Raw genomic sequence first — 72,089 nt, 5'->3', positions numbered from 1 at the left:
AAAGAAATAATAAAAATGAGAGCAGAACTAAATGAAATAGAGAACAAAAGACAATAGAAAAAAATAATGTGACACAAAGCTGGCTGTTTGAAAAGATTAGTAAAAGTGACAGACCCTTAGCTAGACTCGTGAAGATAAAAAGAGAAAAGACATTAATAAACAAAATCAGAAATGAAAGAGGGAAGCTCACGTTTGCCACAGAAATAGAAAGGATCATCCAAGAATACTATGTAGGACTATATGCCACCAAATTCAATACCTAGAAGAAATGGACAAGTTCTTGGAAGCATATAGCCTTTCTAGGCTGAATCACAAAGAATTGGAAAATCTAAATAGTCCGATCACCACTAAGGAAATTGAATCAGTCAATTGAAACCTTCCTCAAAGCGAAAGTGCAAGACCAGATGGCTTCACTAGTGAATTCTTCTAAACCTTATTAGGATCTGATACCTGTTCCACTCAAACTCTTCCAAAAAATTTAAGAAGATACAATCCTCCCTAACTCATTTTATGAGGCCAACATTACCCTGACACCAAAACCTGGTGGATAACACAAAAAAAGGAAACTACAGACCAATATCTCTGATGAATAACAGATGCAAAAATCCTAAACAAAATTCTAGCAAATCGAATGCACAATACATTAGAAAGATTATTCATCATGATCAAGTAGGGTTCATCCCAGTGTCACAAGTTTGGTTCAACATCTGCAAATCCATCAATATGATACATCACATAAACAAAATAAAGTAGAAAAATAGTATGATTATGTCAATCGATGCAGAAAAAGTGTTTGACAAGATGCAACATCAATTTATAATTAAAACACTTAATAAAATAGGTATAGAAGGAAAATACCTTAACATAGCATCACTAATCATCAGAGAAATGCAAATAGAAACCACAATGAGATATCACCTCACCGCAGTCAGAATGGCTATCATCAACAAGACAAATAGTAACAAGTGTTGGAGAGGCTGTAGAGAAAAAAGGAACCCTCATACACTGTTGGTGGGAATGCAGATTGGTGCAGCCACTATGGAAGGCAGTGTGGAGGTTCCTCAAAAAATTACGAATAGAATTACCATATTACCCAGCAATCCCTCTCCTGGGTATCTACCCAAAAAATCTGAAAACATTTATCCGTAAAGATGAGTGTGCTTCAGTGTTCTTTGTAGCTTTATTTACGGTAGCCAAGACATGGAAAGAAGCAAAATGTCCTTTGAGAGATCAATGGATAAAGAATTCCTGGTATATATACACAAGGGAATACTATTCGGTGGTAAGAAAAGATGAAATAGGACCACCTGTGACAACATGGATGGATCTTGAGATTATAATGTTAAGCGAAATAAGTCAGATAGAAAAAGTAGAGAACCATATGATTTCACTGGTATGTGGTATATAAACTGAAAACAACAAAAGAACAAGACAAACAACTGAAAGAACAAAAACTCATAGACAATAGTTTAAAGGTTACCAAAAGGTAGGGAGAGGGGACAGGTCTAGAAGCAAGTAAACGGGGTCTAACATATGGTGATGGAAAGAGAACTGACTCTGGGTGGTGAACACACAATGGGATTTATAGGTGATGTATTATAGAATTGCACACCTGAAATCTACGTAACTTTACTAACAATTGTCGCCCCATTAAACTTCAATTTAAAGAAAAGGAAAAAGAAAGAAGGAAAACAAAACAGAAAATGAAACAGAATTTTGCTGAGATATGACGTATACATGAAACAAAGCCAATAATTAAAGACTGTATATTAGAGGTTGCCTCTTTTTTACAAAATGTGTTAAAATAAGGTAAATAAACTGCAATGTCCTGAATCAACAGCTTCCAATGTCCAGTATTTCTTTAATGTTAATACACTTCCCAAACTCATGCCTAGGTTCTTTGAGTAAACTGAAAAAAATAAGTTGAAGCTCTTCTGAGGAAGAAAGACACAGAAAGTGACTTGGGATCGTCAGAGGTGAGTATAAGACTGGAAGTTGACAGGAGAATAATGATCTAGAAGTGGGGATTTGAAGAAAAAGAGAAAGGTATATGCTAAAGACAGACTTTTTTAAAATTAAAGTTTATTGGGGTGACAATTGTTAGTAAAGTTACATAGACTTCGGATGTAAAATTCTGTATTACATCATCTATAAATCCCAGTGTGTCTTCACCACCCAGAGTCAGTTCTCCTTCCATCACCATGTACTTGATCCCCTTTACCCTCATTACCACCCCTCTCCCTGCTTACCCTCTGGTAAGACAGACTTTTCAATACTACTTTAGCAAGGCTGCTGTGTCTCCTAGACTGTAAGCTGTGTGAGGATAGATCTGTTTGTCCTATTTGTATTATCTCCTGCAATAGACTGAAATGGCAGATTACCATTTTATCTCCAGGGTCTACCCCAATATCTGCACATAGTAGACACTCAAAAAATATTTGTTGAATGGGAAAGATTTCAGACATCTATTCAAATGAAGGGTAATTGATTTTTTGTTTTGCTTTTTGTTTTTGCATGTACAGCGTTTAATAATAAGCGATTATTAAATACATTTGTCAATTTTTATAAACGTCATAGTCTTAAATTTCAAATTTGTTAAATACATGTTATCAAAACTGTTTCATTGTTTCTTGTCCTGAAACATGCAGATTTCTTTCTTTTAAAAAAAATTTACTGGGGAATATTGGGAAACAGTGTGCCTCTCCAGGGCCCACCAACTCAGAGTCGCTGCCCCCCAATCCAGCTGCGGAAGGCGCAGCCCATCTCCAAGTCCAGTTGCCATTCCCAGTCTTTTAGTTGCAGGGGCACAGCCCACCACGTCATGTGGGAACCGAACTTGCAACCTGGTTGCTGAGAGCCCATGCTCCAACCAACTGAGCCATCCAGCTGCCCCTCCGGAAACTCAGTGGCAGCTCGTTGCCCCAACGCAGTTGTGGAGGGTGCAGCTCACTGGCTCATGTGGGAATTGAACCAGCAACCCTGTTGTTCAGAGCTCACACTCCAACCAACCGAGCCATCCGGCCACCCAACATGCAGATTTCTTTGTGGTGTAGGTGATGGCTAATGATCTATGCACCTCACCTTCAGGAGTTTTGTAATGATCCACAATTTATTTATTTAAATATTTATTCAAATATTCATTTATTTATTTATTTATTTATTTATTATAGTTTATTGGGGTAACAATTGTTAGTAAGGTTACATGGATTTCAGGTGCACAATTCTGTAATACATCATCTATATATCACATTGTGTGTTCACCACCCAGAGTCAGTTCTCTTTCCATCACCATATACTGGATCCCCTTTACACTCATCTACCACCTTCCTCCCCCCTTATGGGGGTAACTGGTGTTTTTGCATCCATTTCTACTTATGTTTAAGTCACTAAGGTACCAGAGTCTTAAACTGCCCCCCTCTTAGGCAAAGCCACCTTACAAACACAATTTGTTTAGCCAATATCTAGTTTTAAATTGCTCTTTTACATAAATGCTTTCAGAAGTAGTATGAGTTCTCTAGTTCACCTCAGTCATTGCTACTTCTACAGCCTAAAGTCCAGCCTGCATCACTCCCTTAAATTACTTGCATTTAAGTTTGTGAGCCTGTCAGGTACACATTTGTCCCCATTTCAGCAATATGCTTCAGAATTATTCTCATTTGTCTTGTCTCCTCTCCTTTTTTTATTAGTTTCAGGTGTACAAAAAAATATAATAGTTAGACATTTATACCCCTCACAAAGATATAATGTCCCTCCCCCAATCTACTATCCATTTGACATCATATATAGCTGTTACAATTCCATTGATTCAATTCCCAATGCTGTACTCCACATCCTGTGACTATGAATATATTAAATTATAGTTGACATTCAATATTATTCAGCTTCAGGTGTACACTGCAGTGGTTAGGCATCTACACCATCCATGAAGTGGTCTCCTTAACAAGACAAGTGCCCATCTGACACCCTACAAAATCTTTACAACATTATTGATGCTATTCCCCAAGCTGTTTTTTTGTATCCCCATGGCAATCTTGTGGTTACCAAATTATGCTTTCTAATCCCCTCACCTTTTCCCTTATCCCCAACCCCCTCCTATCTAGCAGCCATTAGTTTTTTCTCTATATCTCTGAGACTATATCTGTTTAGTTTGCCATTCTGTTCTTTAGATTCCACATATAAGTGAGATCACATCGTGTTTGTCTTTCTCTGGCTGACTTATTTCACTTAGCATGATGGTCTCTATGTCCATCCATATCATTGCTAATGGTAAGATTTCATTCTTCTTTATGGCCGAGTAAGACTCCATTGTATAAATGTACCACAGTTTCTTAATCCAGTTCTCCACCGATGGGCATTTTTGTTGTTGCATGTCTTGGCTATTGTGAATAAGACTGCAATAAACATAGGAGTGCATAGATATTTTTGAATTAGCTCTGCCAATTTTTAAATTGGATTGTTTGTGTCTTTGTTGTTGAGTTGCATGAGTTCCTTATACATTTTGGATATTAGCCCCTTATCAGAGGCGTTTGCAAATATCTTCTCCCATTCAGTTGGTTGCCTCTTTGTTTTGTTGATGGTTTCTTTTGCTGTGCAGAAGCTTTTAAGTTTGATATCGTCCCATTCAATTATTTTACCTTTTACTTCCCTTGCCTTTGAAATCAAATTTCTACAATGCTCTTTGAACCCAAGATTCATAAGTTTAGTACCTATGTTTTCTTCTATGCAGTTTATTGTTTCAAGTCTTATGTTTAGTTATTTGATCCATTTTGAGTTAATTTTGGTACATGGTGACAGATAACAGTCTAGTTTCATTCTTTTGCATGTGGCTTTCCAATTCTCCCAGCACAATTTGTTGAAAAGGATGTCTTGTCTCCATTGTATATTTTTACTTCTTTGTTGAAAATCATCTGTCCATATTAAGTGGGTTTATTTCTGGGTTCTCAATTCTTTTTTTCAAATTAAAGTTATTGGTGTGACAATTGTTAGTAAAGTTACACAGATTTCAGGTGTACAATTCTGTAATATACCAGTGGAGGGGGGTTTACAAGAGGGTGATGGGGTGAAATATATGGTGATAGAAGGAGAAATGACTCTGGGTGGTGAACACATGATATGAGATATAGATGATGAGTTCTCAATTGTATTCCATTGGTCTGTGTGTTTGTTTTTCTGCCAATACCACACAGTTTTGATTATTGTTGGCCTGTAGTACAAGCTGAAGTCAGGGATTGTGATACTTCCAGCATTGTTCTTTTTTCTTGGGATTGCTTTGGCTATTTGGTGTCTTTCGTGGTTCCATATAAATCTGATGATTTTTTTGGTCCTATTTCTTTAAAAAATGCCATTGGGATTTTGACGAGGATTGCATTAAATCTGTATATTGCTTTTGGTAATATGGCCATTTTAAATATGTTGATTCTTCCAATCCATTTGCACGGAATGTCTTTTCACTTCCTGTGTCTTCTTCAATTTCTTTGAAAAATGTTGTATAAGTTTCAGCATATAGGTCTTTCACATTCTTGGTTAGGTTTGTTACTGGGCATTTTATTCATTTTGTTGCATTGGAAAAAGAATTATATTTTATTTCTTTTTCTTATATTTCATTGTTAGTATATAGGAATGCAATGGACTTTTGTACATTAATTTTGCAGCCAGCAACTTTACTGTATTTGTTTATTGTTTCTAATAGCTCTTTGGTGGAGTCTCTTAGTGTTTTCTCTATATAGCATCATGTCATCTTCAAACAGTGACAATTTCACTTCTTCATTCCCAATTTGGATGCCTTTTATTTCTTTTTCTTGCCTGATTACTCTGGTGAGGACTTCCAACAGTATGTGGAAAAGCAGAAGTGATAGGGACAGCCCTGTCGTGTTCCCTAAGTAGAGAAAAGGGCTTCAGTTTTTCACTATTAATTATGATATTAGTTGACGGTTTGTCTTATATGGCCTTTATTCTGTTAAGGTATTTTCCTTCTATACATATATTATTAAGTTTTTAATCATAAATGGGTGCTGTATCTTGTCAAATGATTTTTCTACATCAATTGATGTAATCGTATGATTATAGTCCTTTATTTTGTTTATGTGATGTATCAAATTGATGGATTTGAGTATGTTGAACCATCTTTTTTCCCCTGGGATGAACCACACTTGGTCGTGATGAATAACCTTTGTAATGCATTGTTGCATTCGATTTGCTAGAATATTGCTTAGGATTTTTTTTAAGTTTATTGGGGTGACAATTATTAGTAAAATTACATAGATTTCAGGTGTACAATTCTGTATTACATCATCTATAAATCCCATTGTGTGTTCACCACCCAGAGTCAGTTCTCCTTCCATCACCATATATTTGATCCCCCTTACCCTCATCTCCCACCTCCCACCCCCCTTACACTCTGGTAACCACTAAACTATTGTCTGTGTCTATCAGTTTTTGTTTCTCATTTGTTTGTCTTGCTCTTTTGTAGTTTTTGGTTTATATACCACATATCAGTGAAATCATATGGTTCTCTGCTTTTTCTGTCTGACTTATTTCTCTTAGCATTATGCTCTCAAGATCCATCCATGTTGTCACAAATGGTCCTATATCATCGTTTATTACTGCCAAATAGTATTCCATTGTGTATATATATCACAACTTCTTTATCCATTCATCTATCGCAGGACATTTTGGTTGTTTCCATGTCTTGGCCACCGTTAATAAAACTGAAATGAACATTGGAGCACACTTCTCTTTATGTGTAAATGTTTTCAGATTCTTTGGGTAGATACACAAGAGAGGGATTGCTGGGTCATCTGGTAATTCTATTCGTAATTTTTAGAGGAACCTCCACACTGCCTTCCATAACGGCTGTACCAGTCTGCATTTCCACCAACAGTGTATGAGGGTTCCTGTTTCTCCACAGCCTCTCCAATACTTGTTACTATTTGTCTTGTTGATAATAGCCATTCTAACTGGGGTGAGGTGATATCTCATTGTGGTTTTTATTTGTATTTCTCTGATGATTAGTAATGTTGAGCATTTTTTCATATGTCTATTTGCCATTTGTATGTCCTCTTTGGAGAAATGTCTCTTCAGGTCCTCTGCCCATTTTTCAATTGGGTTGTTTGTTTGTTTTTGTTGTTGAGTTGCATGAGTTCCTTGTATATTCTGGATATTAGCCCCTTATCGGAGGCACTGTTTGCAAAAATCTTCTCCCATTCAGTTGGTTGCCTCTTTATTTTGTTGATGGTTTCTTTTGCTGTGCAGAAGCTTTTAAGTTTCATATAGTCCCATTCATTTATTTTAGCTTTTACTTCCATTGCCTTTGGAGTCAAATTCATAAAATGCTCTTTGAACCCAAGGTCCATAAGTTTAGTACCTATGTTTTCTTCTATGCAGTTTATTGTGTCAGGTCTTATGCTTAAGTCTTTGATCCATTTTGAATTAATTTTGGTACATGGTGACAGATAGCAGTCCACTTTCATTCTTTTGCACGTGGCTATCCAGTTCTCCCAGCACCATTTATTGAAGAGGCTGTCTTTCCTCCATTGTATCTTTTTAGCTTCTTTGTCAAAAATTATCTGTCCATATTCATGTGGTTTTATTTCTGGGTTCTCAATTCTATTCCATTGGTCTACGTGTCTGTTTTTCTGCCAATACCATGCTGTTTTGATTATTGTAGCCCTGTAGTACAAGCTAAAGTCATTGAGTGTGATACCTCCAATATTGTTCTTTCTTCTTAAGATTGCTTTGGCTATTCAGGGTCTTTTGTGGTTCCAAACAAATCTGATGATTTTTGTTCTATTTCTTTAAAAAATGCCATTGGGGTTTTGTTGGGGATTGCATTAAATCTGTATATTGCTTTGGGTAATATGGCCATTTTAACCATGTTGATTCTTCCAATCCATGAGCACGGAATGTCTTTCCATTTCTTTGTGTCTTCTTCAATTTCTTTCCAAAATGTCTTATAGTTTTCAGCATATAGGTCCTCACATCCTTGGTTAAGTTTATTCCTAGGTATTTTATTCTTTTGCTGCAATTGCAAAAGGAATTGTTTTTTGTATTTCTTTTTCTTAGATTTCATTGTTAGTATATAGGAGTGCAATGGACTTTTGTACATTGATTTTGTATCCGGCAACTTTACCGAATTTGTTTATTGTTTCTAATAGCTCTTTGATGGAGTCTCTTAGGGTTTTCTATAGATAGCATCCTGTCATCTGCAGTGACAATTTCACTTCTTCATTCCCAATTTGGATGCCTTTTATTTCTTCCTCTTGCCAGATTACTCTGGTGAGGAATTCCAGCAGTATAATGAAAAGCAGAGGTAATGGGGAGAGCCGTGTCGTGTTCCTAAATTAGAGCAAAGGGCTTCAGTTTTTCACCATTAAATATGATGTTAGCTGAGTGTTTGTCTTATATGGCCTTTATTCTGTTAAGGTATTTTCCTTCTATACATATAGTATTAAGTTTTTAAACATAAATGGGTGCTGTATCTTGTCAAATGATTTTTCTGCATCAATTGATGTAATCGTATGATTATAGTCCTTTATTTTGTTTATGTGATGTATCACATTGATGGATATGAGTATGTTGAACCATCTTTGTGCGCCTGGCATGAACCCCCTTGGTCGTGATGAATAATCTTTGTAATTCATTGCTGCATTCGATTTGCTAGAGTTTTGTTTAGGATTTTTGCATCTTTATTCAGCAGAGTTATTGGTCTGTAGTTTTCTTTTTTGTGTTGTCCTTACCAGGTTTTGGTATCAGGGTAATGTTGGCCTCATAAAATGATTTAGGGAGTACTGTCTCTTCTTTAGCTTTTTGGAAGAGTTTGAGCAGGATTGGTATTATTGAGCAGGTTTGGTAGAATTCACTAGTGAAGCCATCTGGTCCCGGACTTTTGCTTTTGGGAAGGTTTTGGATGACTGATTCAATTTCCTTACTGGTGATTGGTCTGTTTAGATTTTCCAGTTCTTCATGGTTCAGCCTTGGAAGGCTATATGTTTCTAAGAACTTGTCCATTTCTTCTAGGTTATTGAATTTGGTGGCATATAGTCCTTCATAGTATTCTTGGATGATCCTTTGTATTTCTGTGGTGTCCGTGATAACTTCCCCTTTTTCATTTCTGATTTTGTTAATTAGTGTCTTCTCTCTTTTTATCTTAGTGAGTCTAGCCAAGGGTTTGTCAATTTTGTTAATCTTTTCAAAGAACCAGCTCTTTGTTACATTAATTTTTTCTATTGTCTTTTTGTTCTCTATTTCATTTAGTTCTGCTCTGATTTTTGTTATTTCCTTTCTTCTGCTGACCTTGGGTTTCACTTGTTCTTCTTTTTCTAGTACTTTAAGGTGTAACATGAGGTTATTTATTTGGGATTTTTCCTGTTTCTTGAATAGGCCTGTAATCGTATAAATTTCACTCATAAAACTGCTTTCGCTGCATCCCAAAAATTTTGATATGATCTGTTTTCATTGTCTTTTTTCTATCTATCTTTTGATCTCTCCTCTAATTTCTTCTTCGACCCATTCATTTTTTAAAAGTATGTTGTTTAATCTCCATGTATTTGTGTTTTTCCTGCTTTCTTTTTGCAAGTTGTTATCCAGTTTCAAAGCCTTGTGATCCGAGAATATGCTTGGTATGATTTCAATCTTCTTATATTTGCTGAGGCTGATTTTATGTCCCAATATATGGTCTATCCTTGAGAATGTTCCATGTGCACTAGAAAAGAATGTATAGCCTTATGTTTTAGGATACAGTGCTCTATAAATGTCAATTATGTTCATTTCATCTAATGTGTCATTTAGGGCTGCTATTTCGTTATTTATTTTCTGTTTGGATGATCTATCCATAGCTGTCAATTGTGTATTTAAGACCCTAAGTATAATTGTGTTTTGGTCAATTTCTCCCTTTAGTTCTGTTAGTAGTTGCTTGGTATATTTCGGTGCTCCCTGATTGGGGTCATAAATATTGATGACTGTTATGTCTTCTTGTTGTATAGTCCCCTTTACCATTATGAAATGTCCATCTTTGTCTCTTGTTATCTTTTTCACCCTGAAGTCTGTTTCATCTGATATCATTATGGCTACACCTGATTTTCTCTGGGTACCATTTGCTTGGAGTGTCAATTTCCACCCTTTCACTTTGAGTCTATGCTTGTCCTTGTAGCTGAGATGTGTCTCTTGGAGACAGCATATGGTTGGGTTTAGTTTTTGATCCAATCTGCTACTCTGTGCCTTTTTATTGGTGAGTTCAGTCCATTTACATTTAGGGTGATTATTGATATGTGAGGATTTCCTGTCATTCTATCTTTAGTTTTCTGGTAAGGCTGTGTCTCCATTGTTTCTTTGCCTTTTGTTGTTGTCTATTATTTCTGTGTGGTGGTATTCTATGATGTTTCCTCTGTTTCTTCTTTTATTACAGTATATATTTCAGTTCTGGATGTTTTTTGAGTGGTTACCCTTAAGTTTATGTAAAAGAAAGTTTGATATTTAGAGTATTCCATTTTCTTCAGCATGCTTACTTTCTCCATTCCCATATTCCAGTTCAGGCCTTTACTCTCCCCCTTTTTATGTTTTGGTTGCCACAAATTGTCCCTGTTGATGGTGGTCGAATAGCCTCCTTTAGTATTTCTTGTAGTGCAGGTCGTGTATTAGAAAATTCCCTCAGCTTCTGTATGTCTGGGAAGGTCTTTATTCCTCCTTCATATCTAAAGGATATCTTTGCTGGATATATTATTCTTGGCTCATAATTTCCCTCTTTCAATAGTTTGAATATTTGTTTCCACTCCGTCCTGGCTTGTAAAGTTTCTGCTGAAAAATCTGATGATAATCTAATGGGCTTTCCTTTGTAGGTTACCGTCTTCTTTTCCCTGGCTGCCTTGAGGATTCTTTCTTTGTCGTTGATTTTTGACAGCTTCAATACAATGTGCCTTGGAGAAGGCCTGTTGGGATTGAGGTAATTAGGTGTTCTATTTGCTTCTTGGATTCGAGGATCCAATTCTGTCCACAAGTTTGGGAAGTTTTCATCAACAATTTGTTTGTATATATTCTCTGTTCCCTTCTCTCTTCTTCTCCTTCTGGTATGCCCATTATTCTTATATTGCTCTCTCTGATGGATTCAGAAAGTTCTTGTAGAGTTCTTTCATTTCTTTTAAGTCTCAAGTCTCTTTCTTCTTCCATCTGTGTAATTTCCAGGTTTCTATCTTCGATGTCACTGATTCTTTCCTCCATCTGGTCAACTCTACTACCTAAGCTGGTTATTTCATTCTTAATTTCTTCTATTGAGTTCTTAATCTCCAGAAATTCTATTTGGTTCTTTTTTAAAATTTCAATCTCTTCGTAAAATGCTCATGTTGTTCTTTGATTGTGTTTCTGAGTTCATTAAACTGCCTTTCTGTGTTTTCTTGCATCTCGTTGAGTTTTTTCAGAACTGCAATCTTGAATTCTCTGTCATTTAAGTCACATATTTCCATATCTTTAAGTTCCTTTTCTGGAGACTTTTCACTTTCTTTCTGAGCTGTCTTGTTGCCTTGGTTATTCATGGCAATTACTGATTTATTATTTCTCTTCCTAGACATCTACAGGAGTGGCTTCTGCAACAGGTTGATAGGAACAAATCTTTCTTTTGTTTTCCAGTACTTTTTGGTATAATGTTTTATTTTCTGTCTGACTGCAGCCTTTTTTTTCTCTCTCACACGGTAGTGCTATGTTTCCTCTGCCCTGTGCCTGCTTCTCACACAATGGGGGGATTCCCTGGAGACGGGCTTCTCCTGTGTTAATAGTTCACTTGGGTCACAGGGCGCAGTGTCTGCGTGGGTATGCGGAGAGCTTTTGAAGTTCCAAAGCTCTTCCTGCACCAGATTCAGAGCCCGTATGTTTCAGCAGTTCTGTTTACTGCTGCACGGATCCGCCCAGATAGGTGGGGCAAGGGGCGGGTTGAGTTCTGAGAGGTGGCCCCGAGCAATGGCGGCGACCACCACCACAGCCAATCCTGCTTCTACAGCTCCTTCTCCTTTGCCGGAACTATTTGGGCTGCGAATCTGTGTCTGCGGTCCACAGTTCTCAGAACAGCAAATATTCTGTTCTTGTGATCTGACACTGCTACTTTTCTGGTTCTAGTACTGGGCAGGTGGGGGCGGTGCGAGCTCTTGGAGGGTTGGGAGGGGGCGGCTAGTCTCAGTGCCTAAGACTTCCGTTCTCTGCTCGGCAGCGAGGGCTTAAACCACTGTTTTCAGCCTTCTTCCCTCAGTGTTTTCTCTGAGGTCTCTGTCGTGAGCGTTTGGTTCATCCATCTTATATGTTGTCCCCTCAGCCCTGTGGGTCATAAGCGGAGCCTTAGCAGTCTGAGTTCTTCCCTGTCTTGCAGCTACAGTAGTTCCGGGATGCAGGGAGCTTGGAGCACTGAGCTAGGTCTTCGTCCTGGGCCCCGCGTGGCTCTGTGTCCGCACTTCTCCCTTCCCTCCTCCCCCGCTGGTGTTATTCGCCCACCCCTAGGTGAATTCAGTAGTGGGCCTCTTCGTCTTGCCTGTCTGCTGTGCAGGGAGTCCTTTGTGGAGTTATTGTTGTTCGATTAGTTGTAAATTCCAGGGGAGCTTTACAGAGGCTCACCTCATGCCGCCATTTTGATGAATTCTCCAGTCTCATCATTTCTGTCTTTCAATAGTTTGAATATTGATTCTACTCCCTCCTGGCTTGTAGCATTTCTCCTGAAATATCTGATGATTATCTAATGGGCTTTCCTTTGTAGGTTACTGCTTTTTACCCCCTTGCTGCCTTGCTGTCATTACTTTTTGACAACTGCAATACAATGTGAATTGGACAAGGATTGGTGGCATTGATGTAATTAGACACTCTGCTTCTTGGATTCGAGGATCCAGTTCTTTCCACACATTTAGGAAGTTCTCGTTCACTGTTTGTTTAAATATACTCTGTTCCCTTCTCCCTTTCTTTTCCTTTGTACCCATTTTTCTTATGTTGCTCTTTGTGATGGAGTCAGAAAGTTCTTGTAGAGTTCTTTCATTTATTTTAGCACTCAAGTCTCTCTCTTCTTCCATCTATATTATTCCCAGATGTCTATCTTCGATGTCACTGATTCTTTGCTCCATCTGGTCAACTCTATTACCTAAGCTGGCTATTTCATTCTTCATTTCTTTCACTGAGTGTTTAATCTCTAGACATTCTATTTGGTTCTTTTTTAAAATTTCAATGCTGTTATTAAAATGTACATTTTGTTCTTTGATTATGTCTCTGAGTTCATTAAACTGCCTGTCTGTGTTTTCTTGCATCTCGTTGAGTCTTGAATTCTCTGCCATTTAAGTCACATATTTCCATGTTTTTATATTCAATTTCTGGAGAGTTTTCTTTTTTTCTGAGCTGCCTTGTTACCTGGTTTTTCGTGGCAGTTAACAATATATTATAATATTTCTCTTCCTGGGCTTCTACTGGAATGACTTTTGCAGCAGGTTGATATAAATAGTTATTTCCTTTTGTTTCCAGTAGTTGTTGCTGGAACATTTTATTTTCTCTCCCTTTGCAGACTTTTATTTTCTCTCACACTGTAGCATTATATGAGGTGTGACAGTTTTCACAAACTTGTTGCCACTACATTACTAACCCTTTTTGATGTCAGAGGGATTATTCATTATGAATTTGTACCAATTGGACAAGCAGTTGACCAAGTTTACTACAGTGGTACCTCGGTTTTCAAACATCTCCGTTGATGACCATTTCAGTTTACGAACGCCGTAAATTCTATGGATGTATGTTATCATTAGATAGTAAAATTCATGCTAAATTTGCAGTTTTAGGAGTTGATTTTAACGGTCTGGAATGGATTCATTTTGCATTTCTTTCTTCTTTTAAATTAATTAATTTATTTTTTATTAGTTTCAGGTATACAAAACAATGTAATAATTAGACACTTATCATTTATATCCCTCACACAGTGATAACCCCCCTCCCCCATCTACTACTCCTCTGACATCGCATATAGCCATTACATTTCCACTGTCTCTATTCCTAATGCTGTACTCCAATTCTTGTAACCATATATATATATATATATAATTGTAGTTGACATTCATTATTGTTCAGCTTCAGTTTCAGGTGTACAGTGCAATGATCAGGCATCTACAACAAAATGGCTATCATCAATAAATCAATCAACAACATTTTGCATTACTTTCTATGGGGAAATCGTGCCTGGGTTTTCAAACGTTTCAGAACTCGAATGATCTTCCGGAATGGATTATGTTTGAAAATGGAGGTACCACTGTATATGGAAGTGCTGAAAATGCTGTGTGAAAAAGTTAGATGACCTGTACTTTTTGCCATAAATTCATGGCTCTTGCTTCACGACAATGTACCAGCTCACAGGGCACTATCTTGAGGGAGTTTCTATCCAGTAAACAAATAACTGTATTGACACACCCTCTCTACTCACCTGATCTCACCTGCAATGACTTCTTTCTTTACCTGAAGGTAAAGGATATATTGAAAGGAAGACATTTTGATGACATTCAGGACATCAAGGGTAATATGACGACAGCTCTGATGGCCTTTCCAGAAAGAGTTCCAAAATTGCTTTGAAGGATGGACTAGGTTCTGGTATCAGTGCGTAGCTTCCCATGGGGAATATTTCAAAGGTGACCATAGTGATATTCAGCAATGATGTATATAGCTCTTTTTCTAGGATGAGTTCATGAACTCAGTTGTCTGATCTCATATTTTCTGTAGCCTTTTCTGGCTTCTCACGTGATGGGTGTTCCCCTATAAGGTCGGCATCTCCTCTGTGAGTAGGTCACCTAGGTCTCAGGGCACTGCCTCCGTGGTAAGATGTGGAGTTCTGAGCTTCTGAAATACCAATCTTGCCCCTGAGTCCCTATACAGAGCCTCTGTGTTTCAGTGGCTCTAGTTGTCCCCACACGGATCTGCCCAGAAAGGTGGGGGCAGGATGGGCTGTGAGAGGAAACTTGTTTGTTTATGGCTGTCAGCAATGGCATCTATCAGCCCATAGTTGTCTTGCCCCTACAGTTTTTTCCCATTTGTTAGAAGTAGCTGTGCTGTGAGTCTGTGGCTGCAGGAATGTTGCTGCTGTTCTTAGGGCTGTAGATATTCTGTTCTTTAATCTTACACTGCCACAGTTTCTTCTGGAGCCCACTTCTAACACTGGGAGGGTGGGGTGGGGCAAGTTCTGGAAGTATGTGGCAGGGAAGGTGGCCAGGCTTCATGTCTTTGCTTTCTGTATTCTGACTGGCAGTGAAGGCTTAAACTACTGTTCTCATGCTTCTGTATTCGTATTTTTCTCCAAAGTCTCTTCTGGAAGGACTGGGTTCAGCCATATTATATGCTTATCCCTTGGGCAGAACTCTGGGTCATAGCAGGTGTGCCTGCTGCCCGAATTCTTCCCTTTCCTGCAACTGCAGTGAGCTCAGGTCTGCATCCTGTGACCCTTTGCCCTGTATCCTTGCACTTCCCTCCTCCCCTGCCTGTTCAATTTGCCTACCTTCAGGTCATTTGATGTCCAGGTCTCTCAAAAGTGCTTGTGTGTTTACAGGGAGTCATTTGTTGAATTACAGGTGTTCTATTTGTTGTAACTTGCAGGGGAGATTTCACGAAGCACTCCTCACTCTGCCATTTCTGTGCCATCACTCTTTCCAACTTCTATTCTGACTTGAATGTTTACTTTCTCTAAAACTGGTGGAAACAGGAAAAGATGATTTACATAATCTAAAAGCAGCTTTGAATGTTAGCTTTCAAATGAAATTATGTGTTAATCACTATATCTTATTGTGTTAGGTGATCAGTTAAAGGAGATACCACCTGAAATTAATACAATATTGTATTTTAACTATATTTTAATAAAATATTTAAAAAGTAATATAATGAACCACCATAAAGATAAAATAAAATTTAAGGGGAAACTCTAAAAGGATAGAATATATTTTTTTGATAGAAGAAAATCATATAAAGTTACCAGTCTTTAACTAGAAGGGCTAGAAAGAAGTCAGTTGGTTCGTGGTTATGCATTAATGGAAATTCCCAATTTCCTCACCTTTCTACAGAGCATCAAAGGTTAATTTGTCACTCTTAGAAACTCTTTGAGTTTATTACAATTTCTTAATAATTCCTGTTTCCACCATAATCAGTGTTTAGATTTGTATTCTTTTCCATTTTTCTTATAGTTATTGTCATGGGAACAAATTAATACATGTTATGCTATTTTGTAGTCTCATTACAAATTTTGCCTTAAGAATGGAATTGTTTTTGCCTCCTACTTTCTTGTTGAGTGTTAATTACCAGAATGAGATACAATAGTTTTAATGCCCAGTGCAGTCTGTGAAAGATTATAAAAATTTAATAGACTCATAAACACAGATTTTAACCTTTTCAATTTTCTGCATTTTGATTGGTTGACCATAATGCTTTATTCCTACAGGTTACAGAGACTGTAGACAGAAAGACTAGGAATGGATAGTGAATCAAGCTGCACAAACCCTATAAAGGTCAAAATTATTGTTTTACCTAGAATATATATGGTTTCACTATTTCAGGGACACCTTCCTGGATTTAAGTTAGAAATGGGTATAGAAATAGGATAATAGGAATCTTTTTTTAAGTGATGGTGAACACAAAAGATGTATTTAACTCTATTTTCTAGGAATTCCTACATTATACTATGAAGTTACTTTTGAATTTTCTCCCTTAGTAGGAATAAGACATATCAATTGTTAAAATGCTTAAACCAAGAAAATAGCAGTATTAACTGCCTATGCTTTAGGTTAGGAAATACATGGACATCCTTGTGAGGCAGAAATTTTTAAAGTTGGTGTGACAGCACACTATTGTGTTTCAATGTAAGAGGTGTGATCAAATAATATGGTGAATGTTTAAATAAAAAATATTACAGTAAAAGACACATTGCCATTAATCCTCTTCAAAATACACCCCCTTGTTTTGAACCCACTTATCCTATCGTTCTTGCCACTTTCTGAAGAGGTTCTGGAAGTCCTCTTTTATGAGTATTTTTAGTTTCACTGTCGTGGCTGCCTCGGTGTCCTGAATCATTTTGACTTTGGGGAAGAGCCGGAAGTCTCACGGTGTCTGAGCCAGTGAATAAGATGGATGAGGACACACCATAATGTTTTTGCTTGACAGAAAATGCCATATACCAGAAGCAATGTGTGACACCAAGCATTGTCATGATGGAGGATGATTTATGGCACGCTTTAAAACACACCTTCTCTCATCTGTAGTCACACCTGACTTACTGCAGTGAACAAGTTGAAACTTGTCACATACTGTTACTAAAGTTCAACACGCTGCTTCCCATATTGAAAATCCCTGCCTTTCCATTGGATGGCACTTGGCAGCACATTCACCGTATTTTGTGATCACAACGGAAAAGCTGTGTCACGCATTGCTTCTGGGATGGCAATTTCTGTCAAATAAAAACATTACAGTGTGTCCTCATCTCCCTTATTCACCGGATTTGGCACCATATGACTTCTGGGTCTTCCCCAAAGTCAAAATGACCATGAAAGGTAAACGTTTTGAATTGATTCAGGACATTGAGGCAGCCACAACAGCACAACTAAAGACATTCACAAAAGAGGGCTTCCAGAACTGCTTTAGAAAGTGGCAAGAATGATGAGATAAGTGTGTTCGAAGTGAGGGGGAGTATTTTGAGGGGGATTAATAGCAATGTGTCTTTTACTGTAATATTTTTTTTATTTAAACATTCACCGTATTTTTCAATCACACCTCATATAGTGAGGTATGCCACAAAGGATGTATTACTAATGATAGCTGTAATAGCAAAGTGTGTGAATTATTTGCCTCTTAAAAATTAAATAAGGGGTGGCCAGTTAGCTTACTTGTTTAGAGCATGGTGATAGTAACACCAAGGTTGCGGGTTCGATCACCACATGGGCCACTGTGAGCTGTGCCCTCCTTAAAAAAAAAAAAAAAGAATTGAATCAGAAGAGATTCCAGGCTGTCTTGATGATATCACTCTCAAGCTCCTGCATTACAATTAATGTCCAGGGAATTCTACATAACCCTGGGAAAAACCATCATATGTGTTGCTTATGTAAATGTCAACGTTGACGTGTACTTCAGTGGGGGAAAATATGTTGTGAATCACTACAATAGTCAATACTAAAAAATGAATTTTGAGACGTCATCACAACGGTGGCATGAGGTGAGCCTCTGTAAAGCTCGCCTGGAATTTACAACCAATTGAACAACAATAACTCCACAAAGGACTCCATGGAGAGCAGACAGGCAAGAAGATAAAGAGGCCCACTACTGAATTAACCTAAAGGTGGGAGAATTACGCGAGCAGGGGAGGAGGGAAGGGAGAAGTGCAGAGACAGAGCCACGCGGGCGCAGGATTCAGACCTAACTCAGTGCTCAGTGCTCCGAGTTCGCTGCATCCTGGAACTGCCTCGGCTGTGGCAGAGGGAATAACTCCGACTGCTAGGGCCCTGCTTATGGCCCACAGGGCTGAGAGGGCAGCATATAACATGGCTGATCCCAATGCTCATGGCGGAGACCTCAGAGAAAAGACTGAGGGAAGAAGGCTGAAAATAGTGGTTTAAGCTTTCACTGCTGAGCAGAAAACAGAAGCCTTAGGCACTGAGAATAGACGCCCCCTTCCTACCCTCCCAGAGCTTGCCCCGCCCCCACAATCCAGGTGCTAGAAGCAGAAGAGTAGCAGTGTCAGATCAAAAGAACAGAATATTTGCTGCTCTGAAAACTGTGGACCGCAGAAACAGATTCACAGCCCAACTATTTCTGGCAAAGGGGAGGGAGCAGTGGAAGCAGGACCGGCTACAGTGGTGGTCTCCACCATTACTCTGGGCCACCTCTCACAACTCAACCCTCCCCTGGCCCCACCTATCTGGGCGGATCCCTGCAGGAGTAAACAGAACTGCTGAAAAAAAGGCTCTGAATCTGGTGCAGGAAGAGATTTGGAACTTCAAAAGCTCTCCCCATACCCACACGGACACTGCGCCCTATGACCCAGGCGAACTATTAACAGAGGAGAAGCCCATCTCCCAGGGAATCCCCGCATTGTGTGAGAAGCTGGAATAGTGCAGAGAAAACATAGCACTACCGTGTAAGAGAGAAAAAAAAGGCTGCAGTCGGAGAGAAAATAAAACATTCTACCAACAAGTACTGGAAAACAAAAGAAAGACCTTTGCTATCAACCTGTTGCAGAAGACACTCCTGTAGATGTCTAGGAAGAGAAATAATAAATCAGTAATGGCCATGAATAACCAAGGCGATAAGATACCTCAGAAAGAAAGTGAAAAGTTTCCAAAAAAGGAACTTAAAGATATGGAAATATGTGACTTAAATGACAGAGAATTCAAGATTGCAGTTCTGAAAAAAACCCGACGAGATGCAAGAAAACACAGAAAGGCAGTTTAATAAACTCAGAAACACAATCAAAGAAGAGCATGAGCATTTTACGGAAGAGATTGAAATTTTAAAAAAGAACCAAATAGAACTTCTGGAGATTAAGAACTCAATAGAAGAAATTAAGACTAAATAAGCAGCTTAGGTAGTACAGTTGACCAGATGGAGGAAAGAATCAGTGACATTGAAGATAGAAACCTGGAAATGACACAGATGGAAGAAGAAAGAGACTTGAGACTTAAAAGAAATGAAAGAACTCTACAAGAACTTTCTGACTCCATCAGAAAGAGCAATATAAGAATAATGGGCATACCAGAAGGAGAAGAAAGAGAGACAGGAACAGAGAATATATTCAAACAAATTGTTGATGAGAACTTCCCAAACTTGTGGACAGAACTGGATCCTCGAAACCAAGAAGCAAGTAGAACACCTAATTACCTCAATCCCAACAGGACTTCTCCAAGGCACATTGTATTGAAGCTAAATGAAAGAACTCTACAAGAACTTTCTGACTCCATCAGAAAGAGCAATATAAGAATAATGGGCATACCAGAAGGAGAAGAAAGAGAGAAGGGAACAGAGAATATATTCAAACAAATTGTTGATGAGAACTTCCCAAACTTGTGGACAGAATTGGATCCTCGAATCCAAGAAGCAAATAGAACACCTAATTACCTCAATCCCAACAGGCCTTCTCCAAGGCACATTGTATTGAAGCTGTCTAAAATCAACGACAAAGAAAGAATCCTCAAGGCAGCCATGGAAAAGAAGACGGTAACCTACAAAGGAAAGCCCATTAGATTATCATCAGATTTCTCAGCTGAAACTCTACAAGCCAGGAGGAGGTGGAACCAAATATTCAAACTATTGAAAGAGAGAAATTATGAGCCAAGAATAACATATCCAGCAAAGATATCCTTTAGATATGAAGGAGGAATAAAGACCTTTCCAGACATACAGAAGCTGAGGGAATTTTCTAAACACGACATGCACTAAAAGAAATACTAAAGGAGGCTATTCGACCACCATCAACAGGACAATTTGTGTCAACCAAACACAAAAAGGGGGAGTGTAAAGGCCTGACCCAGAATATGGAAATGGAGAAAGTAAGCATGCTGAAGAAAATGGAATACTCTAAATATCAAACTTTCTTTTACATAAACTTAAGGGTAACCATGCAAAAAAATCCAGAACTGAAATATATACTGTAATAAAAGAAGAAACAGAGGGAAACATCATAGAATACCACCACACAGAAATAATAGACAACAGCAAAAAGGCAAAGAAACAATGGAGACACAGCCTTACCAGAGAACCAAAGACAGAATGATAGGAAATCCTCACATATCAATAATCACCCTAAATGTAAATGGACTGAACTCACCAATAAAAAGGCCCAAAGTAGCAGATTGGATCCAAAATCTAAACCCAACCATGTGCTGTCTCCAACAGACACATATCAGATACAAGGACAAGCATAGACTCAAAGGGAAAGGGTGGTAATTGACACTCCAAGCAAACGGCACCCAGAGAAAATCATGAGTAGCCATAATTATATCAGATGAAACAGACTTCAAGGTGAAAAGATAACAAGAGACAAAGCTGGACATTTCATAATGGTAAAGGGGACTATACAATAAGAAGACATAACAGTCATCAATATGTATGCCCCCAACCAGGGAGCACCGAAATATACCGAGCAACCACTAACAGAACTAAAGGGAGAAATTGACCAAAACACAATTATACTAGGGGACTTAAATACATCATTGACAGCTATGGATAGATCATCCAAACAGAAAATAAATAACGAAATAGCAGCACTAAATGACACATTAGATGAAATGGACATAATTGACATATATAGAGCACTTCATCCTAAAACATCAGACTATACATTCTTTTCTAGTGTACATGGAACATTCTCAAGGATAGACCATATATTGGGACATAAAATCAGCCTCAGCAAATTTAAGAAGATTGAAATCATACCAAGCATATTCTCTGATCACAAGGCTTTGAAATTGGATATCACCTGCAAAAAGAAAGCAGGAAAAAAAAAAAAATACATGGAGATTAAACAACATACTATTAAAGAACTACTGGGTCAAAGAAGAAATTAGAGGAGAGATCAAAAGATACAGAGAAAAAAATGACGATGAAAATACATCCTACCAAAATTTTTGGGACACAGCAAAAGCAGTTTTATGAGGGAAATTTATATCATACAGCCCTATCCCAAGAAACAAGAAAAATCCCAAATAAATAACCTCATGTTACCCCTTAAATAACTAGAAAAAGAAGAACAAATAAAACCCAAGTTCAGCAGAAGACAGGAAATAACAAAAATCAGAGCAGAACTAAATGAAATAGAGAACAAAAAGACAATAGAAAAATTAATGTGACAAAGAGCTGGTTCTTTGAAAAGATTAACAAAATTGACAAACCCTTGGCTAGACTCACTAAGATAAAAAGAGAGAAGACACTAATTAACAAAATCAGAAATGAAAAAGGGGAAGTTATCACGGACACCACAGAAATACAAAGGATCATCCAAGAATACTATGATTGACTATATGCCACCAAATTCAATCACCTAGAAGAAATGGACAAGTTCTTAGAAACATATAGCCTTCCAAGGCTGAACCATGAAGAACTGGAAAATCTAAACAGACCGATCACCAGTAATGAAATTGAATCAGTCATCCAAAACCTTCCCAAAAGCAAAAGTCCGGGACCAGATGGCTTCACTAGTGAATTCTACCAAACCTTCAAAGAGGATCTAATACCAATCCTGCTCAAACTCTTCCAAAAATTGAAGAAGAGACAGTACTCCCTAACTCATTTTATGAGGCCAACATTACCCTGATACCAAAACCTGGTAAGGACAGCACAAAAAAAGAAAACTACAGACCAATATCTCTGATGAATACAGATGCAAAAATCCTAAACAAAATTCTAGCAAATCGAATACAACAATGCATTAAAAGATTATTCATCACGACCAAGTGGGGTTCATCCCCGGGGCACAAGGATGGTTCAACATCCACAAATCCATCAATGTGATACATCACATAAACAAAATAAAGGACAAAAATCATATGATTATATCAATTGATGCAGAAAAAGCATTTGACAAGATACAACATCCATTTATGATTAAAACACTTAATAAAATAGGTATAGAAGGAAAATACCTTAACATAATAAAGGCCATATATGACAAGCCCTCAGCTAATCTCATAATTAATGGTGAAAAACTGAAGCCCTTTGCTCTATGTTCAGGAACACGACAGGGCTGTCCCCTATCACCTCTGCTTTTCAACATAGTGTTGGAAGTCCTTGCCAGAGCAATCAGGCAAGAGAAAGAAATAAAAGGCATCCAAATTGGGAATGAAGAAGTTAAATTATCACTCTTTGCAGATGACATGATGCTATATATAGAAAACCCTAAAGACTCCACCAAAAGCTATTAGAAACAATCAATGAATACAGTAAAGTTGCTGGCTACAAAATCAACGTACAAAAGTCCATTGCATTCCTATATACTAACAATGAAATCTCAGAAAAGAAATACAAAAAACAATTCCTTTTGCAATTGCAGCAAAAAGAATAAAATACCTAGGAATAAACTTAACCAAGGATGTGAAAGACCTATATGCTGAAAACTATAAGACATTTTGAAAGAAATTGAAGAAGACACAAAGAAATGGAAAGACATTCCGTGCTCATGGATTGGAAGAATCAACATAGTTAAAATGGCCATATTACCCAAAGCAATATACAGATTTAATGCAATCCCCATCAAAATCCCAATGGCATTTTTTAAAGAAATAGAACAAAAAATCATCAGATTTGTTTGGAACCACAAAAGACTCGAATAGCCAAAGCAATCTTAAAAAAAAAGAACAATACTGGAGGTATCACACTCCCTGACTTTAGCTTGTACTACAGGGCTACAATAAACAAAACAGCATGGTATTGGCAGAAAAACAGACACATAGACCAATGGAATAGAATTGAGAACCCAGAAATAAAACCACATAAATATGGACAGATAATTTTTGACAAAGAAGCTAAAAACATACAATGGAGCAAAGACAGCCTCTTCAATAAATGGTGCTGGGAGAATTGGATGGCCACATGCAAAATAATGAAACTGGAATGCTATCTGTCACCATGTACCAAAATTAATTCAAAATGGATCAAATACTTAAGCATAAGACCTGACACAATAAACTGCATAGAAGAAAACATATATACTAAACTTATGGACCTTGGGTTAAAAGAGCATTTTATGAATTTGACTCCAAAGGCAATGGAAGTAAAAGCAAAAATAAACAAATGGGACTATATGAAACTTAAAAGCTTCTGCACAGGAAAAGAAACCATCAACAAAATACAGGGGCAACCAACTGAATGGGATAAGGTTTTTGCAAACAGTGCCTCCGATAAGGGGCTAATATCCAAAATATACAAGAACTCATGAAACTCAACAACAAGAAAAACAAACAACCCAATTGAAAAATGGGCAGAGGACCTGAAGAGACATTTCTCCAAAGAGGACATACAAATGGCAAATATACATATGAAAAAATGATCAACATCACTAATCATCAGAGAAATGCAAATAAAAACCACAGTGAGATATCACCTCACCCCAGTCAGAATGGCTATCATCAACAAGACAAATAGTAACAAGTGTTGGAGAGGCTGTGGAGAAAAAGGAACCCTCATACACTGTTGGTGGGAATGCAGACTGGTGCAGCCGTTATGGAAGGCAGTGTGGAGGTTCCTCAAAAAATTACAAATAGAATTACCATATGACCCAGCAATCCCTCTCCTGGGTATCTACCCAAAAAATCTGAAAACATTTATCCATAAAGACACGTGTGCTCCAATGTTCATTGCAGCTTTGTTTACGGTGGCCAAGACATGGAAACAACCAAAATGTCCTTCGATAGATGAATGGATAAAGAAGTTGTGGTATATATACACAATGGAATACTATTTGGCGGTAAGAAAAGATGATATAGGAACATTTGTGACAACATGGATGGATCTTGAGAGTATAATGCTAAGCGAAATAAGTCAGACAGAAAAAGCAGAGAACCATATGATTTCACTGATATGTGGTATATAAACCCAAAACAACATACAATAAGAGAAACAAATGAGAAATAAAAACTCATCGACACAGACAATAATTTAGTGGTTACCAGAGGGTAAGGGGGGTCGGTGGTGGCAGATGAGGGTAAGGGGTATCAAATATATGGTGATGGAAGGAGAACTGACTCTGGGTGGTGAACACACAATGGGATTTATAGATGATGTAATACAGAATTGTACACCTGAAATCTAGGTAATTTTACTAACAATTGTCACCCCAATAAATTAAAAAAACTAAGAAAAAAAAGAATTTCCCTTCCACTGTGTTTAGATAAATTTCAACCATATTTCCATGTTCCTGATAAATATAGCACATAGGAAAAGAGGAGAAATGAGCAGGGCATTAAGTAGTAATGTCAAATGAATACTTTTTATGTGTCAGGCACTAAGTTGAGCATTTTACATATATTGTATTCTTAATTTTCACAGTAACACTATTAGTTAGGTGTAGTTATTATTATTCTCATTTTACAGAGGAGAAAGTTAAACAGAAAAGGTAAAGAACTGGCTCCATGTCCCATAGGTAGTTAAGCTGCAGAACTGGAATTCAAAACGATGTCAAAATTCAATGTACAAAACCAATCACCAAAAGTTGCAATGACTTTAAAATTCTGGGATGTGGCAGGTGCTCAGTAAATGCTTGTTGAATTAGTGAGTGGTTCTTGAATCATTAAAATCACATCTTCCCCAAAACCATACCTATTTTTGGGGGGATTATTCCTTGGGTACCTATTTAATTGTGTTGTCTTTCCCTGGGTTAGAGCTCAGACTAGTTTTGTAAGCAGTGAACTCATCTAGGAGCAGACCATTAAGCAATCAGAAAACATCTTAGATAGGCAACCAGGATTTCCAGAGTCAGTGTGTTTGTGGGCTCTATAAGCACCAGTAACAGGAGTTTATTTCTAGTTCAAGAAGAACTAGAACAGGCTAGTTTTATTCAGATACTGCTTCTCCCAAACACATCCTTCTCTCACAGAAAAGATAAAGTGAGAAAAATGAAAGATCGATGTTTAGAATCATGAAAATTACTGAATGACATAAAAAGGATTTGTACCATCTATATTTATAGTTGTTAAAATTGTGCCTTGGTTTTTGAAATAAAATTTTTATGGAGATAATTGTAGATGTACATGAAGTTGTATGGAATAATATAGAAAGACAAGCCTTCCCTTTACCAGGTTTCACCCAATGGTAACATCTTTCAAAACTATAATACAATATCACAACCAAGGTATTGACATAAATACATCTCGGTTGGCTTCTGACAACCTCGAATGAATTTGCTCAGTCAGTGTTCCATTGGAGCAGTGCTTGTTATTGCACTTATGTGACTCTACTCAAAGTTTTATCTCTGGTCCCTGAAAAGCATGGCTAACAGTGGTGGCAGTCTGTCTTAGAAGGCCTTGTTAAGAGGACAGCACAGTCATGAGATTGTCCACTGTGTTTTTAGCCCTTTCGCCTAAGATAAACATGACCCTGCCTCCTATTACTTTATGCTTATTTAAGAGTGCAAATACAGGCACACTGAGAATGATTTTTTTATTCCTCTCATTTTTTTACCAGTGTTAGGGAACATATTTCACACTGACCATGTTTCCCCCCCCTCCAAATTGGAAAATTTGAAATAGTGCTATAAGCCTCATTTTGTTGAATGCATTTGGAAAGGGGAAAAAATACATAAAGAAAAGACAAAAAGATGACAGAATAAATTCTGTACTTAATGAGTCTTTGTTAGAGATTGAGTTTTTTTCAGTCTCTAAAAATCATCCTAACAAGTCAACTAAACAGTTACACTTTAAATATCAGTGCCATTTCCCCACAGATTTCTGAATTCATAGAAGTGATTTCATCCATTGCGAGTCAACAGAAAGGCACAAAAAAATCTCAGTAAGGCTGGCTTTTAGTTACAATTTGATTACAAAAAGTGCTTGCCAGACTTGCATTTTTCTTTTTTCCTTTTTTCTTTAAATAACAATACCCTTAAATTTTCCAACAAAAATTTTTGGTCTGGAAATATATTTTCATGCTCTTTTTCACCTACTGTTTTTACCATGACATAAACCTCATACAATAAAATCCATAGAACAATTGCTCAATATCTCATTGTTTCATTGTTTTGGAGTATGATTCTCAGCACCTGCTAGTGAGGCTTTCACTTCTCCTAAACTCAAGCACAACTTAATAGCTACAGAACTGCAGGATAGACTAATCTTCTAATTGGGAAAGAGATGAAAATAAGGGAGGGAAATATTTTGCATTGCTCCCGTTACTTGCCATTTACTTCAAGTTTTCAAAGTGTGGAGAAGAGGGACAAGAGCAAGGTTTAAAAGCTTGCAATGTGTTTATCCTTCTATACTCTATCCCTTATAAAATTTTTTCTTACAAAATATTCAAGCTCATCCTGGCTAAATTCAACTTTAGGAATTTGCAAATAGTGCTATAACTTTTAGTGTCTATACATATAAGTCCACTAACAATTTTGTCTACCTGGGGTTCAACAAAGATGCACAGTGTTATCTACATGGCACAAATAAATAATGTGCTTGAGGATGAATGTGCATTATAAAAAGTAACAATAAAAATATGGAGTAATGATACTCAGAATGGCCACAGTATATTATCTCCAGCACTCTCCAGCTCTTACTTAATTAACAGTTAGTTGTGTACATTTCTATCTTATTTCTATTTTCCCTAGGGATTATTAGCTCCTCAAAGCACAGTCCATACCTTATTCCACACCTGTCATATCCCATCCCAACAATGGCTTGCAGTAGTATGCACTCAATAAATATGTTTATTAAATTGGATGTTGCTATTTTTATTCTACCAATTTATATAATCTGAACATATTTTTTGGCTAAAAAAATTAGTGGGTTTTTTCATATGTGTGTATGTGGAAAGGTGGAGAATAGCTTTAAGCTATTATTATGCTGCCCCATTCTTGTCACTTTTTAATTTGACATTGAGCTTTGAGCAGGCACTGCACAATTCTGACAGCCAGAGGCATGGAACAGAGTCAGGACAGGCACAAAGAGTTTAGAGCAAACAGTATTTTCCAGTAAATACTCAGCTTCATTGCAGGTAGGTTGGTTTTTTCATGTGTTTTTCAGAAAAAGAAATCTTGCATATTATCAGAAGTCAATGATTGTACAGTTTGCACTGCTTTCACGAAAGAGAAGTTGCCATTTGTATCACATATCTCATTGTAAAAAGGGGTTAAAAGTGAGACAGAAAATAAATTACTCTCTATTGAAGTATTAGATTGGTGCAAAACTAATTGCGGTTTAAAAGGTTAAAGATAATTGCAAAAACCGCTATTACTTTCGCACCAACTTAATATTGAGGGTCTCTGCCCTGAAAGTCTCCTTTACTTTAATACATTTAAAATATATTAAATTCACCCCCCCCATCATCTGAACAACTTGATCATTTTCACAAAATTCAGACTGAAACATGGGTGGTGTTTGTGGAGGGTGAGGGAGTTACTTGCGTGGTGATTATTAGCTTAAGAACAGTTTCAATGGTTACTTTTAAAACAATTAGTCTAGAGTGTGTATTATAATTTTGTGTGTTTGTGTATAATTATAAGTATCCAAGAGACTGTTATTTTAAAATTGACTATTTGTCCTTTTAAGCTTTTTTTCTACAGATGTTTGTAACAATTTTAATTTAAAATATTACATATCATAAATACACAATTACTTTTGAGTATCACTCATCTTTCATTTACCAAATAACTTGTTTTTCACCAAGAGGCTCAAAGACAAATTTAACCAACTATTATGATTTGTTCTGTGTGAATCCTATTTGTCTTTATTCTCTTATATGATGAGTTTAAAATGTAAAACTTTATTTCTTTGCATTGTGAGCCCAGGTACTTTCATGTTCTCATACAGCAATGAATGAGACCCATGGCATATACTGCCCTTCAATGGTGCACAGTTCTCCTTTTGATATTAATGAGTTTTTTTCCTGGACTGAGTGTGGTCATTTTATGTGTCCTAAAGTAGTCATTTTGTTGTGATTTGCATATTGGTTGTTGCAGAGTATAGTGTGTACATCATTTTAAAAGTGCCTAGGGATCTTTACAGAAGAAAGGTAGGAGCATAAGTTGAAAAGGTTATTATTGACTTTATTTTAAATTCTTCTATTTGTGAGTTCTCTAAATCATACATAAACACAGTACAAAGTGCAAATGAGGTGCAAGAGAAAGCTCCAGAAAATAAAATTATTTCCAATCAGCAATTTTGAAATTATACATTTGTAGACATATTTTAAATCCATTTGAAAGAAAGCTGGTTACCTTTCTAATTCTACAAAAGACATTATACCAGGACATGCAGAAGCAGGGCACTAAGCAGTAGAAGAGACTAAAGGACTTGAGCTTCCGTTTTAGATGAGAGACTGGAGCTGCCAGGGTGGGTAGCAGGCCCTTTCTTCTGCAATCCTTTCCATACCAACTTACTTAGACTTGCCCTAAGGAGGCCGGTGGGGACCAACGATGGAACCAACACTGTCCAATCACCCATGGACAGTGATGGAGGGAGAACTCGGGGTGGATGAAAGAGCTACTTTGAAATAGTACTTTAGTTTCACTTTTAATGTGAAATCTGGAGAAGTTCGGGTTTTCTCTCTCAGGATATAGCATGGAATATGAAAGTGATTAAGGAAAATATATTTATCTAGAATTTCAACCACTCTCACTCAAAAGGCTCAGAATTCAGAATTTTAGGTTAAACACATTCATCTTCTCTTCCTATGATGAAAGGAATTCATTTGTAGAACATTGCTTTTCATTTCTGAGTAAGTCAATCCCTATCCCTTAACAGTGGCTATTTATTGTATACTGTTCTGAACAGGCACAGTTCTTGATTATGCCAATAGATCTCACAAATCTGATTTTTTTTCTAGGCGACCACAGGTTCAAGACGGACAGTTGCCTTTGATTCTGACCTTTTCTACATGTATATATACATGTGCTCCTGTGGCAAAAAATATGAGGTTAATTAAACATTAATACTATCAATACCTCCACAGGTCGACTGTAAATAGTAAAACATTAAGAAAAATAATATTCCTCTGTGCAACGAGTCCACGCAGATAGCTTTTTTCTGCATTGGGAATTATGTGCCATTTGAAGCCCAGTAAACTACTGCCCTGATCCATAGTCCTCTATTTTCTGTGCTTTAAAAATGTGACATCCAGAGTCAGTTCTCCTTCCATCACCATATATTTGATCCCCATGAACACACAATGGGATTTATAGATGATGTAATACAGAATTGTACACCTGAAATCTATGTAATTTTACTAACAATTGTCACCCCAATAAATTTAAAAAATAAATTAAAAAAAAGAAAATGAAGCTTAAAAATAATGTGACATCAAGCACTGGTCTTAGTAGGTGGTATGGGTATATGTGTGGTTTTCTGTGCTCAGATTGTAAGTACTATGGAAGGGAAAATCTTTTGCCAGATATAAATTCTGTGGAAGAAACCTCTCTTTAATATTGGTCTGGTGGGAGGATACTAACACCCACTGTACATGCTAACTTTTATAGCAGAATTTTTCCATGCCTGTGAAACAGTGGCAAGGGTGGGGGACAAGGGGAAGAATGAAGGCTGGTCTCTGGTCTGGTCAAATCTGGGAGATAATCAGCCACATTATAATGAGATTCTCCAGTATGTGAAAAATAACTGAAAAGATGAAAAGCAATCAATATTAAAAATGTTTATATGACCCCCCTTTCTCTCAAGAATCGATCCTGATATATTACAGACATTGTTTACAAGGTGACAATGCAAGCAGTCAATTCAGTGTGTGTGCGTGTGTGTGTGTGTGTGTGTGTGTGTGTGTGTGTGTGTGTGTGAATTTGGAGGAGGATCATTCAAACGTTATCTAGATAAAACAAGAGTTTGATAGACTGATTTTTTTTCTCTTTTCAATTGACTATGCCAGAGTACTGTGGACACAGTTTGAGTAGATGGAGAGATGAAAAGACATACTTAATCAATTGGTCAATGCGTTGATTTATTTTCTGTCATTGAGAACAGTCTGCTTTCTGTTAAATCACCCTGTTTGTGTGCAACTTTGGGGATAAAGGGAGGGAGAGGGAAGAGGGAGCACGTTTACAGTTGTGGCTACGTGTCCACACACATGTATTAAATACAGTAGAGTTTCACCCAAAAGCAAGCTGTCCCATGATTTCCTCCCTTAGAAAGTGAAGCCACCTCATAGTAAGGTCCTTTTGATAGTTGAGTAAACAAGCCCCCTTGGAAGCCATCCAAGAAGCGCCCATCTTATATTAAATCCTCCTTGATAACAAATAGTGTTGTAAAGAGAACCTAGTGTTCTAGCTAGTGAGTTAGATCATGGGTGAATGAATAGGTATAAGTTCTATACTCATGTTTATGAAAGAAAGCATAGTAATCTGATGCATTTTTCACCAGAAGGTACAAGAGTTTAATTTTGTGAATTCTGTTTACAGGAATAACAGTTTAGGTCCTTGTATTTGATACCCTTACCCCAACTTTTTTTAGATGTAACAGAAGTCAACTGGAACTTGTTTTTGAGACTGCATTCTTTTAAATGATCCCCTAATTTTGGAAATGTTGTATCAGAGCAGTGCTCTTAAGAAAAGATGTACTTATTTTATCTTATAAAAGAAAAACATCTTAATTGATTTAAAATATATTTTATATTCACTTTTCTTAATGCTTTAAAAATTAACATGTGTAAATGAGTAAGTTGGAGGATTACTATTTTTAAAACTACTATCTGGGGGCGTGCATAAATAATGTTTTATCCTTTTATTTTACAGAATTGATGAGTGTGAGTGATATAAATTCACATCTTATTGTTTTGCACTATTACTTTCTCTTCCTTTCAAAACATTTCTGAAAAGGTCACATGTTTGGATTTTTAAATACTAAATCATAGAATTAACTTCCCAATTCTGAGGTTCCACATGTGTCTTTAAACAGATCTAACAGGTGGAGAAAAGTACATTCTTTTCTTTGTAAAACTATGTCTTTTTATTTTCTACGTCTAATTTTTTTCTCCTTCTTCATTCTCCCCTTTCTTTATTTGCCTTCTTATTAAAAATATAATTTAAATAAAAACAGAATTTTATGTTAAGGCTACTCATAGCCTACAGAAAATTAAAGCAATAGCATCCTGACTTGGGAGCAAGAGAACTATCTGAATGCTAAATACTTCCAAGAGAACAGTATTTGATTTTAAGACAAACACAGCTCATGTACTAATTTAGGCAACGGTTTCCCCTATCCTTTTCTTTGTAAATATAAGAAACTGGTTTCCACACATAATGTTTCTTTTCTTGCTGGAAAGAAACACATTGGAGATTAATAATCCATTTCCCTTTTGTTATGCATTCAGAAAGTCACTGCTGTATAGATAGCCAATGTGTCCATGCATATGTATACTTGATTCCCATATTTGACTTTGTTTACATATCTGAAGCACCTAGATGCTTACTCTTTCCACATCCCACCCCACCCCCCAATCCCTTCATTTTCTATTGCTCCGATTAGGTGATGAGGATGAAACTTTTTTGCATTTACCTGGTTAAATATGGTGAAGTATTATTGTTTTTTGAACCCACCAATTCTTATTGTGGGAGAGAGAGCCACTGCTTCGAAGGCCTGAGAGAAACTGAGGTCAAAACTGCTTCTCCTACAAAGGACTTGGTTGGGAATAGGGTGGTGGCAACCTCAATACAAAGAATGTCCCAGGCAGAGGTACCAACATCCCCTGAATTTTAATGAAAATGTAATGTTAATTATATAATGAGGTTGGTAAGGAGGTCATCATAAAAGCCAACTAGGCTTTGGTTATATTTTGAGAGAAAGAAAAGAGGCAGTAAACAACTATCATAAATGCGTATAAAATATATCTATCAGTAATACATAGTGAAAATACTGATAGTGATAAATGTCTATGTATATAACTATCTCCTAAAATATCTGCTGTAGCTCCATTAGAATTCAGAATACACTGCTAGTTTGATTTCTGCGTACTTTAGTAAGAAAAGTCATAACTTTTTAATCAATTTAAAAATTTATACGATATTGAAAGAGAAAGAGGTTAGTTGGTATGAACCAAAAGAGAACCAATAGGTTTAAGACTGGATTTTGTGTTTGTAGACACATCTCTCTAACATCAGAATTATTTATAAAGAGAAATATACCCATGAGTACATATACAACATATAGCATATTTTCTACACAACACTCACATGTGCTTGGTGCACTGTGCAGCTGTAAATGATTAGGCAATCTGAAAACTGCAAGACATTACATGTGATAATGATTACCTATTAAAATGATTAAATAATTTTGCTCTGTCTGACAAAAAAAACAAAAAAAAAACTTCAGGGTATGAACTGAGGAGGGTTTTATGTTTATAGTTAAATATCTTGTCTATTGTTTGATATTCATCTCCCCAAAAAAGTTGGATAAGGTATGTGTACTTACAAAGCCTTAAAACATAACTGCTTCTGATTTAGTAAATTACTTCTCAACCATCACTATAGGTCCTTTATTTTATTGAGGGTCTTGTGATAAAATAATAGATTTTAAATGGTATGTACAAGTGGGAAGAAGAGAAATAAATCAAACTTTTCTTCCCAATGTCTCTGTGCAATCTTTTTTCTTCCCCCAAAACTCAAATAGGAATGAACAGAATTTAGCCTCAGTTGGACAACGCTAAAGCGAACGACAGTTTACCGGAGTTCCTGCGCCCAAACAGAGCCTTAAGAATGAGAGCACATTTCCTTACATGTAGTCATTTCCCCATACCTCATTAGGAGAATGGGGTCTCACCTACCAGAAGGGCACCAGGCAGGAATGGGAAAGAAAAACAGGAGAGGTGGTTGCAGCTAGGCAAAATGAATGCCTCAGCGAAGGTCTGGGTCCAATTTCAGGAGGGACAGTTGCAGAGAAGGGTCTATCTTTTGGACGAGAGAGAGAGAGAGAGAGAGAGAGAGAGAGAGAGAGAGAGAGAGGGAGGGAGGGAGGGAGGGAGGGAGGGAGGGAGGGAGGGAGGGAGGGAGGGAGAGATTCCTTTCCTAGAACATTAAAAAGATTGCACCTCCTGAAATGAATCTTCTGCCAGGCCAGCCTTCCCCACACAGTGTTTCCCACCATTTGGGGTATGTTTTGCGTGAGCATGGGTGTGGGTGGGATAACAGGCCCTGCTGTGTGTGCAACTGTATGAAAGGCCAAAAGTCAGAGGGAGCAAATCAAGAATCAAAACAATGACTAATGATTTCCAACTTGAAGCAAAGCAGATGCGCTGTTCACCCAGAAAGTGCCCCTGTTTAAATGCTTCACTTCACACACCACACAATACAGCCAGGAGGGAAAAAAAGATTTTTTTTTTTTTGGAAAATGTTTTATTTAAACCTTTTTAATCTTTTACAACAATAAAATATTGTGTCAATATAAATCCCTTGACTAAAACTGTTCACATCAAACATTAAAGCGAATTATTCTCTGATTGACACCCAACTCATCTTTGAAAGTTTCCTTTTTAACACAATGCAGAATTTATTGAAAATAAATAATTGCTGGCAAATGCAATAGGCAATTTGAATAAAATAGTTGAAAAAGCAACTCTTAATGAAAATAGCGTTTATTATACATCAGTTACTAAATGAATAAACTAAATGATCTTTCTTTAAATTAATAACTTCGAAAACGCTTAATATACAAAACTGTACAATTATAAAGTCGGCAGAAATATTTGGGTTAACTCAGGTTGGAATCATAGCGCTTAACTGCAAAGAAAAAAATCGAAACAAAAAACCCCCTAACAGTTGTAAAACATGAACTCAATGTGGAAAAAAAAATCCCAGAACTAAAACCCAACTACCAACAGAATGCAGAGGCTTGATAAAAAAGAAAAGGATTCGGGATTTGAATTAACTCTTGCTCTTCAACCTGCAGCTGGGGGAGACACAGTGTGGTGAACCAGAATCCTGGCAGCCCATACGAGCGCATCCTCCACAAGGGGCCCTAGGCTTTTTGGTCCTTAGGTAGTTTGAAGCTTTGTCTGCGGAAGTTGCGCCTGGAGGCCGGGCTAGGCAGTGAGCCCTGGTATACGAAACTCCCAGACCTGTCTGGCGGGCAGCGGCTGGGTGTTGGGTGCTTGGCCGGGGCCCACATGTGTGTGCTCCTTGGGAATGAGGTGCATCTGTGGACCTGGCATGTGGATTTGAGAGATAGCAGTAAAGCAATGGCAACTGCATTTTTTTTTTTTTTTGGATCTCTATACAGCTTAGCGAGATTTTTTTGTAGTTTTTGCTTTTTTGTAAATAGTAATACGATACACACAACTATCTACACACACACACACACACACACACACGTTTGCACGCTCACACACGCACACACAGAGAGAGACACACAGAGAGATTAAAAAACAGACCGCCCTGGCGCTCGCTATCTAGCTCAGTCGTCACGATGGGCTTCAGAAACCAGCTGCGCTTGTCCGAGGCATGGAGACGGCTCCCGGTAAGCCCACTCAGCGACAGAGGTTACACGCACGGGAAAGAGGGTGGTAACACGGCTAGACCAAAATCCCTGTGACCTTTGCCAATCATTTCATTGTCATTCTGCACAGAGCTGAGAGCGCCTGTCCTCCACCTCCGCCCCACCCCTTCCCGGAGGATTTCTCATTCAAGGAGCTGGCGGTGAACTGAAGGTGAACCGAACTGGGAGGCGCTGACCCAGTCTGCTGCCAGCGTCTCCGGGTCGTTGTCTCCAGCGAAATCAATTGTGTGTGTGAAGGCAAAGTCCTTTGCCTAGGAGGGCCGAGGTGGGGTCGCGCTTGCTGTCGGCCTGGCTAGGTGCGGAGCCCTTGGGGGAGCTCCTGGTGCAGGCTTTCCGGTCCCCGGTAGGTGCGGAGCCCTCTGGGCTCCTCAGGTTGACCTCTATCGCCCCGGCGCTGCCGCCGAATCCTTCTCAGGCACCCGGATCTGCGCTGTGCGTTGTGGAAGCCTTCAGGGGCTCCAGAGTTCCGGGAGGAAGGGCAGAAACCTTCAAAATCGTCTCTCCTACTTCACACTAGTTTGCAAACCCAATCAGCTTGCCTATTCTGCCCATCCTAGGCACTCCGCCCACGAATATATATATATATATATATATATATATATATATATATATATATGTAATCATCAGCAACAACTCTCTCCATTGTATCCTCTCTTCTCCACAGATTCGGGATGGGGGGTTGGGTGAATGGGTAGGCACATCTCTCCCCCTCTTCATTCCAGCCTCCCCTCCCTAAGCAATTAAAAACCATCAGCTCAATGAAGGAATAATAATAGCAATAATAATGTGGAGTGATCGATTAGATACAAATTATCTCACAAATATTGTGTACAGCTTGTAATAAAACACCGCAGACATTTAGAAACGCTATAGAAGTTTTAAAAAATGCAAAACTAGTCTATTGTAAAACAGATTTCACCTGAAATACAGCTGCTATAACCAAGGCGCTGAAAGGTTATTCAGAGGCACACATCTGTCGTCCCACCCCCTCCCCCATCCCTACCCCGTCCCCTGTTACCCCACTTCTTGCTAGAGAGGAGCAACCAAACAAACCTTACTCAAAGTAAACAATATGTATTGATCAGCAGAAAAGGTTGGAAGAAACTGTTGCCCCGGCGGCAGGGGATATGAGGTTCCCTTCTGTACTGCTTAATGAAACTTGTGTATCAGCGTTAAGAAGCCTGATTGCTTGTGTGTGTGTGTGTGTGTGTGTGTGTGTGTGTGTGTTTCCTTTCTTATAAGTTAGAATCCCTGTTTAAAAAACAAAAACAACAACAACAACAAAAATACGGGAGAGAGAGAAAAGGAAAAAAAAAAAAAAAAACGGGAGTAAGAGCGAGAGAGAACCAGAGAGATAGCAATAATAAAGCTGGAGTGAAAGGAAGAGGGTGGGAGAGAAAGAGAAATCCCGCTCTGCTCTCTGTGCCGCCGGTCGCTTGCTCGCTCCCTGCAGTCAGAGATCGTGGCAGGACGTGTCTGTTTTCACGGTGTGCGAATAAACCTCATGCGGCTGCTGATCCCCTGGTGGAGTCATTCTTTTCTCTTTCTGTCTTCGATTACAGAACCAGACACGCACCACTTCTTTTTCCAACTGGAGGCTGTCTGCCAACGAGGAAATCTCCTGCGCGGCAGGCTTGGGACACTTGAGGAAATGCGTCTCCAGAACGCCCTTGACACTCACCTCGATGGAGGTTCGCTTCTTGCGCTTGCGGCCCTGCGCAGCGATCTTGTCAATGCTGGTCGGGCTCCCTGTGGACGAATCAGCCTCCTCCAGCCACTTGTTCAGCAGCGGCTTCAGCTTGCACATATTCTTGAAGCTCAGTTGCAAGGCCTCGAACCTGCAGATGGTGGTCTGCGAGAACACGTTGCCGTACAGTGTGCCCAGCGCCAGCCCCACGTCAGCCTGCGTGAATCCTAACTTGATTCTTCTTTGTTTGAACTGTTTGGCGAACTGTTCCAACTCATCCGAGGTTGGTGTCTCCTCGTCCGAGTGGTCCTGGCAGTGGTGCGAGCCTAGGTCGCTGTGGTCTGGGGGCTCCCGGAGCACGGGGTGTAGGCTTTGTGCGGAAGCAGAGGCCGGTGGTGGGGTGAGTCCTCCGTGTTCAAGCATGCCGCTCACGGTGAAGCCCGGCTGCGAGTACACGTTAAGGGGTTGGCCGCTCGACGTGATGGACGGGTTCGGAGCCGGGCTTGTCCCCCAGGCATTCGGGTGGTTAGTGTGCGGAGAGTGGTGGGCGACGTGAGGCGAGCGGTGATGGATGATCGCGCCCAGCTGTAGGTCTTCGCGCCCGGGCTTCACGTCTTGCTGGTCCAGGGGGCTGGTGGCCAGTGTAGAGGACCATGGGCCTCCGTCGCTCAGACTGGTCACCCAATGATGCCCGAGTGGATGCCCATTGCTAGGAACTCCCTGCAAGTAATCACTTTGGAGAAGTTTCTGAGGGTTTCGGAAAGGACTTCCCTGCTGCATGCCCGCAGAGTCCGCATGGACCAGGGAGCTGGAACTGAGAATGCTGTAGGGATTTGAGGCAGCTGTGGCCATGGTCGGTGAGGATCCCCTACTAGTTCTAATGTGGCAAAGGGAGCAGCTTCAGCCTTTGACATCTATGGTGCGGGGGAGCCAAAACCGAGAGAGCGAGTTACCGGCATCCGCTGTGGCCAATTACAACGCGTCTCGGCCTGGCCTGCCGCGGTTTTGGCCAATGGCAGTGAGGGAGGCTGAGCTAGCTTTCCAAATTAGGCTGGCGAAGCTCGAGAGTTTCAGAGAGACCCAAGCAGGAAGTGCATCAAATCTTTAGGCTCCATTGGCTGCCTCGCGCTGAGTGGCGGCGGCAGCTTACTTGGTTAACCCCCACCACCATCACCTATTCACCGTGTTTGTAGTGGATGGGGAAGGATGAGAGGGATGCGTGTTTGTGTATGTGCTTGGGGTGAGGCGGCAAACTGGTTTTAGAACTCCTCTTAGATTATTTAGGTTAACCCAAATTGAGAAAGAAAAAATATTTAGAAAATAATATAACCAGTTTAAATGTCATCTAGATCTTGGCGAATATGGATTTTTCTCAGATTCACTTGGCGTTCTGGGTAAGTTATGTGTGGGGGACTGCAAAACAAAACCTTGCTACAAACTTTGAGCAAAGGAATGTCTTCGCTCAAAGTTTGTTAAGACTGACGTTCATGGTTCCAATAACTGCTATTTCGACTTACTTATTTCGTTTTATCATTTATAAGAAACTTCATACCAAGGTCAGAAAACATCTAAGAGATGCACAGTTTCTTCTGAAATTTTTGATTTAGGGCATGAAAAACTGGAAGACTCTGGGAAAGTAAAATCTAATGTGTTACTGGCAAAATTCAGTTACTTTGAAGTTCTCCTTCCAATCCAGTTGGTCAGTTGGAAGACTTGGTTTTTATTATGGCTCCATGTTAGCTCCCACCAGCGGTCCCAAAACTTCTGTCAGAGGCAATGCTTGCCGAAGCGGGCCGCCCTCCCTCACGCTCACCGCAGACTTTCGGCAGACCCGCTTTCAATAGGTACACAGGAAAACATTCCCGCTACTGCACCCGATGCTGTCCTTCGGGAAAATCGTTTTTAACATGTATTCCCCCAACCCCCATTGCAGACAAGTTGAAGTAAATGGGAATCATTTAGTGTACCCTGGAGAGAGAGAGAGAGAGAGAGAGAGAGAGAGAGAGAGAGAGAGAGAGAGAGAGCAGACTGTTTGACATTACCGCTCCCCCCATCCCCATCAAGCTTGAATTTGCTTTCAGCTTGAGAAGACAGGACAGCTTTTACAGTTTGGTTAGAGAAAAAGAGAGGAAAGACTTGTACCCCTAAGTTTTTATAGGTTAAGGAAGGACAAGTTCATGTGCTCCACAGCCCCATGCAAAGGTTTTGCTTGTAAGTAGAGTCGGGTGAAATGCAGAGATTTGCTCTAGCTGGGAAAAGGCAACACCGGATACGCAGCGCGATCTCTGAAGTTAAAAAATGACTTTTCATTGCATAATTTTGGAGGTAACCTAGCTGCATAATTATATTTGCACTTACGGAAGACAGCATTAGAGTCCCCTTATTGGTTTGAAATTCCATTAAATATATTACAAGAACTCCTAGGTTAAGCTTGATTTAAATTTGCATACATTTTCATATATTTAGGAGAAATAAAAGAAGGCTTGCAGCTACCAGAAAGTCATTAAGGCATTAGTTTCTCTAAGAAGACAGATCTGAAGAAAATGGAAGAAAGTGAGAAATAATAAAAACAAGGTGAGCGTATTCTGCCATTCCTTTATATAGCTAAAGAGCATCTATTTCCTGTGAAATAAGTAATTTTTTATGAGAGCACAGAGCAATAGGAGCTTATGTTGGTAAATGTAAACTATCTATTAGGCAGGAAAATCTGGCATCTGGTTGAGATATATTTCTTTTTATATTTCTTAAAAAAGGATAAACACTTAGTAATTGTTGGCAGAGAAGATCTTTGCCATCTTCCCCCTCCTCCTTCTCTCTCAAGCTGAAATTGTGGATTCATTTGCTGGTGTCCTATTGTAAAGGTTTATCTGCATATAATCTCTCTCTCTCTCTCTCTCTCTCTCTCTCTCTCTCTCTCTCTCTCTCTCTGTTCTTTTTCTGCCGAGGAACATCCTTTCTTTACTGCCAACTGTGTGTATCTTCCTTTGCAAGAATGCAGTCTGATTTGTGCCTGAACTCTTGCTTCCTGAAGAAAAAAAGAGCTTGTTAAAATCAAACAAAAATAAAAGTTTTCAGGTGTTCTGTTAGGCTGCCTGTTCAAGGATCCATTTGCCAGTCTGTCTGTGTTGGGTCAGTTTAGAGGTCAGAAGGAAGCACATTGAAGAAACCATATTAGCAAAAAGATCATGATCATTGCCATGTTGTTGCTGGCGGTGGGTTCCCCACCCCCACCGTGGCAGCTGCGTTTGGGTGAAAGAATTGCTAATCTTAGTCTGACCATTCAGGGGGTTAAGGCAATTATCAATTGATAAGACTTTTGCACGAAGAAGAAAGGGTTCCTTTTCCAATTCTGATTTCCCTAAATTCTTAAAATCAACCTTCCGCTTGCCCTCGGCCTCTGCCCTGGGCAACTGCTTTTTACCAGACCTGAAAAAATGGTTCAGACTATTTATCCTAAGGCTTGGTCCAGGGGAGTATAGAGTAGGGTGTAGCTGTGCTCAGGGACAGGTTTTTTTTTATACGTTTGTTTTGCAGTCTTTTAATGTGAGAATACCTTCTGTCAGGAGCAAAACCCAACATAGTCGGTTTTCTTTTTCTTTTTCTATCCTTTCTTTCTTCCCCCTCCCTCCTTCTCTCCCTATCTTTTTTTGTCTTTCTTTTTGTTTTAAAAAATTAGTTCCCATGAATATAGATACCACCTATTAAACTCAGGTGCAAGCACATCCTAGAGCAGCTGTGATAGTATCTTATTTTGGACTTAAGGTGTTGTTTTTTGTGTTGTTGTTTTTTAAGAAAATATCTGCATATAGTCAAATCTTCTTGCTGTTCTAACTAATCTACTGGAGAGGTTTCCTTTGCCTACTCCTGTCAGTCTAACTTCCCAAGTGTAACAGATGCCGCTCTCAAGCGCTCCTTTCTGTGGCTTCTCTTTATTCAGCCTTGCATATTTCTCCCCATGATCTGGGTTTCCATAGTGAGAGGAATAAAAGGGGGGACCATGGTCACAAATCCCCTGCCCCATGCAAAATGAAAGAGCCTCATTCAATAGAAACGACCCCGTCTGGACATGGGAGAAAAATAAGTCCGTGTGAAGTTACTGTTGCAAAGAGCTGGTAACTTATTTTTCATAGACTGCATTTTGCCTTAAACTCAAAGTTACCACTGGTAAACCTGCTTTCTTGGGTAGTTGGGCTATATACACAGCTTGGTGTTCTCACCGTGATCTTGAAGTCCACTGCTGGGTCTTCAGATCTGATTTACCCCATCCCTTTTAGAGCTATGGTTTGAATATAATAATAACTATCCAACCCTACCAGACTGGGGCAGCTAAAAGTTGCCCTGGAGAGGAGCCGGATTTACAAGTCGACAAATTGTAATTTTAGCAAGTCTACACACCTGTCTCCCGCCAGGCTGCAAAGGTTTTGATTTCCTTGTGAGGCCAGTACAAGGTACTAACTTCATTCCTTCTTGGGTTGCCCTTACACCCCAGATTGCCATCTCACCCTACCCATCACTTTGCTTGGTTTCTAAGAGGGCAATTCAGTTAATTTTAAAAAGCAATTCAGATTCGTTTGATTTACCTGTATGTTCATTCAATTTGTAACATGGGGATTCACAGTGGCTCTCTTCCCTCACAAGATTTAAGGATATATAACAATTCCTGAGAGACTTCACAGACCCTCTCTCCCCCTTTTTAAAGCAAGGAAGGGCTCACAAAAGAAATTAAGCAGATTAATGTGGTTCAGGTTGAGCTCCTGTGGAAGCACACGAGCATGGTTGCAGCTGGGCAGCCTGTGCCCAGGCTCTTTCAGAAAGCGCCCCAGCCATGGGGATTATTCCTCTTGTAGATTTCACATATGGGTGTAGATTACGAATCGTTCTCATTATCCGTACAAATTGGAGTAGGAGGAGGCAGTTTGGAGCTGGGGCTGGCAGGGGATGGAGAAGGGGTTCAGGAAAGAAATCCAAAGGCCAGATTTGAATGTCTATAATACAGCAAGAAGCTCCAGACGGTGGGTCGGTAGGTCGTGGCACATAGACATGAACCCAAGATTGAAAAACTTCACCTTCAACACAAATTTACTTTGGAAACAGGACGAGATTGGGCTTTGTAGCGACAAGTATATAGTTTCTTTTTATAATGGGGGAGCTCATAAGGGAACGGAAACAATTGAATAGTTTCTGAAAGCCGCAGAAAAAGAAACCTTTTTCCTGGTGTTTGTACACTGAGTTTATGAGACTTTCTTGATGTGAGACACAGCTGCCCTTCAGAGCACCAGCCCACTGTAGCTCCTCTTACAGTTGTCCTTGTTGTTGTTTTTCTTCTTCTTCTCCTTCTTCTCACCACCCCCTCTTCTAATTCTAATTCTTGGCAAACCGCGTGGGGGAAGGTAAGGGGCTCGTAATATTCTGGGGAAGAATTTTTAAAAATTAGATGGCATTAGCAGACATTAGCCCATACTGATTCAAGCTCAATTGGTTCATTATTTTTAGATCTCTGTTGGCTTTCCTTTACAGTGAGGAAAAGAATCTTTAGAGGAAAGGGGAGAGGGAGGGAGAGGTGTGATAGCATACAGCAGCGAATGCTGCAGGAGACACAGGGTAATTTAAAAAATAAAATATTCTTCATGAAACATTTAATACAAATACCTCAATCTTAAAGAACACTAGTCATTTGCTAGCAAAATCGAATGTCAGTGGGGAAGTGCTGAGACATTGTGTGGCTGGGGCGGCTGACAGGATGGTTAGAGGATAGACAGGGACAATAGAGACCCTCACTTCAGAGGGAAAGGATGCTGGCTCCCATAGCTGCGTTGGCAAGGTGGTGTTGATCCAGTCTCAGTTTCTCTTCTGAGGTCACTTTTCTTGCCATTACCACTGTCGACGGGTGAACCCTGCTCTCACAGGTTCCCAGGGAACGAGCTCTATGGAGGCAGAGCTATTGTGCAGTACTCCGTGTTTATCATTTTCCCGGCACCAGGATTTGGGGTGTCTAGGAATTACTGTGGTCGTTTGCCAGTCGCTTGTTTTGTACTGCAGACAGAGCCTAGTTTTGAGGAATACAGTTGACAGTTGTACAAAATACAAACACCATGTGGAATTGCCTTTTTTTTTTTTTAATGGAGTGGCAGAATGTTTCCAAATTTAAACCATGATGCTGGTTATTATTTGTATCTTGAATGTTTTTCTTAAGGTCAGAAATGATGGGAGTATTTAAAGACGAGAGAAAAAAAGTTTCAGCTGCATGGTCGATCAGAGGGCACGTAGAGATGATCTATTTAAATTCTGCGGATCGGTATTCGAAGCATCAATAAGTCGTCTAGTTGAGTATTAGACGCTTTTTGTAAGTCACTTCACTAGTTACTACAGCCGCCTCAAATTGCAATGCACTTCCTTCTTCACGGACGGATTAGCGTTTTAACGTGCAAGATTGTAAGAATGCTCTGGCTTCATTCACAACGGAGATCGGTATTCCCTGCATCGCACCCCCCACCCCTTCTTAGTAAATAGTATTTATTGAAATGGCAGGCATTCTGCATCTCCGTGCGGTGATGGGACAATGGGAAATGTGATTACAGATGTAAATATAGGCTCCTTCTAGGAAAAGACATTTAGTAAGTAATCTCCTGAGTGTTTGGGGCTCACGTTACTATTTTCAGACCCCACAGTGGGTAAGAACCCATATCACATTTGAGAATAAGCAGGCAACCAGATTTAATCTGTTATCATTATTCAGAAATTTCGATTATTGGGAGATTAGGTAAGGAAGAGGGCTGATTATTCAGAGAAAAATTGATTAAATATCTATAGCTATAAAATGCATATTTTATATATATCTATCATCTGTCCAGAGAGAGAGAGAGAGAGAGAGAGAGAGAGAGAGAGAGAGAGAGAGAGAGAGAGAGAAATGTGGAGAAAAGTCCACTTTGCAAGGACATTTTGGAAACTCATTTTTTACAAGAATATTAGTGCTTCCAAAATTAGTTGTGATTGTTGTTGTGTTAGTTCTTGGGGGAGGGGTGTTGGTTTCCTGAGTGCTGTTAAAATCTCCATCTCCTATAACTTTTCTTTGAGTACACAACTCTTGTATTTTGCCTCACTCCCTATTGAGGGAATCAATTTGGCTCCCCTGCTGCGAGAAGAGATCCACTTGATCTGGTATTTCATTTTCCAGCTTCCTGCAGATGTGTGTGTGTGTGTGTGTGTGTGTGTGTGTGTGTGTTTGTGTGTTTTATATCCAAGAACTTTTTGGAATTTCTTTTCAAGTTACAAGTGCTCAGGCAGCCAGCAAAAGAACCCAGACCTTCACCAGATCTCCCTTTGGTGAGTCAGCTCCCCTGGCCACCACTACCTGGTTTCAATTCTGGTGTTACCAGGAACCCAAACTCCATAGCTCCAATATGTAGGGAGTCAGAGCCAGAGAGAATCTAGGAGCTGCCCCAAAGCTCAGTCCACAGCCTGAGTGGTGGAAGGGGGGGCTATCTGGGCAAAAGCTGGTTCTCTCACCTCAGGGGTCACCTGGCTAAAATCTTGGGATGAAGCCCAGTGGTTAGAGCTGCTCTTAGCCTGTAAGATACATCCTAGATAGAGGTGGTTGGGCCAGAACTAAGGTGGGCATGTTAAACTGAGATATGCACCGAGATAACTCGGTGGATGACCATTCTTTGGGCCAAATGGGTCCTATTTCGATAATTGGGCAGACAGTGTAAGGGGCTTATTTTGCCAGCCTCCTGGCACTCACTTCCCTGCCTTCCCCAGGTGCTTGTCCTCTATTTGGAGCAGGATTCCTAGGATAGAGGTGAAGCTCAATTTCCCTGTTTGGAAATGGAGGGAGGGAGCGATGGCCTAGAAGAGCTGGCACCAAGGCAGCTATGTGAGCTGTGAGCCTAGGGGCCAGCCAGCAGTGAAACTCTCCGAATCCCCTGAGACTGGCCAGCCTGGCCAAGAATTCTTGTCCTTGGGCAGCCTGTGTCCCTCGCCCTATGGGCCCCTTGACCATTCCTAAGCCCAATGTCTCCCTCTCTAGGCCAGCACAAAGGTAAAGGTGTTCAAGGTGACCCTTTTCCAGGATACAAGGCCCAGGTCCTTCACTGCCAAATGCTGTATGTTACTGCAACTCTGCCTCAATGGCACCCTCCCTTTGGATGTGCTTAGAAGGGCAGCATCACCATAACTTTTCTTGTGTGTGTTGAATGTGATAATCACCCTAAAATATTTTGTCCAGGCACTAAGATGCTAACTCAGATCACATTGAGGGCAGCAGGATTTAAACCTGCCTGCTCCTCCTTAAAAAGAACAAATTTCCTGTTTTTAACAATTAACAGGGGAAAGAGAAACTTTAGGCTACTAAGGAAACTCTGGACAATCTAAATAACGACACTGAAATTTCTTTTGTACATGCTAAATATTCCTTTTATCTTACTCAAATGATAGTGAGAATGAAGCTCTCTTCTTTCCCCTACCTACCCTCTTTTTACTACTACTTTTGGAGAGAGATTGGGGTTCCTGTTTTCAGTTAAACTATAATTCAATTACATCTGCTCCTATCTTTACCTTTATTTTTTTTAATTTTATTAAATTCATTGGGGTCACATTGATTAATAAAATTATATAGGTTTCAAGTGTACATTTCTATGAAATACCATCTGAAGGCTTGCCTGGCAGGGGGTGTAAGTCAGTAGTAGAGTGGGAACTTATTATCTTTACCTTTAAATGCACTTTTTCCACAGGCATTTGATGTACTTGATGTAAACATTAAATATGCCCTCTCTCCTTAAACAAATAGATCATGAACACCTGTGTGTGTGTGTGTGTGTGTGTGTGTGTGTGTGTGTCTGTGAGAGAGAGAGAGAGTTTACATGGCTGAACCTTTGCATATCGAAGAACAGATCTATTTCAGTGCAAATTGCCTTCAAAAATGATCTGAACTCTAAGACTGGATTTCAGCTCTGTGGAAACTGAGTCTTATAGCTGTGGAAATTTGATTTTCTTTTAACACCTAGTTGGCAGCTTTGTACAGAACTGTGATTTGTCCTATACAAACACCCACATCAGTGAAAGAGAAGCATTTGTGTCCTCTTCCCTTTCCTTATTCTTCAAAGTAGAAGAACTGCATTTCAAACGTATTCTGTATGTTTTCAGTATTATCAAGGAATCTGCAAAGTTTTCTAAAAAGGAAGAAAATAATTCATAACATGCAAATAGAAACACTTAGGGAAAGATAGAAAGTGTTTTTTTCCTGAGAGTTTACTACTAGACATGGAAAGAGACCAAGATTTCTAAAAACACTTCTAGTCAGATGATTACTCACATTATAAATATGTGTATATTTACTCTTCTCTTTTTATCTCTTTGGAGAAAGTCTCATCCCAGACAACTGGATTTAAAACTCTATTTTATAGTCTATCCTACCTCCATATTTTAAAAGGTGTGACATCTATTCATGTTATTAAAGGAAACCAGAATATAGTTATTTAAGCATTCTTTATAAACTTTTCCAAATACTTGTTTGGAAGTAAAAATCATCTCTGCCATGTACAACATATCAGAAAGCATTGTGTCTTCATGGAATACTTATTTTTGGAGTTCATTGTTGAAAGTAAGTAATGATCATTGAGTAAGCTAGTTCTGATGAATGATGGAGCTTTGTTGAGAAAAATATGTTAAAATGTTCCTAGCTTATGTACTTGTATCTGGACACTGTTTTCAGATGTGTTGGAGTATTTCTGATTTACTGGATCAGCAAACTGCTTTGAAATGACTAGTAGCGTATAAGTAGATTGCAAGTAAACCTAGTGAATTCAGATGATTCTATATCCGTTTAATTTATGTTTTATAGTTAGCTTAGCATTTTGATTTGATTGCCTTAGTAATGTGAATTGCCTACAGCTGCTGATGATACAGCTTTAATTCTGTTTTAAAGGTCATGTAAACATGTGCCTGTAGCATAAGGAATGCAAATTCAATTCCCTTTTAATGTTTCCTCACATTCACTTCACAGCCTTCACCTAGAAAATTAGCGGGATTTAATATAAAACTATTTTAATGTTATGATTTCATTAAAATCCTTTTTCAATGTTTTACTTTTCCTTTTGCAGGGTAAAGAAGTCTTCCTCCGCTTTGCAGTGCATAACTCATACAACATACATCACTCATACTGGAGGCAAAAAAAAAAATTTTTCTGTTAAGATCTATTTACTTTTCCAATGCTTTTTCCTAATCAAGAGCTGAGAACTTAATTTCAGTCTCCCTATAGCTGCAGGTAAAAGGACACAAACCAAACTAGATAATCTAACCACATTTTAAATTGCAGTAAAGATGTCAGAATATTTTGCACATGTGCAGGAGTTTGCAGTCACAAGCAGTTTTGCGATATGAACCATGATCGAAATGAACTGTGGAAAACATATATCAAAAGGAAAAAAAAAACTCTTAAAAAACTCTTAAAATAGAATTGGCATAGAGAAGAAAGCTTTAGTTGTTCCAAATTAATATAAAAGGCATACGTATTATAGCTTCAAGGTTCAATGACTTAAATATTGGGTGTTATGTGGAGTTATTTTTAAATTACTTTAAAAATATGTTATGATCTTGAGACTAATGCAAGATTATGCCACTAGATTATGTTAACAGTTTTCAAAATGTACTTTAAGAAACTGAATAAATCTTTACAAAATATGCAGTTGTTATTGGCAGAGACAGTCATGTAGGGTGAAGGAAGTGGAGATGTAAACACATAGGTTGAAATAAAGTGGAAAGCTTAACCTAATGCTTGTGAAGACATCATTGTGATGTTTTAATTTGTATCTCTGTCATTTATATATCTCTAAGCTAAAACTTGTTCACACTGAAATTTAGCTGGAGATAATGTTTTCAAATATCTTTCTCCTTAAATTGGATTGACCAAGTGATGGGAGTGCTAAAAATATAAATAGAAAAATATTTAAATAAATTGAATTGTTTACATATTGCTAATATAACAGAAAATAAAAATAAAAGCACATATAAATGAAGCCTGAAAATGATCAGTCTCAAATGTAGTTTCATTTGGTATTGAGGGACAATAATTCAAAAGTTTGGACTTCATCTGGAAGATAACTGCAATTCTAGTGTAGAAAATGTGTTTTGCTTTATTTGTGTTTTAAGACTGAGTGCTACCCACAACACATATATAATCATGAAAGCCCATAGAAGAAAAGAGCTATGGTTATTTTAGATGCTGATCTAAGTGCTTGATTTCTTTAAAAATTAAATTTATTGGGGTGACAATAGTTAGTAAAATTACATTGGCTTCAAGTGTACAATTCTATAATACATCATCTACATATCACATTGTGTGCTCACCACCCAGAGTCAGTTCTCCTTCTATCACCATATATTTGACCCCCTTTATCCTCTTCTCCCACCCCCCTCCTCCCTTACCCTCTGGTAACCCCAAAACTATTGTCTGTGTCTATGAGTTTTTGTTTCTTTATTTGTTTGTCTTGTTCCTTTGTTGCCTTCAGTTTTATATTTCACGTATGAGTGAAGTCATATGGTTCTCGACTTTTTCTGTCTGTTTTGCTTAGCATAATAATCTCAAGATCCATCCATGTCGCAAATGGCAGTATTTCATCTTTTCTTACGGCAGAGTTGTGCTTGATTTTTTTTTCTTAAATTGCCTCTGGTTTGATGCTTACACTTTTCAAGCACTCCCCCCCACCCCTTTTTCCTAGTAGCAGGGAACTCAATATACAAAGTTTATATTTAAAGCCTGAAAAAATTGCTATATTTTCATTAACACTATGGACTCTAGCAATGTAATACTGCAGAGATAGTTGATTGGTGATAAAATCAGTATGAAAGTAGTCACTGCTTTCTGTGATTTGGCCCTCCTGCTTTATGTCAGTATAAGTCAGAATCGAAACTGCATGGAGATGGATTTGTTTTTTGTGGTTATTTTTACATAATATTTGTGTTGATGTATATATGTTCTTAGAATGAGAACCATGACTGGAAAAGCTGTATTACACCCAAACTAAAAATTCTCAATGTGCTGTGCCTTTGATAGAAGACTTTCAGTTACATGACTATTTTCTTCCTTAAGGAAATTTAAATTTTACAGTGATACAAGCCCTACGTTTTTGGAATTTGCATTTTGAGCAATAAATTGTAATGAGAAAATTTCTAGTTTTTCATCCTGACTTAAAAGTTTAAGGATTCTACTCACAAAAGTGCCCCTTTAAATAGAAATGGAAAGTAAATAAAATGGAGCTCCAAAACCAGATTACTGCATGGAGGTCTATGAGTTGTGTCTGAGACAGATGATCATCACTCACTCATTTGGTTGTATGCATTTTATGTCACCTTAGTCAGATGATACTGCATCTACAGGTGTCAGTTTCAATGTATATACACATTTTCCTTTGATGGTACTTTCATTTCCTGGTCAAAAAGATACAAAGATACTTCTCACAGTTGAAAGTTAGCTGTGACTACATGCTTTTGCTCCAAAAGAATCTCGTTCATGTGTGAGTAGCATGTATCTCAGGAAATAGCTTTGCCTAGAGTAGCTGGACTAAAAATAACATTTAAAAAGGAAAAAACAAACAAACTTCAGCATCACATGTAATCCAGACATGCTGTAATCCACTTACTAAATAGTTAATGGGTATGGTTCTTTAACTTGAGTGCATTCACACACATATCCTGAAAACAAGCCAGGGTAATTTTTAGTGCAGTTAAACCTACCATCATTTATTTTCAGATTCCTTTCAACTGCAGCCTGTTTCCACAATTGTCCAATATCCTATAGCTTCCCCATTGAACAATGGTACCTTCTATTTGTGTTCTGAGAATGAGTGATTTGAACACAAGCATGTTATACAGAGGCAGTTTGTGGCTGATTCTATTAATGTTGCCTTTATCAGTAAGTAGCTTTAAATATGAAGAAGTTTAAATGACTATAATGAATTAAATATGGCATTACAAAACACCTGTTCTTGTCAAATCACTAGTTTACATAGTAATATACATGGAAATTCTTTGTTATATGTATTCAGAGAAAGTTTACATATTTACTTAAATCAACTTCATTAGAACAACTGAGAGAAACAGTGTGTCTGAAACAATGATCCACAATTTGACATTTCCTAATAATGTATGTTCTTGTATGTTCTACTGTGTGTTTTTCTTCGTTATCTTCTTATATCTGAAGTTCTATTCCCACCCCCTTCCCTCGACCCCATGTATTTGATCATTTCTCTAAGTCCCTTGGCTGAACCAATCTCTTTTCATGCAGAGGATAAAAAGAGAAGAACTTCAAAGTAGGTTCAGGTAATTAACAGCTGAGGGGAATATAATCTAAACCATAGGCCCTGCTTTGCACCCAGGCTGGCTCTCTGAGCCAGCCGGCAAGGGAGTGCCTATTCCCTATAGCATCTAAATCTGCTTCCTCTGAACAGCACCGCCAGGCCTCCAGTTATCACATCTGCATTTCAAACACCATAGCTCTGGCATTAATTATTAATTAGCCTACAGTCACCCTAGAGGATTCAAGTTCCAGTCTGCACATACTTATTCATTGACCTCTATCTTAGTTTTTGTTGGGGGGAAAAACTCAGTAGAATGCTTAATAATTTCCTTTCTCTAAAAACTTCTGTTCTATTTCATGGAGGGGAAACAGTATATTTTCCAAGTGGGAATAATCACACAGTGGCCCCCCAAAATTGTTTACAGTAAAATGCTTTGTCAAAGGTTGAGGGGCATAGAAGAAGTGAAATGATTTATAGACAGTATTGTGTTGAAATACACTTTTTAATATTCAACACATTGAGTAGCTGTAGTTTGCCCCCAATTGGGAGACACAGTCACGGGACAAAGCCAAATATTCTTTAGTTCTCTGTGAGAGCAACTGCAGAACTTGTAAAGTAAACTAGATTTTATCCTTGGAAAATACATGTGCATGATCAATGAAACTAGTGGTAGGTGCATGTGAAGGTAGGAATGTCCAACAAAACTATAAATACAAAAATGATTTTTTAAAAAGATAGTCTAACTTTTGGTTTATTTCAAATAGAAATATAAAGATGTTCCTTTCTTACCAGTAAATATTTTAATGTGTAAATTAAATTATTATTACATTTGTGACAAACTACTTCGCCTAAATATGGAAGCCTTTACAGAACAGCATAGAGTTTAATTGAGTTGAGCTGAGTTAGGCAGAACCAGATTTCTATCTCAGCCCTGCCACTTAATAAGTGACCTTAGATCATGTATTGTTTCTGAGAATATGACATACCTTTAGGATAATGAGGATTGCATTAGAACCTATTTCATGGTTTGTTATGAGAATTAAATGACACATTGTATATAAAATGCTCATCATGCTACCTGACATATAGTAATGCTCAATGAGTGTTAATGATTTTAATAATTATTTGTTCCATTATTTTATTGTGAGATTTCTATAGTTCATCTTAATTTGGTTTTACTTAAATATCAGTTCCACATTGTATGTCTTTCTCAATATAGGTTTTTTGCATAACCATGTATAAGCTTGGTCCCTGCTGTCCTACTCAGAAACTACTATCACTAATGTCCCTAATACCACTCACTTGTCATTGTAATTGCCCTCTTCCTCACCCCAAATCCTACTTTTTTGCTTTGTATTCTGGCATTTATTTTGGAATCTAGTCATCACTGCTGCAAATCTCTCCCCTTAATACAAGAGCCCCTGTGGGGCTTTCCCAAACTTTTCAACTTTTATCCTTGGCATGTGGAGCCTCCTTTGGAACCACAGTGCCTGTAAGATGTTTCTTTTCCCTGGAATTCATCCAGGAACCCCTTCCAGAGAAAATGTGACAAGAGTGGGATTGGGGCACAGGTTTTGCTACTTCTGCCAAGACTGAGAGTCTGCTTCTAATACTCAAGTGGAAGGAGATGTCCTGTTTCCCTGAGTTTAAATTCAGAAATACCGTCCCATACAAATGAAGTTATAAATGATAGTTAAGGCATGATACTATGAACAATATGCAGTGTTTTGGTTATTTTGGTTTTGTTGTGTAGGAAAAATAATTGTTTTTCTCAGATTTATACATTTTAAAATTCTTATTTTACTATGGTTTTCATTGTCACTATTTACATTGGACAAGTTAGGTTTCAGTCAAATAAATGGATCAGCTGAGGTGGAAATGTTAATTTTTCTGAGCATAGAATAATGTCAAAATGGATTTTAAACAAATAACACAGGTACAGGTATAGAGAACCAACAAAAATAGTCACCTAAAGAATAGCTGTATTTTGGAAATGGTTAATAGCTAGTGAATCAGAGTTCTCTAGGAGTGTGGGGTAAGGCTTTAATTTATATCAGTTCTTACACCAGTCTTCACTTATAATGATAGATTGAAATGAAAGCATCAAAATCATACTTAGAGAATTTTTAGGGATGATTAATATATTGTATGGGAATTAAAATTTTGAAAGATTTCAACAGTGTGGAATGTTAGGATGAAACATTGAGACAGAGAAAGTTAGAGTTAGATGGGTCTTCAAAATTATCTATTAATAAATTAATGCAGACGTATCCTCTACAGTACTCCTGAGCAATGGTCCTTTAGTCTTTACTGGGACACGTCTACTAGTAAGGAGTTCACCACATTCAAAAGTAGCTCATTTCATTTTGGCACAGCTTTGTTAGAAAACTGTTTCTTTCCTTTTTATTTTAATTAAAGTTTATTGGGGTGATCATTGCTAGTAAAATTACATAAATTTCAGGTATACCATTCTGTATTAGATCCTCTATAAATCACATTCTGTGTTCACCACCCAGAGTCAGTTCTCCTTTCATCACCATATATTTGATCCCCTTTACCCTTATCTCCCACTCCCTCTCCCCCCTTACCCTCTGGTAACCACTAAACTATTGTCTGTGTCTATGAGTTTTTGAGAAAGCTGTTTCTTATATTGAACATAAGTCTTCCAACCTTCTAGTTTAGCTAACACTTTCTGTTTCCACATGACATGTATTTAAATATCTGAAAACAATTTATCTCCCCCACCTTTCTCCTTTTTTCCATTCTTAATATCCTCAGTTACTCCACCCATTCATCACTGAAGTGGTTTTAAGATCACTTTCTATATTGGTCTCCTCGGGTTGTTATAACAAAATACCATAGACTAGATGTCTTAAACAACAGAATATTTTTTTTCTCACAGTTGTGAGCTGGAAGTCCAAGATCAGGGTGCCAGCATGATCCAGTGCTAGTGAAAGCTCTCTTGACTTGCAGATGTCCTCCTTCTGTGTCCTCACATGGGGCAGAGTGGGGAGAGAGAGAGAGAGATCTTCCTCATAAATCCTACAGGATTAGTCCCATTCTTGTGACCTCATTTAATTACCTCGTAAAGACCATACCTCCAGATATGGTCACATTGGGGGATTGTGCTTTAATATGTGATGGGGGGGGGCACAATTCAGTCCATTGCACTTACTATCCTGGATTCCATACACTTTACACTCAGGTACAGCTAAAGTTACTCTTAAACTGTGGTGAACTAAAGTAGTCCAGGTGAGATCTGAGCAGTGCAAAGTACAGTGGAACTGTTGTTCTTTGTGAACAGTAAACTATAATTTTGCTAATATGACCTATGACTGCATTCAGTTTTTCAGTAGCTGTTTACATAAGATATATAAATGTCCTAATGAGGAAAACAATAATCCCACCGCTTACATTTAACTTTTTGGTGACACTTCTCCATTTTTTTTTACTTTTAAATATCTGTGAGCATGCAAACAAACAAACAAACAAACAAAAACTCATAGACACAGATAATAGTTTAGTGGTTACCAGAGGGTAAGGGAGGTGGGGGTGGGAGATGAGGGTAAGGGGGATCAAATATATGGTGATGGAAGGAGAACTGACTCTGGGTGGTGAACACGCAATGGGATTTATAGATGATGTAATACAGAATTGTACACCTGAAATCTATGTAATTTTACTAACAATTGTCACCCCAATAAATTTAAAAAAAAAGAAAAAAGAGAGAGGATCAAAATAAATAAAATCAGAAATGAAAAAGAAGTGACAACTGACATCACAGAAATACAAAGGATTGTAAGAAAACACTACAAACAATAATATGCCAACAAATTGGAAAATCTGGAAGAGCTGGTTAAATTCCTAGAAAAAGACAATCTTCCAAGATTGAGTCAAGAAGAAACACAAAATCTAAACAGACTGATTATTAATAACAAAATTAAATCAGTACTCAAAGAACTCCCAACACACAAAACTTCTGGAATGGACGGCTTTATAGGTAAATTTTACCAAATATTCAAAGAATTGACAACTATCCTTCTCACACTATCTCAAAAAATTCAAAAGAGGAGGCTCACAAACTTATTTTACGAGTCCAGCATGACCCACACAAAAAAATTCCAAGAAAGAAAGAAAGAAAGAAAGAGATGAATTAAGAATTTTGTTTAGGATTTTTTTAAAAGTTTATTGGGATGACAATTGTTAGTAAAATTATATAGATTTAAGGTGTACAATTCTGTATTACATCATCTATAAATCCCATTGTGTGTTCACCACCCAGAGTCAGTTCTCCTTCCATCACCATATATTTGATCCCCTTGCCCTCATCTCCTACCCCACTCCCCCCTTACCCTCTGGTAACCACTAAAGTATTGTCTCTGTTTATGAGTTTTTGTTTCTCACTTGTTTGTCTTGTTCTTTTTTTGTTTTTAGTTTATATACCATATATCAGTGAAATCATATGGTTCTCTGCTTTTTCTTTCTGACTTATTTCGCTTAGCATTATACTCTCAAGATCCATCCATGTTGTCACAAATGTTCCTATATCATCTTTTCTTACCATTGAATAGTATTCCCTTGTGTATATATACCACAACTTCTTTATCCATTCATCTATCGAAGGACATTTTGGTTGTTTGATTTCACTGGTATGTGGTATATAAACCAAAAACAACAAAAGAACAAGACAAACAAATGAGAAACAAAAACTCATAGACATAGACAATAGTTTAGTGGTTACCAGAGGTTAAGCGGGGAGGGGGTGGTAGATGAGGGTAAAAGGGATCAAATATATGGTGATGGAAGGAGAACTGACTCTGGGTGGTGAACACGCAATGTGATATATAGATGATATATTACAGAATTGTATACCTGAAACCTATGTAACTTTGCTAAAACAATTGTCACCCCAACAAACTTTAATTAACAAAAAAAATTATTTTTTCATAACCATTGTTTTAAAGCAGCAGTATTTAGAATATAAAATTCAAATTGTGAAATAGTTATATTGTTCAAAGATCCCAGGTGTATTTTTGAAAGCTGTTTAAAACTTTATCCACTAGAATTTTTAATTATTATTATCGAAAACTGAAAATTTATAGAAATATGTAAGTGCTGATTATTGACATACCTATGGAGATGATGAACTGGGATTCTAAATTTCCCGAAGAAAAATGCTTGTGTGGTTTATTTAAAGTGATAATGCTAGATCTACAAGCAACAATAGTTGAGAAATGAAGACTTTAAGATGATTAGTAAAAAACGTGTGTGCTCACATTACTGTATGTAGTTAAATGAATATATGAAAGCACATGGCTTTCTGATTGGCCAAAACAAGTAAGCAAACAAGCAAACAAACAAAACTTATTCCACCACATTTCTCCACCATCTTCAAGTAACAAAAAGGAGCTTTTATGATAGTAGAAGGAACTGAGCATTTGGTATGAATCATATTTGTGTTCAAATCTCAACTCTGTCCCTCCTTAGAGGTATATCAAAACCACTGAAACTCTCTAAGACTCAATTTCCTCATCTGCAAAATGGAGATAAGAAACTGACCTAGCTTTCTGGCTTATCTTAAGAATTAAATAAAGTAATATCTGGATAGTTTCTGGCATAGCTAGATCTGTGCCTGGCACATAGTAAAGCAGTCAGTAAAAGCTAGCTATTTGTGTTATATAACTTTTTTCCATATAAGTGTATTTGCCAACCAGTTTTATATCTAAATGGTAAAAAATTTAAAAAATGTATCCATTTTGGATGAAAACATTTATATTATATTCTCTGATTCATTCATTAGGTTATACTTAACATAACTGGCATGTTTCTTAATGGTCCTGGGTAATCACAAGGATTTCTCATCTCCTTGCTCTGCTTTCATGGGGTGATGCCCTTGGACTACTGATGTGTTAAGAGCTGTGTTTGTTCCATCTTCTAAATTGTTCCAAACTGTACTTTTTCAGATCTTACCTGATATTTTTAGGGTGTTTGTTTGTTTGTTTACTTTCATGGTTAAGAGATGCTGTGAATGTACCTGCTTGTGATAGCCTGGACCTCATTTTCTTTCCCCTTTTTATCTAACCAGTGTTAGGTTCAGAAAACAGAAAATAATAGCAGCTGATCCACATTGTGCTTTACAGTCTACAGTTGTACTTTCATATCCAAGATCTCGTTTATCAGTTTGGAGTAAATAGATATAACTATCCTGAGTTTACAGATGGGAAAATGAAGGCTCAGAAAAGTTAAGAGCTGTGCCCAAGCTTTTACAGTCCAGATTCAAGCCTATCTGTTTTAACTAAAGACTGTAAAATGTACTTTGACTAATCAGAGAACTTTTATTTTGTTGTGAATTATAACTTGCATACTATATATACATACTATATATACAATTATAACTTGCATACTGTATATAAATATACAACTTTAAAATAATTGTAAAGCAACTCTCTGTGTAATTACCCAGGTCAATAAAGAAAATGTTGTCAATAACCTAGAAGACCCTTGTGTACCCTTTCTTGAATATAGTCCACTCCCTAATTTGGAGATTACCATTCTTCTGACATCCTTGGCTTTCTTTGTAGTTTTACCACCAAAGTCTACTTTCTAAAGGACATAGTTTCATTTTGACTATTTTTGAACACTGTAAAAAGGGAATCACACAGTATGTGCTATTTTGTGTCTGGTTGCTTTTGCTCAAAAGAATATTGGTGAGATTCATCCACACTGTTGTATTAGTTATAAAATATTCATTAACAGTGATATATCATATACCATTGTGTGACTATACTGAAATTTATTTATCTCTTTGTATTGTTGTTGAACATTTGTTTCTAGTTTTGTCTATGAGTAATGATATTATGGGAATTCTTGTATATGCATTCTGGTGCAAATAAACTCATATTTCTGTAATACATATAGGATTGGACTTGTTGAGTTGTAAGATAACTCCAATTTTACTTGATTATTCCTATTTTCCAAAATGGTTGTACAAATTAACAACCCCTATTCCAAACCATATTCAGGGTAAGAGATTTCTCTTTGTTCTATATTTTTGACAACATTTGATTTTTTCAGATTTGTATTTTAGGTTATCTGGTGTATGTGCATGGATATTTAATGATTTTATTTTCATTTACCTAATTATTAACAAAGAGAATTTCAATATATTTATTAGCTAAATGGACTTCTTCTTTTGTAATGCTTCTATTAAGTCATTTACACGTATTTATTGAGTTGCCTGACTATTTCTTATGGCTTTGGAATAATTCTGTGTCTGAAAAAGATCCCTTTGCTGGCTATATATTTTTTAAATTTATCTTCTCCCATTCTGTGCCTTTCCTTTTCACACTTTAAGTGTGTCTTTTAATGAATATAAATTTTTAATTTTAGAAGTCAAGTTTACTCAACTTTCCTCTTATGGTTAGTGCTTTTTATGTGTTAAGACATATTTTCTTATCGTGAGGGCATAACGACATTCGCTTATATTATCATCTGAAAGCTTTACGTGTTATGTTTCACATTTAGGTCTATAATCTACCTGGAATTGATTTTGTGATGGTATTAAGGCTCCAATTTCTATTTTTTCCTATATGGATATTTGGTTGTCTCATTATTATTGGGAAGACTACATTGCTAACATTGCATAAATCAAAGGGTCCTATAAGCATTGTTCTATTTCAATATTCTTTATTCTGTCTCATTGGTCTTTTTGTATATTTTATTCAAATACCATATTATTTTTATTACTATAACTTTATCAATCTTGTTAATAATCTTGTTCCAATTTGTTCTTCTTCATAAAGGGTGTCTTGTCTATTCTTAGCCTTTTTTTTTAGGCTTTTGTGTTTCAATATAAATTTTAGAATCATCATCAATTTTTACAAAAAAACCATTGGCATATTGATTGAATATCATTGAATTTATACATGTTTTTACCATATGGGGGTCTTCCAATCCATAAACATGGTATCTCTATATATTTTTAGGTCTTTAATTTCTGTCAATAAAGTCTTATATATTTCCATAGAAATTTTTCTTATGATTTGTTGACTTTTTTGTATAGGGCATTCATTTACAAAAATTAATTTATAAACATTTGTTAATATTGTATAGAAATGCAATTGATTTTTTTCTATTTGTTTTATTTCCATCAACTCTTTAATGAATTTTAATATTTTATGTGTAGATTCTGGTAAATTTTCTAGGAACTTGATCATATAACCTAAAAATATTGTTGTTTTTTTCCCTTTCGAATATGTAGAATACTGCATTATTTTACCCAGCTATTCACTATCTCTGTACAATAGGATTATACAACCCAGACCATTGTCATGTGACTTGTTTGTATATCCCTTTCCATCCATTAATACCCATGAGAGGGCTATACTTTTCACATCAATTACTTGGGAAATGGCCAAATGACAGGCTTTGGCCAATGGCTTGTGAATTAATATGTTTGCCATGTTTGAACTAAAGCTTTAAATGACACCTTATAAATTGGCTTAGGCTCTCTTGCACTGGTGTGATCTCTGCCTAAAGAAGAGTATATCCCAGATAAGGGCTGATGCTTAAACTGGGACTAAGAATAAGAAGATATGTGAAGCCAAGCAGAGCCGAGTAGAACTTCAGCCAACTGATAAACCTCAAGTAATGAGAGCAAGAAATAAATGTTGCTGAAATATTGGAGTTGTTACCACAGTAAAAACAGAAATAAAACATAATCTTTATACCTTTCACTTTTGTGCCAATTATTAAGTTATTGCCTCTCTGTTCCAAACTCGTCCTTTTGTATTCTGCTCTGTGGTGCTGGGAATGAAGCACAGTCAATTATTCTTTGCAAACTGGTGAAACATTAGATGTTTTCAATAATAGTCATTAGATAAAGATTTTAAGGTTAGAGAAGGGGAAAAGGACTTTTTCTTTCCTACTTCCTGTTCCTGGGAACATCACTCCACCAATGGGTTTTTACCCCAGAAGTGTCATTTGGCTTCAGTAGCAGTTGACTCCAGTGTTTTGCAGTTCTCCATGCACCCAGAACCAGCTCATTGTGCTTACTCAGAGGTATTAAGGAAAGTTGGAGATATTAGCAGTATTCCTCATCAAAAGTCTGAATCCTAGATCCACAAAGTCCCTCTCCAAGCATCTGAGTACCATCACTAGCCATGCAGCACAACTCAGAGAGAACTGGGTACCATCTTCTCAAGACTTTTCCTCCAAGCTTCTAAGTTCTGATAACCCTTAACTCATTCCTTTGTCTTTCCAGCCCTAGAAGTGGTATCTGTTCCTATAGTTACTCTCTCGTTACCTCACTGTTTATAATTTTTTTTTTCAGTCTTCTAATATCTATTTAACCAATTCACATTCTTAAGTTATCTCTGTTAACCATTTTCTTCACTTACTGTGCTGGCTAGGACCTCTAGTTTAAGGCTTCATTGTCTTTTTCCCTATCTCAAATTAAAACCTTTCAACATGTCATCATTAAGTGTGGTTTTGCAATAGATTTTGATATTTCTTTTTCAAAAAACATTAAAGAAGTTTCTTTTTACTCCTAGTTTACTGAAAGTTTTTATGATTAAGGGAAGTCAATTTTTCACCTAATAAATTTTCTCCTTATATTGAAATAATCTTATTATTTTTCTTCTTTAGTCTAATGTTGTGGTTTTCTGAGTGTTAAACCAACATTTGGGGATGGTTCAAGATGACAGCATAGGAAGTTCCTGAGATTACCTCCTCCCACAGACACACCAAAATTGCAACTACATATAAAACAACTCTCTGAAAAATACCAGAAGACAAGAAGAGCAACTATTCCACAACTAAGGACAAAAAGAAGCTGCATTGAGATAGGTAGGAGGGGCAGATACGTAGTCTTGTCAGAACCCAGACCCCCAGCATGGCAACGCACAAGTGGGAGGGATATCACAATGTGGAGTTTCTCCCTAAAGAGCAAGGGGTTTGAGCACCACACCAGGCCTCTCACCCCTTGGGACCTGCACCTGGAAGATGAGCCTCCACAGCATCTGGCTTTGAAAAACAGTGGGATTTGTGTCCAGGAGAACCAAAGGCTGTAGGAAACCAAGAATCTGCTCTTAAAGGGCTCATGCACAGACACATGCACTATGAGTGCCAGCACAGAGGCAGCAGGTTGAAAAGTACTTAGGACACATGTGAAGGATATTCATTGCCTAATCTTAGGGCATGTGCAGTAGGGTCAGGGATCTGTTTGAACTCTCTCCAGGGATGCAGGCAGTGGCAGCTGCCTTTTTTTGTATGCTCCTTCTAACTTGCTAGCCCAGTGTTGGTGGACACCATTTTCAATACTCCCCACCTATCCTGCTGGTATCTTTTGCCTGACCCCAGTGTTCCCCTACAGCCCTGCCCACCCAACCTGCATGTCCCAGCCCAGCACTCTTCCATGTTTGTGCCCATTCTGACAATCCTCCATACTGACCCACACCCCACCAGACCTGATGGGCAGACTCTTCCCAGCCTGGTGCTCCTCCACCATGTCTCCTACCCTGCCACACCCAGTAGGTGGGCTTTGCCCGACCTGGAGCTCTTCCACCACAGTCCCTGCCCTGACAGAACTGGAGGGTGCACACACTCCACACAGGGGATGCACCTTGAATACGTGGTGCTGGTGGCCAATGGGCTTGCATTTCTGGGGCCCACAGGACTGAAACAATCAGGGAGAGAGTTCTTGGCAAGCTACCAACCCCAAAGCACTGGACAGACAATAGACTAAAACACAAGCCCAGTCTTCCAGTGACCACTCTCTCAAGACTGGGGGAGACTGCTATTTCACCTAATACATAGAAATAAGCACAGAATCAAGCAAAAAATGGAAACAAAGGAATTGTTCCAAAGGAAAAAAGAAGATAAAACCCCAGGGAAAAAAACCTTAATGAAATGGAGATAAGTTATCTACCTGTTGAAGAGTTTAAAGTAATGGTCATATATGTGTTATCTGATTTCAGGAGAAGACTGGATTAACACATAGAGCACTTCAACAAGGAGATAGAAAATACAAGAAAGTTCCCCCAAAAAGTCACAGAGCAGAATATAATACTCAACCAAAAAATACACTGGATAGATACAACAGTAGACTGGGTGAAACAGAAGGAAGCATCAATGGCCTGGAAGACAGGGCAGTGGAACTCACCCAAATAAATCAGCAGAATGGAAAAAAAAATAATTAAAAAAGTGAAGACAGCTCAAGATATCTATGGAACAACATTAATCAAAATTAAATTCATGTTATATGGACCCCCAAAGAAAAAGACAGTGAGAAAGAGACAGAGACTTATTTGAAGAACTAATGGTTGAAAACTTTAACTTGTGGAAGGAAACAGATATCCAGATCCAGGGAGCTCAGAGAATTTCAAATAAAATGAACCCAAAGTGACTCACATGAAGACATGTTATAATCAAAATGCCAAAAGTTAAAGTAAAAGAGAAAAATATTAAAAGCAGCAGGAGAAAAACAACATGTATATAAAAGGGAACCCCCTAAGCCTAAACACAGATTTTTCATCAAATCCATAGTAGGCCAGAAGTGAATGGTGTGATATAGCCAAAGTGCTAAAAGTTAAACATTTCCAACCAAGAATACTTTAACAGCAATATTATCAACTGAATCAATAGAGAGATAGTTTTCCAGACAAGGAAAAACTAAGGGAGTTCACCACAACTATAGTGGTCTTACAAGAAACATTACAAGATAAATTTTTTTTTTTTTTAGGCTATAAAGAAAAAGCTACTAAGAAGGCAAAAAAACTTAAGTAAGTAAAAATCTCACTGGTAAAGATAAATGTATAGTAAAGGTAGCAGACTAAATAACTATAAAGCTAACATGAAAGTTAAAATTAAAAAGTATTAAAAATAACTCTAACTGAAATAATTAGTAAGGGGATATGAAAAATAAAAAGATAGAAAATGTGACATCAAAAATATAAAATGGGGAGGAGGTAGTAAAAATGTAGAGTTCTAGAATATGTTCAAACTTAACTTGATACCAATTTAAAATAGAGTAGAATATATATAGGCCGATATATGTGAGCCTTATTGTAACCACAAAGCAAAAACCTATAGTAGATACACAAAGATAATGAAAATGAAACCTAACATTAAAGAAAATAATCAAACAGAAAGCAACAACAACAGAAGAATAAAGAAACTGGTAAGAACTACAAATGAACCAGAAAAAAATATAACAAAAAGGCAATAAATATAAAAATATCTATAATTACTTTAAATGTAAATAGACTAAATTTTTCCAATTAAAAGACATAGACTGGTTGAATTGATATATATATAAAAGGCTCATATATATGCTGCTTACAAGAGGCTCACTTCAGATTCACGGATACACACAGACTGAAAGTAAAAGGATGGAAAGAGATGTTTCATGCAAATGGAAACCAAAAGGAAGCTTAAGAAGCTATACTTATATTGGACAAAATAGACTTTAAAATAAAGACTGTAATAAAAGATAAACATGGATATTACATAATGATAAAGGTGTTAATCCAACGAAAAGATATAACATAAGTATAAATGCACCCAACATAAGACCACCTAAATATATTAAGAAACATCAACAGACCTAAAGGGAGAAATTGACAGCAATACAATAATTGTAGGGGAATTTAATACACCAATTATTTCACTGGATCATCCACATAGAAAATTGATAAGAACACATCAGACTTAAATGACATATTAGACCAAATTATATATATATATATATATATATATATATATATATATATATATATATATATATATAAATCACTTTATTTAAAAGCAGCAGGATACATTTTCTTCTCAAGTGCACATAGATCATTTTCCAAGATAGATCATGTTAGGCCACAAAAATGTTTCAATAAATTTAAGAAAATTTAAATCATATCAACTATCTTCTCAGAGGACAATGACATGAAATTGGAAGTCAATCAAAAAGAAAACTTACAAATATGTGGGGATCAAAAAACATGCCACTGAACAACCAGTGAAAGGGAATATAAAAAATACCTTGAAAAAATGAAAATAGAAAAACAGCATTTTAGAATGTATAGGATGCAGCAAAACTGGTCCTAAGAGAAATGTTCATAGCAATACAGGATGACCTCAAGAAAGAAGAAAAATTTCATATAAACAATCTATCATTACATGTAAAGTAACTAGAAAAGTAGAACAAACAAAACTTAAAGTTAGGAGATAGGAAGACATAATAAAAATCAGGGTGGAAATAAATAAAATAGACTGAAAAACCAATACAAAAAATAAAAGAAACTGAAAGCTAGTTCTTTGAAAATATAAATGAAATGTACAAACCTTTTCTATACTCACCAAGAAAAAAGAGGGCTCAAATAAATAAAATCAGAAATAAAATAGAAGTTACAACTGATACCACAGAAATACAAAAAATCATAAGCGACTACTATGAACAATTAAACACAAACAAATTGAACTACCCAGAAGAAATGTATGAAGTCCTAGAAACATGAAGTCTGAAACATGAAGAAATAGACTGAATTTTCTGTCTAATAACAATAATAATAATAAACTCCCAGGAGACAAAAGTCTAGGACCAGACGGCTTCACTTGTCAAAGAATATTTAATCCTTGTGCATCTTAAATTTTCTAAAAAATTGAAAAGTAAGGGAAGCTGAAGCTACCAATCCAAACTAATTTTATGAGATCTTCATAGTCCTGATACCCAAACCAGAAAAGGGTAACAGACACACACACACACACACACACACACACACACACACACGCACACACATTACAGGCCAATATCCCTGATGAATATAGATGAAAAAATTCTCAACAGAATATTAACAAACTAATTTCAACAATACATTAAAAGGGTTATATACCATGATCAAGTGGGATTCATTCCAGAGATGCAAGGATGGTTCACATTCACAAATCAATCAATATAATATACTGCATTGACAAAATTGAGAATGAAACTTATCATCTCAATAGATGCTGAAAAAGCATTTGACAAAATTAAACATTCATTTAAGATAAAATTCTGAACAAATAAAGGGAACATAACATAATAAAGATCATATATGATAAACTCACAGCTATCATTATATTCAATAGTGAAAAAGTTAAAAGCTTTTCCTCTAAAATTACGAACAAGACAAGAATGCTCAATCTGGCCTCTTTTATTAACATAGTATTGGAAGTCCTAGTCACAGCAATTAGGCTAGAAAAGGAAAATGCATCTAAATTGGAAAAGAAAAGGTAAAGCTGTCAGTATTTGCAGAAGACATGATATTATATATAGAAAACCCTGTACTCCAGCCCCCAAAATTTGTGGGATACAAAATCGTTATACATTTGTATACACTAGTAACAAACTCTCAGAAAGAGAAATTAAGAAAATAATCCATTTGCAAGTGTATCAAAAAGAATAAAATAGCTAAGAATACATTTATTCAAGGAGGTGAAAGACCTGTACACTGAAAACTATAAGATATTAGTAAGAAATAGAAGACACAGATACATGAAAAGCTATTCCATTTTCATGATTGGAAATATTAATATTGTTAAAATATCTATACTACCCAAAGAAATCTACAGACTAAAAGCAATCTCTACTAAAATTCCATGTAAATCCTCACAGAATTATAGCAAATAGTTCTAAAGTTTGTATAGAATCATGAAAATATTCTAATACCCAAAGCAATCTTGAGAAAGAACAAAACTGGAGGTATAATCTTCCCTGAGTCAAGCTACACTACAAAGTTATACTAATCAAAACACTATGGTATTGGTATAAAAACAAGCATACAGATTATTGGAACAGAATAGGGAGCCCCGAAATGACCGGGCACATATATAGATCATTAATTTATGAGAAAGAAGCCAAGAACATACAATGGGAAAAGGACAGTCTCTTCAATATATCATGTTGGGAAAAACTGCCACATGGAAAATAATGGAACTGTTCGACTATCTTACAATGTAAAGTAAGAATAACTTACAATGGATTAAAGATTTGAATGTAAGACCTGTAATGATAAAATTCAAAGAAGAAAACATAGATGGGAAATTTATTTTCCTTCTTTCCTTCTTTCTTTCCTTCCTTCTTTCTCTTTCTTTCTTTCTTTCTTTCTTTCTTTCTTTCTTTCTTTCTTTCTTTCTTTCTTTCTTTCTTTCTTTCTTTCCTTTTCTTTCCTTTTTTTTTGACATCGTTCTTAGCATTTTTTTTATGTTGTTGTGGTTCTTGTTATGACTCCAAAGGCAAGGGAAACAAAAGAAAAAAATAAATGAATGGTAGTACATCAAACAAAATCTTCTGCTCAATAAAGAATACCATCAAAGAAACAAAAAGGTAACCTACTAAATGGAAGAAGATACTTACAAATCATATCTGATTAAAGTTAATATCCAAAAATATAAGGAATTCACACAATTCAATAACATACAAACAACAACCTAATTAAAAAATGGGCAGAAGATCTTAATAGACATTTTCCCAGAGAAGACATACATATGGCCATAAAGCACAAGAAAACATGTTCAACAACCAATCATTAAGGAAATGCAAATCAAAACCACAATGATATATCATCTCACAACTATCAGAATGGTATTATCTAAAAGACAATAATAACAAGTGTTGAGGAGGATGTAGAAAAAAGGGAACCACTTTGCACTGTTGGGGGATTTTAAACTGGTGGAGCCACTAAAGAAAACAGTATGGAGATTAAAAAAAATAATGGAATATTATTTGACCACAAGAAAAGATGAAATACTCCAATTTGCAACCACATGGATGGACCTTGAGGTTATCGAGCTAAGTGAAATAAGTCAGAAAAAGTTGAAAACCATATGATGTCACTCATATGTGGGATATAAAATTGAAAGCAACAAATGAATAAGACAAACAAGCAAAGAAATAAAAAATTATAGACACATAGTAGTTACCAGATGGTAAAAAGGGAAGGGGGTGGTATAAGAGGAAAAAGAGGGTCAAATATATGGTGATGGAAGGAGAACTGACTCTGGGTGGTGAACAGTGCCATACTGTTTTGATTATTTCAGCTTTTCAGTATGGTTTGATATAAAAAAGCATAAGACCTAACTGGAAAAAGGCAACCTAGCATGATTTTTCAGGATGACATCCCCTGAAAATAAGCCCTAATGCATCTTTTGGAGCAAAAATTAATATAAGACCCAGTCTTATTTTCGGAGAAACACGGTATCTTACACTTTGTTCTTTTTCAAGATTTCTTTGTCTATTCAGGATCTTTTGTGGCTCCATGTAGATTTTAGAATTTTTGTTGTAATTCTGAGATGAATGACATTGGTATTTTAATAGGGATTACATTGAATCAGAATATTATTTTAGGTAATGAGGGCATTTTAACAATATTAACCTTTCCAATCTATGAGTAAGGTGCATCTTTCCACTTATTTGTGTCTTGTTCAGTTTCTTTCTTCAGTGTCTTATAGTTTTCTGAGTACTGGTCTTTCATCTCTTTAGTTAAATTTATTCCTAGGAATTTTGTACTTTTTGATACAATTACAAATGGGATTGATTTCTTTCTTTTTTTTTAAGTTAAATTTATTGGGGTGACAATTGTTAGTAAAATTACATAGATTTTGGAATACTATTCGGCAGTAAGAAAAGATGATATAGGAACATTTGTGACAACATGGATGGATCTTGAGAGAGTAATGATGAGCGAAACAAGTCAGACAGAAAAAGTAGAGAACCATGTGATTTCACTGATATGTGGTATATAAACCAAAAACAACAAAAGAACAAGGGGATTGATTTCTTAATTTTTATTTTGTGATCCTTTTTATTGGTATATAGAAACAAAAAGATTTGTGTATATTTATTCTCTATCCTACAACTTTACTGAAGTCATTTATTAGTTTTCAATTTTTTTGTGGAGTCATAAGGCATTTCTAAATATAGTATGTCATCTGCAAATAATGACAGTTTTACTTCTTCCTTTCCAATTTGTATGTATTTTATTTGTTTGTCTTGTCTGACTGCTGTGGCTAATACTTTCAATGCTATGTTGAATAAAAGTAGTGATACTGGGCATTCTTGTCTTGTTTCTGATCTTAGAAGAAAGACTTTCAGTTTTTCACCATTGCATATGATAACGGTATTAGCTGTGGATTTGTCATATATGGCCTTTATCATGTTGAGGTATGTTTCTTCTATACCCATGTTGCTGAGAGCTTTTATCATAAAAGGATGTTGTACTTTGTTAAATGCTTTTTCCATTCCTATTGTGGTGATCATATGGTTTTTATCCTTTATTTGGTTAATGTGATGTATCACATTAATTGATTTAAGGATGTTGAACTACCCTTGCATTCTTGGGATGAATCTCACTTGGCCATGTTGTATAATTCTTTTAATGTGTTGTTGAATCTGGTTGACTAATATTTTGTTGAGAATTTTTGCATCTATGTTCATCAAGGATATTGGCCTGTAATTCTCTTTTTTTGTAATATTGTTATCTGGTTTTGGTATCAGGGTAACTCTGGCTTCGTACAATGAGTTTGGAAGCAACTCTCCCTTCCTCCTCAAAGTTTTGAAATAATTTAAGAAGGATAGGTATTAATTCTTCTTGAAAGTTTGACAAAATTTACCTGTGAAATAATCTGTTCCTGAAATTTTATTTTTTGGGATTTTTTTTTATTATTGCTTCAACTTCATTGCTAATAACTTGTCTGCTAAAATTTTGTATTTCTTCCAACTACAGTCTTGGCAGGTTATATACTTTTAAAAGTTTTCCATTTCTTTTAGATTGTCAAATTTGCTGGCATATAACTTTTCATAATATTCTTTGTATTTCTGTGGTATCAGTTGTAACTTCTCCTCTTTCATTTATGATTTTATTTGGTTTCTCTCTTTGTATTGATGAGTTTGTCTAGAGGTTTGTCCATTTTATTTATCTTTTTAAAGAACCACTCTTAATTTTATTGCTCTTCTCTATTGTTTCTTTTATTTTCTATTTCATTTATTTCACATCTGATTTTAGTTATTTCCTTCATTCTGTTTACTTTAGGTTTGGTTTGTTCTTTTTCTAGTTCCTTTGAGTGTAGAGTAGAATATTTATTTGGGATTTTTAATGTTTCTTATGATATGCCTGTAAAGCTAGGAGCTTCCCTCTTAGAACTGCTTTTGCCATACACCATAAATTTTGAAAAGTTTTGTCTTCATTTTCATTTGCTTCAAGATAGTGTTTTTATTTCTTCTTTGATTTCCCGTTTGATCCACTGGTTGTTTAGAAACATGTTGTTTATTCTCAACATATTTGTGTTTTTCCAATTTTCTTCCTGTTGTTGATTTCCAGTTTCATGCCATTGTAGTCAGAAAAGATGCTTGTTATCATTTCAGTCTTCTATAACTTATTGAGTCTTGTTTTGTAGCCCAATATGTGATCTATCCTGGAGAATATTATATGTGCCCTTGAAAAATGTGTATTCTGCAGTTTTTTGGATGAAATTTTCTAAAAATGTCATTAACTGGATCTCATGTAGTGTAACATTTAAGGCTATTGTTTCATTATTAATTTTGTGTCTGCATGATTTACACATTTATGTGAGTGTGGTATTGAAATGCCCTACTATTATTGCATTATTGTGGATCTCTCCTTTTATGTTCATTAATGCTTGTTTTACATTTTTAGGTGCTCTCATGTTGAGTGTATAGGTATTTATGATTGTTATATCCTTTTTTTGAACTGATGCCTTTAGAATTAAGTAATAATTAAGTAATGTCCTTCTTTGACTTTTTTTTTACTTTTTTTTTTGTTTTAAAGTCTATTTTACCTGATATAGGTACTGCTACTCCAGCTTTCTTTTTGTTTCTGTTTGCATAGAATATCTTTTGCCAATAGTTTCACTTTCAGTCTATATGTATCCTTTGATTTGAAGTGAGTCTCTTGGAAGGAGCTCATAGATGGGTCATGTTTTTTAAATCCATTCAGCCACCTATTGTCTTTTTATTGAAACACTAATCCATCTACATTTAAATAATTATTGATAAGTATGTACATATCGCCATTTTAATTAAAATTTGTTTTTATTGTTGTTTTCTGATCCTTTCTTCATTATTAATTTTATGAATATTATATTAGTTTTAGGTATACAGCGTAATGTCTATTTGCCATTTGTTTGTCCTCATTGGAGAAATGTCTCTTCAGGCCTTCTGCCCAATTTTCCAATTGGATTCTTTGTTTATTTGTTGTTGAGTTGCATGAGTTCCTTGTATATTTGGGATATTAGCCCCTTATCGGAGACACTATTTGCAGAAATCTTCTCCCATTCAGTTGGTTGCCTCTTTAATTTGTCGATGGTTTCTTTTGCTGTGCAGAAGCTTTTAAGTTTCATAAAGTCCCATTGGTTTATTTTAGCTTTTATTTCCCTTGTCTTTGAAGTCAAATTCATAAAACGCTCTTTGAACCCAAGGTCCGTAAGTTTAGTACCTATGTTTTCTTCTATGCAGTTTATTTTTTCAGGTCTTACGCTCTTTGATCCATTTTGAATTAATTTTGGTACATGGTGACAGATAGCAGTCTGGTTTCATCCTTTTGCACGTGACTATCCAATTCTGCCAGCCCCATTTATTGAAGAGGCTGTCTTTTCTCCATTGTATGTTTTTTGCTTCTTTGTCAAAAATTATCTGTCCATATTTATGTGGTTTTATTTCTGAGTTCTCAATTCTATTCCATTGGTCTATGTGTCTGTTTTTCTGCCAATACCATGCTGTTTTGATTATTGTTGCCCTGTAGTACAAGCTAAAGTCAGGAGTGTGATACCTCCAGCATTGTTCTTTTTCTTAAGATTGCTTTGGCTATTGGGGTCTTTTGTGGTTCCAAACAAATCTGATGATTTTTGTTCTATTTCTTTAAAAAATGCCATTGGGATTTTGATGGGGATTGCATTAAATCTGTATATTGCTTTGGGTAATATGGCCATTTTAACTATGTTGATTCTTCCAATCCATGAGCACGGAATGTCTTTCCATTTCTTTGTGTCTTCTTCAATTTCTTTAAAAAATGTCTTATAGTTTTCAGCATATAGGTCTTTCACATCCTTGGTTAAGTTTATTCCTAGGTATTTTATTCTTTTTGCTGCAATTGCAAAAGGAATTGATTTTGTATTTTTTTTCTGAGAATTCATTGTTCGTATATAGGAATGCAATGGACTTTTGTACATTGACTTATAGCCAGCAACTTTACTGTATTCGTTGATTGTTTCTAATAGCTTTTTGGTGGAGTTTTTAGAGTTTTCTATATATAGCATCATGTCATCTACAAAGAGTGACAATTTAACTTCTTCATTCCCAATTTAGAAGCCTTTTCTTTCTTTCTCTTGCCTGATTATTCTGTAGAGGATTTCTAACACTATGTTGAAAAGCAGAGGTGATAGGGGACAGCCCTCTCGTGTTCTGAACATAGAGCAAAGGGCTTCAGTTTTTCACAGTTAATTATGAGATTAGCTGAGGGTTTGTCATATATGGCTTTTATGATGTTAAGGTATTTTCCTTCTATTTAATTTATTTAATAAAATACCTCTTTTATTAAGTGTTTTAATCATAAATGGATGTTGCATCTTTTTAAATGATTTTTCTGCATCAATTGATATAATCATATGATTTTTGTCCTTTACTTTGTTTATGTGATGTATCACATTGATGGATTTGTGCCTACTGAACCATCCTTGTGCCCCTGGGATGAAACCCACTTGGTCATGATGAATAATCTTTTTAATGCATTGTTGCATTAGATTTGCTAGAATTTTGTTTAGGATTTTTGCATCGGTATTCATCAGAGACATTGGTCTGTAGTTCTATTTTTTTGTGTTGTCCTTACCAGGTTTTGGTGTCAGGGTAATTTTGGCCTCATAAAATGAGTTGGGGAGTACTGTCTCTTCTTCAATAGTTTGAAAGAGTTTGAGCAGGATTGGTATTAGATCCTCTTTGAAGGTTTGGTAGAATTCACTAGTGAAGCCATCTGGTCCCGGACTTTTGCTTTTGGGAAGGTTTTGGATGACTGATTCAATTTCGTTACTGGTGATCGGTCTGTTTAGATTTTCCAGTTCTTCATGGTTCAGCCTAGGAAGGCTATATGTTTCTAAGAACTTGTCCATTTCTTCTAGGTTATTGAATTTGGTGGCATATAGTCCTTCATAGTATTCTTGGATGATCCTTTGTATTTCTGTGGCATCCGTGATAACTCCCCTTTTTCATTTCTGATTTTGTTAATTAGTGTCTTCTCTCTTTTTATCTTAGTGACTCTAGCCAAGTGTTTGTCAATTTTGTTAATCTTTTCAAAGAACAAGCTCTTTGTCACATCAATTTTTTCTATTGTCTTTTTGTTCTCTATTTCATTTAGTTCCTCTCTGATTTTTGTTAGTTCCTTTCTCCTGCTGACCTTTGGTTTCATTTGTTCTTTTTCTAGTTCTTTAAGGTGTAATGTGAAGTTGTTTATTTGGAATGTTTCTTGTTTCTTGAGATAGGCTTGTAATGATATAAATTTCCCTCTTAATACTGCTTTCGCTGCCTCATAATAATTTTGGTAGGATGTATTTTCATTTGTTTCTATGCATTTTTTATCTCTCTTCCAATTTCTTCTTTGAGCCAGTGTTTTTTTTAAAGTATGTTGTTTAATATCCATGTACTTGTGTTTTTTCCTGCTTTCTTTTTTTAGTTGATATCAAATTTCAAAGCCTTGTGATCAGAGAATATGCTTGATAGGATTTCAATCTTCTTAAATTTCTGAGGTTAGTTTTTTTATCCCAATATATGGTCTATCCTTGAGAATGTTCCATGTGCACTAGAAAAAAATGTATAGTCTGATGTTTTAGGATGAAGTGCTCTATAAATGTCAATTATGTCCATTTCATCTAATGTGTCATTTAGGGCTGCTATTTCATTATTTATTTTCTGTTTGGATGATCTATCCA

The 72,089-nt window shown here is 37.0% G+C and overlaps 1 protein-coding gene and 1 long non-coding RNA gene across 2 annotated transcripts; one reads left to right on the top strand and one right to left on the bottom strand.

Moving 5' to 3' along the window:
• Nucleotides 1–34,209: 34,209 nt before the first annotated feature.
• On the bottom strand, nucleotides 34,210–37,744 carry POU3F4 (POU class 3 homeobox 4). The gene has a single exon (XM_019717601.2). The coding sequence runs from the start codon at nucleotides 37,684–37,686 to the stop codon at nucleotides 36,601–36,603; it is 1,086 nt and encodes a 361-aa protein (XP_019573160.1). The 5' UTR covers nucleotides 37,687–37,744; the 3' UTR covers nucleotides 34,210–36,600.
• A 238-nt stretch (nucleotides 37,745–37,982) lies between these two features.
• On the top strand, nucleotides 37,983–53,617 carry LOC141569657 (uncharacterized). Its single transcript, XR_012493378.1, has 3 exons — nucleotides 37,983–38,228; nucleotides 39,301–39,408; nucleotides 46,932–53,617. It is a non-coding gene; the product is annotated as an uncharacterized LOC141569657 (long non-coding RNA).
• Nucleotides 53,618–72,089: the final 18,472 nt, after the last annotated feature.

Source organism: Rhinolophus sinicus, chromosome X (assembly GCF_036562045.2).
Source record: "Rhinolophus sinicus isolate RSC01 chromosome X, ASM3656204v1, whole genome shotgun sequence".
Lineage (NCBI taxonomy): Eukaryota > Metazoa > Chordata > Mammalia > Chiroptera > Rhinolophidae > Rhinolophus > Rhinolophus sinicus.
The sequence above is the reverse complement of the archived record's forward strand: the minus strand, read 5'-3'. Positions and strand labels throughout refer to the sequence as shown.

What these genes read in the sequence shown, in the direction of transcription:
- POU3F4 (XM_019717601.2), bottom strand. Translation starts at nt 37,686, where the DNA reads ATGGCCACAGCTGCCTCAAATCCCTACAGCATTCTCAGTTCCAGCTCC.